The 59,869-nt window shown below is 40.6% G+C and overlaps 1 protein-coding gene across 1 annotated transcript; it reads left to right on the top strand.

The window, feature by feature from the left end:
* Positions 1-13,820: 13,820 nt before the first annotated feature.
* On the top strand, positions 13,821-54,438 carry plekhf2 (pleckstrin homology and FYVE domain containing 2). Its single transcript, XM_085803427.1, has 3 exons — positions 13,821-13,950; positions 38,088-38,146; positions 53,461-54,438. The coding sequence occupies exon 3, from the start codon at positions 53,472-53,474 to the stop codon at positions 54,228-54,230; it is 759 nt and encodes a 252-aa protein (XP_085659553.1). The 5' UTR covers positions 13,821-13,950; positions 38,088-38,146; positions 53,461-53,471; the 3' UTR covers positions 54,231-54,438.
* The last annotated feature ends 5,431 nt before the right edge of the window (positions 54,439-59,869 follow it).

The following is a 59,869-nucleotide window of genomic DNA, read 5'->3' as shown; positions in this document are numbered from 1 at the left end:
CCCTAGTGGCCATTAGACAGAACACAAATTTAACACGTTGACGTTTAAGCTTCATTGTCGACAATATTTTAAAATAAAGTCTTTGGTCTAAACATGAAACAACCTCATGAACATCTAGACTCAGACCTGTCACCATGACGACGACAATGACGTTTCCCTGAACCTTACAGATGAAGTCGAGCTGCAGATGTTGTCAAAGGTGTGAGATGTAGAAACTGAAGTTCAGGGTGTGTTGGGGTTTATTTTTTCCCTGCAGAACTGTCCACAGACGTTGCACCGAGTGTGGCGGGTGGAGCTGTTGGTGTTTTCCATCCAGCAGCCGACACCTTGGTTTACCCTTTTGGAGGGTCAGGAGGAGCTGCTGCTGATCTCAGCCGACACAGAGGACGAGGGCGGATCAGCTGTCAGTCACCGGGCTGACACACAGGAGTCAAGAGAGTCGACTGTCACCACGGCGTGGGAGGTGGAGCAGGGCGACACCGAGGGCGACGCCTCACCAGCTGAGTCTGGATTATGATGTAGAATTTAAACAGAAACTTTCCACGATCCCAAAAGTTACCAGCGGATTAAAGGGATAGTCCACCCAAAATTGAAATTTCACTCATTATCTACTCCTCCTCATGTGGACTAAGGGCTGGGAGAAGTTTCAGAGTCCTCCGTGGCTTCTCTGAGTTACAGGGGGTCTCGGCGTAGCAGTGCATGTCCATTATAACGGTAACAAAAAGACACACCAAAAAACATCCAAATACCTCCATGCTGCTCGTATGTAATGTCTGTCTTGTATTGAAGCCCCAAAATGCGAAATTGTCCCGAAAAAAATTAAATAAGTCTATATTTCTAGCTCTGTCCTCTTCCCAGTTCGTCCAAATTTGACGAACAAACGCTACACGCTACAAAACAAGCTTGAAATATAGACTCATTAAATTTTTTTTTGAACAATTTCGCATTTCGGGGCTTCAATACAAGACGGACATTACATACGAGCAGCATGGAGGTATTTGGATGTTTTTTGGTGTGTCTTTTTGTTACGAAGACAGTTGGTATCCATTTGCAACCGTTATATGGACATGCACTGCTACGCCGAGACCCCCTGTAACTCAGAGAAGCCACGGAGGACTCTGAAACTTCTCCCAGCCCTTAGTCCACATGAGGGGGAGTAGATAATGAGTGAAATTTCAATTTTGGGTGAACTATCCCTTTAAGAGTCTCCGATATCTGTATTTATATTAAAAGAGGGTAAATTTAAAAGATTAAAACCACCAATCTGCAAGAGACAAACTCTAAAAACATGTGTTCACTTTGTATGGTTGTTGGACAGATGTGGCTGACAAATGTTGTTTTGTATCTTATCAAACTCCACTGTTCAGTTTGTTATGGAGTCTGTGTTCTTCAAACCTGGCAAAGTGGGACCGTGTAGAGAACAAAAAGTACACATCACATTTTCATATTTGTTCTTGCAAATTTTTAAGTTTTTCACTCCTTTTTTCACTTTTTATGAGTTTTCTTTTTAGATTTTGTGACTCTAATCTTGCTGTATATTTTTTTTAAATCATTTTATGTTATTTCCTATGTCATGCCATACTGCCCATATTATGTTATGTTATGATACGTATGTTATGTTAATGTATGCTATGCTGTGTCATGTTATGTTTAAGTTTTTTTAGTGTTTAGAGTTTTTCCTCATTGGATTTTGTAAATTAAAACTGTTTTTTTATTTTATGCTATCCTATACTGTGCTATTTTTTTTTCATCATCTTATGTTATTCCATATGTTATGTCATGTCATAGGCCTACTGTGGTCTATGCTATGCTATGCCATGCTATCTTATGTTAAGGTATGTTATGTTATATTATGCTATTCCCTGCTATGCTATGCTGTGCTGTGCTGTGCTGTATGCTATGCTATGCCATGCCATATTAACGTATGCTATGCTATGTAAGGGATAATGTAGAGTTCGGAGGTTGTAATAGAGAAATAAATAAATGAAACTTTTATCAATTTATAAATTGCATCGTGGTAGCGGGAACTGAGGCACTCAGAGTAGGAAGGTGATTTTAAAAAGCCTTTATTGCAGCATGGCCAAACAAATTAAAACCAAGCCAACGCATTGCGGCCACAGGCCTTCATCAGGGCTGGTATTATAAATTGCATATAGCGAATCTGCAAGTCCGGTCACTTCTCCGCTGTTTTGCTAACCCTCCACCCGGTCGTGTGCATTTGTTTTCAACAAAGCCTTTGATAATCAATCAGTGGATCGATGGATTAACATAGACATGTTACGATGTGTGTATCTGTGTAGTCTTATCTGTCATAATCAAGAGATCACGGGTTACATGGCATGTTTGTGTCACGGACTCGCGGTGCCACAGAGACGAGAGCTGTGACACCAGGTCTGAGGCTCTGATCGCAGGTTTGGTTTCCAGCCACGATGTGGAGGGAGCCTCCACTCTCCCTGTAACAAGCTACAAGTCATTTATCGAACACCACAATTAGTCCGAAGCTGTTTAATGACGGTCAAAATGAAACATAAGGTAAATGCATAGTGCAGAGTTTCTCTTTTCTGTGCTCCTCTGATCAGAGTGCAGCATTCAACAGAGCCGTGTAATGAGTCATGTTATGTTACATTATGCTTATGCTATGTTAATGTAGCCTATATGTCATGCTATGTTATTCTGAATTATTTCTCGCCTGTTTCTCCATCAGTGTTTACAGGAGCAGTTGCAGAGAGCTTTGACACAGTGTTCACTTATAGTTATTATTTGAATGGCTCTTCATGTTTTGTTGTGTTATTACGTGAACTGCTCCTTTACAGTAATGGAGGCTCGGTCTGAGTGTGTTTGTGTGTGTCTATAGGGAGCTATAGGATCCAAGCTCGTTTAAATTCATCAGCACATCATGTACGGACATGTCGTTCTGACGGAGCGAGCGCACTCTGCAACTCAACTCAACCGTCAGTGAAGTAAACGGACGAGGCGGCGGCACGTGGCCTTCAGCCTGTCAGTCACACACGGCTCTGAGTGACAGCCGCACTGCATCATGGGTAAATGCAGAGACTGAGTCAGCTGTGATCAGACCTGACGACTGATGGCAGAGATACAAAGTGGAGCAGAGAGGAAGACAGGCAACATGGAGGCAGAGGAGGCGGGGCCAGACTGAAGCGTCCAATCAGGAGCTGTGCAGGTATGTAATTAATTTAAAGAGCTTTTATTTTGAAGGGTTGATCCATGAAAAGGTTAAAAAAAAAGTGTAGTTTTCCATCTCCTCTCTCTCTCTCAGCTTCTCTCTGGAGCTCTAGTAACAACAGGTCAGTGTCAGCCAATCAGAAGAGAGAAGGAGCTCTGAGCCTCTCTTCTGATTGGCTGACTGTTTTCTAAAATGATCCAAAAAAAATAAAAAATAGAGCAGGTTTCAGAATAAAACACTCAGAAAACCAAATCCTGCAAAGTTGTTGGATTGTGTTGTCCAGGTGGTGGGGGGGCGGGGCTTAGTTGTGACATCACAAAGTGACAGGAAGTCCTGACGGCTGGTTTTAAGGCTCAGTTTCTGAATACAGGCTGTGTGCATTTCTCTGTGGACTGAGGCTTTGATACTTTCACAGTATTAATATAGAACTTGGAGCTGCTTTATAATCACACTACACATGGACATCTACCTTTATACTGTATGGAGCTTTAATACAAACATCTACCTTTATACTGTATGGAGCTTTAATACAAACATCTACCTTTATACTGTATGGAGCTTTAATACAAACATCTACCTTTATACTGTATGGAGCTTTAACACAAACATCTACCTTTATACTGTATGGAGCTTTAACACAAACATCTACCTTTATACTGTATGGAGCTTTAATAAAACGTCTAATTTTATTTTGAAGGAGCTTTAACACAAACATCTACCTTTATTTATCCTGTATGGAGCTTTAATACAAATGTCTAACTTTATTTACCCCGTATTGAGCTTTAAACGACAGGTAATGAGTCGGATCATCAGCTGTGATCAACCCTGTGATGATTTTCTCCTCTGAACTTCAGGATCATCAATCAATCAGTGGTCGGAGTCGAGGAACGAGCCTCTCGTTCTCTTCCTGTTCAGCTACACGGCCTCATTTGCATTTAGATGACATGATATTCATATGAGGTTTGAACAGTTAGGAGCCGGCGTCACTCACACAGCTGCTGATGGACATGTTGGCTGCTGCTGCTGCTGGGTATTGAACCTGTGACATGTCCATTACAGGAGGACAGCCTCTCCAGATCACCGGACCGTCCAGTTCCCAGTAATTACACCTGATGAGCTTGTCATCACCAAACAACAGCAGCAGCAGCAGGTGGAGTCGAGTCGTGGTGGTAAAAATGGGCTCCTTCCTCCTCCTTTTATTGTGAAAAACTAAATTACAGAGAAGATGTTTTGTGATTTTATTTCACCGCATCAAAACCTGACAACCAGGGACAGAAGGAACCAGAGGAGAACAGCTGTGAGTGAGTGGATGTGTAATTACAAAGCATTTCATAATATAAGAGTCACAGTGGCTTTTATTGACAATTACATCAAGTTTATTAAGTTCTCTATTAGGGACGGGGAGGGGCGAAGGGGAGAAGTTTTGGTGCCGCTCTTTTATTCATGGTTGTTGTGAGTGAGTGAGCCACAAATCTACACACACATGAATGGTGTCAGGATGCTTCACTGTTGCCATGACAACAGGACTGATAGTAGCATGTAGCGCTCACATTTTCCTCCCTGGGTGGCCCAAACAATGGGATCAATGGGAATGATCAATGGATGGATTTACTTTAGGAGATGATCCTGGTACTTGCTGGACTTTGTTCTTCACAACATCTGAACCTCTCTCCTTAAAGGGGATATGTTAAGGCTCTTTAAAGTGATACGCCAACATTTTTTTTAACGTGTCTTGCCTCACTCCTGAGTCCATGACCAGCAGATAGACACCATCCTTTCCACTGTGCGTGCAGTTACAAGGGAGATAGAGCCGTATCACCCGTAGCTAATTAGCTTAGCTCAAACACTGGAAGTGTATGGGTAGTGTTAGCCTGCCTCCTACCCGAGCCGAAATCAGCAGTCAGAAGCTGATTTCATTTTAGCTCTAAACTCTGTAAATATATAACTTTATCGACATTTCAAACATTTTTAGGCAAGAAAGTAGCTGTTTAGATCAGCAGTGTGTCGTTAATTTGTCTAAATACCAGCTGTTTACTATTTTGTTCAGACGAATTCCGCGCTACTCAAGCTAGCCGTTGTGACCAACGCACTTCCGGTTCTTTCACAAAATAAAACACCATACAGAAAACCATGACGATAGAATTTGTGCTTTTACTTTGAAATAGGAAGCTAACCTACCCTCGATGTAGCTAGCTTGAACCAAAATAAACCGTCTTTGCTTGAACCCTCCGTTTTGACCGATCTCGTCCCGTTAGCGGCATTTGACCGCTCAAGATGCCTTACCGGAGAGTTTTGTCAGCTCTGAGACGAAGATCGGCCCGCCGGTTTCCGTTTAGAGTTGCTGAAGAGTTTCTCTGATGACTTTAGGTGGAGGCAAGCTAACACTACCCATACACTTCCAGTGTTTGAGCTAAGCTAATTACGGCGGTACGGCTCTATCTCCCTTGTTACTGCACGCACAGTCGAAAGGATGGTGTCTATCTGCTGGTCATGGACTCGGGAGTGAGGCAAGACACGAAAAAAAAATGTTGGCGTACCCCTTTAACATATAGTTGTGTGTTTGTCTTGTCTTTTGACCCCCAAAATGTGAGAATTGCCAAAAGAAATCAGTAATTTCCAGGCCCCTGAGGTTGAAATCCATGTGGTTTTACCAGCTGTTCCCTGAGTTGTCTGACAATGATGTCATTAGTTTACGAATTTGCATAACCCCACCCCTACCTGGGACCAGTAGAAGGGGACGGGGCAAGCAGTGGCTCATTTGCATTTAAAGGGACAGGCACTGAAACCAGCCGTTCTGAACAGGGAGGATGAAAAGAGCTGTGATGTTTGATCCTTGGGGGATTTTGACCAAAGCATGTGACAGACATGTCTATTTTAATTTGTGGAAAGGGGCAGAATATTATTATTATTATTATAATATGTCGGTGCAAGCTATTTTTAGAACGGCGGAGCAGAGCCACAAGCTGCACGCTATGAGATAATAACACAACATTATCAGACAGAGTTGTTTTAGAGGGAAATACAGAGACTGCTTGATGAAAAACTGTCCCTGAAGGCAACGCGCATCAGCGGTTTTGCATGAATTTCCCTCTAAAACAACTCTGTGTGGTAACGTTGTGTTATTATCTCATAGCGTGGTGAATGTGCAGGTCACAACTTGTCCACCAGAGCGTTGTGGAGTTGTTGGATTGTGTATTTGATGTGTTTGATGAGGGAAACCAAGAAATCCCATTAGCCTCCATAGCGTAGCTCTGAGCAGCTCACGGCTCTGCTCCGCCGTTCTAAAAATAGCTTGCACCGACAATTAAAGGTAACGAACCAACTGCTATGACTATAGGGATTATGGCAATGGGCCAATTTGCCAAAATGTTGAACTGTCCCTTTCAGTTCATTTTCATGGCAAAGGGCAACAATTGACCCTTCGTGTAAGCCCCGCCCCCTTGGTTACTGTTGCTACGGCGGGCAAGCTTTCACTCCCAGCCATGCTCCTGGCAGTATTTGGTATTGATTTCAAAGGAAATTTCAGCAAATGTCTGGATAAACTGTTCTGAGATAATAGAGAGAAGAAGTCACAAAGATCATTCAGAGTTTTCAGTGACGTGACTCGCGCAGGAGGATAAAACATCTGTTCAACGACACGACTGGACAATGTACAGAGCAGCAGTAAGGGCTGGTCATTTTACCGTCTATCAACCCACGAAGACTTAGGTCATCTCACTGGTCATGAAACGTTGTCAAACTGCAAGTTTTGGGGCGATTGTGAACCACATGTAGCTTTCGCTGCTGTTTTTTTTTCTCCCACCGCTGTATCAGTCAGTGAAAGCAGTCCCTGCCTGGAGGATCCCTCGCCTGACAGCCCAGGTAAAAGCCCTAAAAGTCCAGCTGTCATTTCGGAGGTGAACATATGGTTATCCCCATATTTACACTTGCTCAAGTCGAAAAAAAAAGTCCGCTCGTATCTGAACATCTCTATATTGCTGCTGCCACCGCCGTAGTAGCAGCAGCAACAACAACATCCTTCTCTACAAACAAATGTTTTTCGTTTTTAGTCTCAAAATGTGTCCACAAAAGCAAACGTAATGACTCACTGCGGAAAGCTTGCCAGGCCTAGTTACGGTTGCTAACGTAGGATTGGACAATAGCCGTTGGTGGGAGGAGTTGGCGAAGGGTCAATTCATCTGATCTTCATAACTCTCTGGAGTAAATGCAAACTGCAAACTGCCATCATAAAAACTGAGGCAGCAGACTTTGTGAAAATTAATATTTGTGTCCTTCTCCAGATGTTTGGTCACAGTCGTTCATCTAAAAACAAAACAGACCAAACTTGTCACACGTTTATTTCACGGGGGAAAAAAGGCAGAAAAAGAACAAAAAGTGAGCATGTATTTAATTGTATTATGATCCTGAACTCTGAGTTCATTCATTTATTTCATGCACCTGTCTCTGCAACAATAATAATAATCATAATGATAATAATTGGGATTATGCAACATCATCTGTTTCTCCCCATGTGAGCGAATTGTGTTTTTTTTAAATTATTTTTAGTCTTTTTTATTGTGATAGAAACGAGCTCTGGGTTCATTTGATTTTCAAATTGCTGTGTAGGTGTTTTGTCTTGTCAGTTTTATAATTGTTTGTAATTGTCAATTATACTTAACGATTAGTATTATGGTTTTTTCTTATGCTGTGTGTGTGTGTGTGTGTGTGAATGCATCATGACTGAGTCCAACATGAACTTCCATCGAGTTTATTTCTGCTTCAGATTCTGATTTTGAATCTGAACGATAATGATAACAACAGCATCGAACACGTGACACGTTCAGGGACCTTCGGAAACCTCAGCGCTGTCACAGTCCACAGGTTATTTAGACATAAACCTCTGGAGGAAAGTGGGGCTTTTACTCTTTAACCCAGGGTGACATCATGTTTGGATGTATCTAAACTGCAGATGTGAGATCTGAGGAAGACGTTGAGACGTTTAGAGCCGCGATGTCGACGGTGGCGGACGACGTTTAAAAAGAAAAAGAAAGAAAACGAGTGAGTGAAGTGAAAAGGCAGAAGTGAGAATGAAAGAATTGAAGCGTGAAATCAAAGACGGATCCGAGAGTGAAAACGTTTGATTGTGTAACAACACAATCTCTGCAGGAGGTTTTTACTCTGTTTTTTTTTTTTTTTGTTATATCCGGTCGTCAGTCGTCCATCCCATCCTCAGGAACCTGAGCTCTTAAGGTCAAAGGTCAAAGGTCAGAGGGGCGGCACAACACAAAACTTTCTCTTTTCACATTCATTTTGTTGTTTGATTTCCTGGTTTTACCTTCACAGTTTGATTTAATCATCTTTTGGTTTGGTTTAAGTTTCATATTTTCTTATTAAAGGTCCAGTGTGTAGGCTAATATGTGTCAAGGTTTATTGGCAAAATCTGAATCTACTACCAATGAATATATTTGTATAACTGTATAATCACTATATAATAAAATGGGTTTGGTTTTCGTAGCCTAATAATTATTCTTTTATATCTACATATATCAAGGGTCTTGCTAGATTTTCTGTATATTGGCATTTTGTCACATTGAATCTGAAGTCTTTTCAGATTATTTTAATGACCACACAGCCGGCTGGTGGAATTAGTTTTCACCACATTCAGCAGCTAGTGCTAATGGTAGCGTCACTTTCTCCTTTTCTACGGAGGCCGACGTGAGGACAGGAATTGAATGTGTAAAGGTCAAACTCTGCAGGTGAAGTTTATTATGTGTTTTCACTGGAAAATCTTGAAAAACTTTTCTTTTTTTTAATATGTCATGTCAATTTTAGATTGTTGATTGCTAAAGAAGCAGCTACTGTTAATTATTATGTTTTTACGCATTTTAATGTTGACATAAACCTTCACTTTGACTTAAAGATAAGCTGATTATCTAATAACTATGTTTATATATATTTATATATTTTTTATTTAGATGGAACTCTCTTACAAAACAATTACCTCTGACTCTGATTGAGATTAGACTTTAGTTGGTCAAAGATAAAGGTCAAAGGTCACTGTTACCTCATAAAACATGTTTACTTTTTGGGCCATAGCTCACAAACGTGACACAATTCAACTCCAATGTGTATAAGGATGAAATTAAATGATTAAGAGATTTTTTATATCCCAAAAAGGTTAAAGGTCGAATTCACTGTCACATCATAACATTCTGTATAAATACCCCACCTCAGACTGAGACAAATATATCTACTTTTGTTTAATTTACACATTAAATAAACTGTTATATACATAATATCACATGATATCTATTGACTGAACTCTCACCTGTGTAAAAAAAAAAAAGGTAAAAGAAGGTGAACGGCCGCTGTGACTAAAAACAGCTCTGTGTTACATCACTGTAGTTTTATTCTTAGAGAGACCGTGTTGCCGTAACAACCGCTGTGGTTTAATCTGGTGCAGCTTTAAGTTCTCTGATGATCCAGGTCAGTCAGTCGGGTCCGAACCCGCAGCCAGGAAGTGTTGAGTTTCCTGATCCTCTTAAAGTTTCCTCTCAGGTCGCCGGCGTCACCTGGGCCAGGTGAAGTCTGTCTGTCTGTCTGTCTGTCTCACTCTGACTCAGCTTTCACTTTGAGTTTCTTTAAAAATTCACATTATTATTCAAAACAGTGGATATTTCCATGACTTTGAATGTGTCCTGGGGGAATCTTTAAAATAACATACAGTGATATTAAGTCATAAAACTGCACTAAAGGAGAAGAAATGTTGTTTATTGTTGCTTTAAACTTGACTTGAACTCACAATTTCATGATTTATTTTCAAAATGTAAGTTAAATATTTCCCAGATGAAGCATTTCAGTGTATTCTATCTTTTTATTATGTTTTTATTGTGTTTATACAGCACTTTGGAAGCCTTTGTGTTTATTTGTGCTTTATGAATAAAATGGATTTGATTGGATAATAAAAGTTCATCATTGAGGCTGTTGGACAAAGGTGAAGTAGATTTATTTGTTTATGACACTATCATATGACAGTCATTCAGTGTGTGTGTGTGTAAAAAAACAAAAAGAAAAGAAAAAGAAAGTATAAAAACAAGTAATATACTTCTTATATAAACTTTATTGATCCCAACGGGGGGAAATGACATCATGTTCCAGTTGCTCCAGGAAATGAAGACGAGATAAAGAGAGAAATGAAGAAAAAATAAAGTTAAACATAAACAAATCTGTTGCCTGCACGGTTCAGTTCACTGACCCAGAGTCAGATCTCCTCCTGGCACCGCTCGCGCTGCCTTCACTGCCCGTGGGAATATTCTGCTGCTGGGGGGGCGAAACCTGTTAAAACTTGTGTGTGAAGGTGTGTGTGTGTAGATGTGTGTGTGCACGTCATCAAAGATGTGAGTAATAAACTCACCACGGTGAAAAAACAAACACACAGAGGATTTCTGCCCGGACACGTCGTTGTTGTTTCACGAGGCGAGTTTAGTCATTTTCTAAAGAACATTATATTTAAAAAGTGAAGCTGAAAGTAAGTAACCCCCTCCTTATATCTGAATAGGAGTAATTATACAGCTATGATTTAATGGATTTAATGGGAAGAAAACACAGAATGCAATGAGGATATAAAAAAAATCTGCACAGATTTAACTATGACCATAAATCAGTCAGCATCAAGTTAGAAAATGAACACAAGCAAAACAAGAAACAGCATAAAGTGAGATTAGAAAGTCAAAATGAACACTTATTATCTAATAATTATCAAAATATCATTCAGTGTCATCAGGTTTGATCGGATTATTCAGAATTCATAGTTAATGTAAAAGACTGTGAGTCAGGTTCGACCTCTTTACTGTTTTATCTAATAATTTTGACTCAAATATCCATCAACTATTATAATCCTGGCTCAGGTTCAGTAGATATGATGAGACAGAGTGATTTAAATTATCTGTTAGGACAGATTTTGTATCTCTCATAAACACAAAAGGTGGGGGAAAAAAGTGTAAAACGCACAGATTTCTGTATAAAGTTTTAAAAGTAAAAGCACTTATTTGGCCTTAAACTGCTCCTTGTGACTGTTACTGTAATAAATCACATTATTAATGTACAGTCATCAAGGCTTCAGCAGCTTTTTTTTCGACTGGTCCAGATGTTTGGACTCAGCCCAAGGATCCAAACATAAATCTGAGAGGCTGTGATGTGATTAATGGGCCGAGGAAGAAGAAAAATAGTTTCCTGTTTTTGGACTTTAGTGAAATATTGTGAGTTTATTTTTTATTTTTTCCAACTTATTTAAATGAGACAAAGTCAGAAGTTTAGAAGGGAAGTTGCTCTGCTGCAGAACAATGATGAGACACCTGAACTACACACACACACTGCTGGGTCGGCTTCATCATCATGAGCTGCAAAAACTCACAACAATTTAGCGTGTGTTTGCTTCAGCTGCAGTGATTTGAGTTGACCCCTCAGGGCCACCGTACTTCTTCTGATTAAGATTTTCACATGCTCATGAGTAAAGCAGCAGTTCAAGTGTTTTCTCAGGGTTCAGAGCTGTTTGCAGTTCCCTTCTACACTTCTGGCATTATTTTATTTTCCCTGTTGCATCAATCACATCACAGTCTCTCAGATTTATGTATTGATCCTCAGCCCAACAGCAGCTGGACGATGATGAAGACGACGACTGCAGTGACATTCTGCTGACGCACAGATGACTTTATTGATAATGTGAATTATTCTTTCAGTCACAAGAGCCAGTTTTGAGCCAAACAGATGCTTTTACTTGAAATAGTTTTAGAAAATGTAGCCAGTAATAGTGATAATAATGTCTTTGCAGGTGTTTTCTTGTTGCTTGCACTCTTCTACGCTGTGGTGTGTGAGGGACTTCTCTTATCATTTTATATTAAGATAAGATAAGATAAGATAAGATAAGATAATCCTCCTTTATTCGTCCCACAGTGGTGAAAGCTACAGCAAAGGTTATATAGCACAGATAATAAATAACAAATGGCAATCTATCTATCTATCTATCTATCTATCTATCTATCTATCTATCTATCTATCTATCTATCTATCTATCTATCTATCTATCTATCTAAATACTGCTTTCAAATGAAGCAGTATTTGTAGTAGAGCATGATTAATGAATAATAATAATAAGAAAGAAATCCAATCCAATCATGTTTTGTTCTGAGAACAACTCTTGTTGTGGATATATTATATTATATTATATTATATTATATTATATTATATTATATTATATTATATTATATTATATTATATTATATTACATTATATTATATTATATTATATTATATTATATTATTCTCGCCCGAAGTCAGCTGAGATAGGCTCCAGCTCCACCCGTGACCCTAGTGCAGGATAAGCGGTATAGAAAATGAATGAATGAGTGAATGAATGAATGAATGAATGAATGAATGAATATTATATTATATTATATTATATTATATTATATTATATTATATGTGCGCTACTGGATACTTCAATTTACTTTGGGATCAATAAAGTAGTTACATGTTTTTAGTTTTGGTGTGTTGGACTCTCAGGGCCACCGTAGACAAAGTGAGTAAAAGCGTAGTGGTCTAAAAATATAAATGGATATGTGTGCTAAAAACACAGAAACCACACACACACAACAACAACAACAGCAACTATTACAGTAAAAGCAAACTTTATTGTGTTCAAAACGTACATACATTCTCAAACAGGAAAACTGTTGCATTCTTTTTTTTTCCCCAAAGACATTAGGCGACTTTTCTTACAATAAAAATAGAAAATTAAATCTACAAGGCTTGGTACTGAATAAGTAAAAAGCTATTTTAAATGTGTGAAAAAATAAAAAAATAAAAGATATAACACAAGTTGAAGGCATTGTACTTATTGGGACTCTTCACAAATAAACAAATTACATCGTATTGCAATTTCTATCATACCATTATTTTTTTCATTTCCATCTGCCAGTAAATTTAAGGAACTAAAATATTTGTTTAGTTCATTTTTAAAGGGACAACGAGGAGTTTTGGAAAAGCGAAGTGTTTTCTCACTACATTTATGAGCCTCCGCACCGTAAGATTATCTGACCGGCGCAAGACAGACTCATGTTTTCATTCATCAAGAATTAAAGTCAGAGGTTGGAAGACGATCACATACCGTCGTAGTTCCCACCATAAACGGCGATTCGGCGGCGTTATTCTCATGACTCGCCACGAAACCGAAAGTAAAGAAACGCTGGTCGGCTCGCCCAGCATTTCCACCACCACTAATAATAACAAAATAACCATAGAGACAAAACCATAGATTTATCGAAAATGGGCCCATTGACAAGTGTGGGTAACGTAGATTCATCCACATTAATATGAGACTTTTTTTATAACTAAATAGAAACTCCTCGTTGTCCCTTTAAAACAGATTATTGACGGGGATTTACTTTTCCATTTACAACAGTGTATATGGTATTTGCCCAAAAGTAATACTATATTTAACACATTTAGTAGTTGCTTGTCGTTGAGCAATGAGCATATCTATGGTCGTTGAGCTGTGTGTGTGTTACCGTGAGTCTCTAGTTTCCCGACCGTGCGGGCGGGTCCGTGAACGCAGCGCGGCGCTCCGCTGCCATGTTGTTGTTTTATTTAGTTTCCAGCTGCTGAGACCGAAGAGTCCGAGTCGGTCTGTCGGTGTCTGCGGACACACCGTCTCTCTCTCACTCTCTTCCTCTCCCTCTCTCTGTGGATTTACTACCAGACTCTACAACTTTTCGCCAAAGTTTCCCTCGGGTACGTGTTATACTTTTTCTCCCACCTCTCATTTAAAACTTGTCCCTCCCTCCTCTCCTCTCTCCCTCTCTCTCCGTGTTACTTTTTCCCATTCATGCTAACAGGACGCTAACTTAGCTTAACTTCACTTTAAACCCGCTTTTCCTCTCTTTTTTACTTTCATTCAGTTATAAACTATGATATAACACGGACGAGTGTTTGTAGTCGAGTTAAGTTAGCTTCGGTTTAAAGTGTGTTAAACTGTGTGTGTGTATGGGAGCTAACTCCAGAGCTACTATGCTAAGCTAACGCTGCTAACTGACTGAGACTTTTCAGCCAAAACTTTAAAAAATAACAAACTAACAGTAAGTGAACTAGTGTGCAGGCTTTCAGTCGTGTTACTGGTGATAACTGTGAACATAAATAGGAGAAGTACAGTCACGTGCCTCGCTTGTGGTTCAGTGTCAAACCTGTAGCAATGAAGTCATTATTATGGTTTATTGATTATACTTTTTATGTGTGATGGTGACAGATCAGCACTAGATACAAGAGTGTTTATTCATAAATGCCAGCACAAGAGATATATAACTTAGTATAACAATAGAAAGACAAGTAAAGAGCAACAATAATATAATAATAGTAAGACAGTAAGACTAAAAGCTAAACACAGATGGAGGTAGCCTAACAGTTGTAAATGGTATGAGAGTGTATTGTATGAGCAATATGCATGTAGTAACAATAAACAGGTGGAAACATAAGGCATATAACTGTTTATTTATTACACATATGGGAAATTTGGTTGTTACAGCAGCTTTTGTAGCATATAAGGTAAAAAAAAAGTAGAAAAATATGCAAAAATATAAAAAACAATCAAACAAAAAGAGCACATTTGTTGGTATACACGCCTCTTTTTTTCTTAGTATGATGTATGATTAGTCATGAGGACTTTTCCACATATAGAGTCAGCTTGGCTTAAGCTCGCATGAGCTCCACCCACCTGTAACTCACCGGACAGGTAGCCCATAATAATCACAGTGAGAGCCTCCTGGCTGTGTTGCAACACACAAGTGAAATGTGTGAAACTTTTTTTTTTCCGCCGCAGAAAAGAGGAAGAGGTTTCAGCCTTCAGCCTTGCTCCTGTCTTTGCGTGAGTCGAGTCTGAAGGTGGGATTTCACGGCTCTTAAATCCTCGTTTTGTTTTGTTTTGTTGCTGTTGCACTTGACTCGGACAACGGTGGTGGTGCGTTCAAGGCCCAAGGGAAGGGGGTCGTTCACATGTTGTTGTGTCTTTCCCCCACTGGTGGGATTAATCCTGTTATCCATTTACATCCAACAACAACATGCTGCTTAGGTTGAGGAATTTTAAACCCTTAGTTAGCACCCTGTAGAGATCTGTTTAGAAACAGCCGGACGAAGCCTCCCGGGCTTTATTACAACACACATAGTCAGTTTTACATCTGTTATGACAGCAAATGTTGATTATTTTTTATTGTTGATTAGTCAAATGACTTTTATCTGTCAATAGATGGTTTTGAAAGTCTGGAAAAGGACAGACAATTGTGGTAAATGACAGTTTTCAGGAGTTTAAGTTCACATTTTTGGATTTGTTTCGCCCAGATATACTACATTTACAGCTACAGTGATTTTCATTATCAATTTATATCATGAATATAATAAAAAGTCAGAAAAACAAGTGAGGTACTCCTTATAAAACAGTTAAAAAGCCTTTATAGTAATAGCATAGTCTTGTAAGACCATAAAAACCAACAATTTACGCCAGCCAGTGAATGCATCTCCTGTTTATTTTCTTGATTCATAGCTTAAAATGTAAAATTAAAGATACTTGTCATAAGTCCACAAAGTATAAACCAACATTTTTTAACAATGTCTTGTTCCACCATAACTCAAAATCTCTCAAATATTCAATTTATAACAATATTAAGCACAAAAAACAAAGAAGTCCAAATATTTGAGCGGCTGAAAGCAGCAAATTTACTCAGTTATCATGATATTTGCAGATCGTTTTTCATTCAATCAGTTGACTGATCTTTGCTGCTCTACTTTCTGCCAACAATTACGTCCATTGCTTACAAAACTGGTGGTTTTACCCACTGATAGAACTGGTGATTAGGCTGCAAGTAATGTCTATTTACAGACTAATTATTGGACAGTGATTTTCTCAAGTAATTGCTTGATTGATTTGTTAGTCAGTGTTGAAAAGTGTCGTAATATTTCATTCAACCAGCAGCTGTGAAACCTTCAAAGCTCACATTTTTAGTTATCATTAATCCATTTTTCAAAATAAGAGACTAATTTTCTGGCAATGAGCTCCATTACTTAATCAATTGGTGGTCACCATCAATCACACAATGGTAGAATTAATCCTGGATTAATTCAGTTTATATGTAAAATAATTATGCGACAATGAGTATTTCCTGATTGTATTAGTTTAATATTGTTATAAATTGAACATTAATGGATTTTAAACTGTTATTTGGAGGAAATTGTCAATTTAAAGACGTTGACTCACATATTAAGACATATAAATCATAAAAATAATAGTATGTTGCAGCTGTAGTTATAGACGACAGGACAGATAAACTTGAACACTGTGTTTTTCTTATCTTTTCTTTTTAAATTCTTGTAATAAATGGAAGTAGAAAAAACCAAATGCGTCCCTCGGCCTGTGGTGAAGCGAAAGTGTGAAACGCCGGAAGAGTTGTAAGATTTTACGAGCTGGAACTTGACCTTTGTTTTCTACGTTTTTATGGAGCCTGCAGATAAATGAGCAGAAACGAGCAGCCGAGGGCAAACGTCTGAACCAAACCGACCAGTTACAGCAGAAAAAGAACATAATACTACTACTATTACTACAGTGGAAACACGGTTCAAACGGCAGATTGTATTTGTCATTGATTCCTCCACAGGAAGATAAACAGCAGAGGAAGTGGTTGAGATAAGATCTGCTCTGTATCGAGTTATTAGTGTGTTGAAGTGTCGAGGCTCGTTAATGAGATCACTTTCACCATGACAGGTTTTTTTTGTAGCGATAAAAGTGTAATGACAGATTTTCTTACACTGGTTGTGTTGATATTTCATATGTTTTATTTTTTTCTGTAGCTGCTGCTGGCATCAAATCTGTGAACTTTATGGTAATGAGACTGGATTGCCATCTGACTTTATACGGCTGAATATAAAACCTGGATGTTTTTACAACCTTCAGCTGCAGTTTCAATCAGTTTGAACGGTTGTTAGTGAATATTGAGTGAATATTGACTGTGTTTAATTGATTCAGACGTGTTCTTGATTGATTGGTTGATCCACAACTGGAGACATATGTACAATTAATCAGAGCTGCAACAATTAATCGATTAGTCGCACAATAATCGATTATTAAACGAAACGTCAACTATTTTGATAATCGAATAATCGGTTTGGGTAGTTTTTTTTAAGAAAAAAAGGTCCAAATTCTCTGATCTCAGCTTCTTAAATGTGAATATTTATCGTTTCTTTGTTCCTTCACGACAATAAAATGAATATCTCTTTGGTTTGTGGACAATACAAGACATTTGAGGACGTCATTGTGTGGTTTGGGAAACACTGATTGGCATTTTTCAAAAAAATTTTTTACCATTTCATTGACCAAACAACAAATCGATTAATCGTTTAAATAATCAACAGATTAATCGATAATGAAAATAATCGTTAGTTGCAGCCCTACAATTGATCACATAATCGATAAAGCTTTTGTTTTGAGAATCAGTTTATCATATTTGTTAGAAATATCCAATATATGGTCTCTCTTAATATCTTTGTCCTTCTAAAATATTTACTGCTTTGCACCAAACACCAAAACCAATTCCACGTGCATGTGGAAATCTACTCTGTTGAGATAATTTACTGCTTTTCAGAGGAATATTTGGACATTTAACTCATAAAAAAATGTGTTTTGTCTGTCTGCAACAATTGGTAGCGGTTTTCTTAAGGCTGTGGAACGATACTGAGCCAAGTGTGATGATGACAGCACGTCGACTCTCGACCTGAAGCTGCAGCCTGAAACTGGGAGAAGTGTCGGGTCGGTGCAGTGTCATGTGCAGAGCAGCAGCTGGTCTTTTTTTTTGGTGTAGTTTCACACTGTAGTTCCTCAGGAGGACTGACAGCAGGCGGCTGGGTGGCGGTGGTATCATCGTCTTAGTCAGATGTAAATGAAGAAGTAACAGGAAACCTCCGGGTAGTGACTCCTCAGAGGAGAAACTGTCACTTTCTGTTGCCAGTGTGACTGGTCGTACCAGAAACCACACCACCACACGCCTGCAGGCCGGCGGTCATTTATCAGCCACTCATGGTCATTGATAAGACGCTCACTGTCACTAATCAGAGGGTCATTGTCACAAACGGCCGGTCACTGTCATAGTTTAGGCGGTCATTGTGATGTTCATTGTCATTAATCTGTCGGTTGTTGTCATTATTCAGCCAGTCATGTCTATAAACAGCCGGTCACTGTCATAAATCAGCTTGTCATTGTCATTAATTAGCCGTTCATTGTCATTAATCTGTTGGTTATTGTCATTAATGAGCTGGTCATAGTCATAATTATCACGGTTATTGTGATAAATCAGATGTTCATTGCCATTAATTAGCCGATAATTGTCATTAATCTGTCGGTTATTGTCATCGATCAGCTGTTCATTGTCGTTAATCTGTCGGTCACAATTTAGACGGTTATTGTGATAAATCGGATGTTCATTGCCATTAATTAGCCGATAGTTGTCATTAATTAGCCGTTCATTATCATAGATCTGTTGGCTATTGTCACTAATCAACTGTTCATTGTCATTAATCAGCTGGTTGTTGCCATAAACAGCTGGTCACTGTCATAATTTAGACGGTCATTGTGATAAATCAGATGTTCATTGCCATTAATTAGCTGATAGTTGTCATTAATTAACCGTTCATTGTCATAAATTAGCCAGTCATGTCTATAAACAGCCGGTCACTGTTGTAAATCAGCTTGTCATTGTCATTATTCAGCTGTTCATTGTCATTAATCTGTCAGTTATTGTCATTAATCAGCTGGTCACTGTCATAATTTAGACGGTTATTGTGATCAATCGGTTGTTCATTGCCATTAATTAGCTGATAATTGTCATTAATTAGCCGTTCATTATCATTAATCTGTTGGTTATTGTCATTAATCAGCCGTTCATTGTCATAAATTAGCTTTTCATTGTCATCAATCTGTCGGTTATTGTCATTAATTAGCTGATAATTGTCATTAATTGTCATGAATTAGCCAGTCATGTCTATAAACAGCCGGTCACTGTTGTAAATCAGCTTGTCATTTCCATTAATAAACCGGTTATTGTCATTAATTACCTTTTCATTGTCGTTAAGCTGTCAGTTATTGTCATCAAACAGCTGTTCATTGTCATAAACAGCTGGTCACTGTCATAATTTAGCTGGTCATTGTGGTGAATCAGCCGTTCATTTTCATTAATCAGATGACTATTGTCATTAATTGGCTGTTAATTGTCATTAATCAGCCGGTCACTGTCATAAATCAGCTGGTTGTTGTCATTAATTATCTTTTCATTGCCATTAATCGACTATTAATTGTTATTAATCTGCTTGTCATTGTCATTAATCTGCATCGTCAGCCGTTGTGTCGGGTCAGAGTTTCCTGCTGCAGCTCAGAGTCTCTGTGGTAAAACTAGTTCTGCCAGAGGCGACGAGGGCGAGGCCACGGTGAAGTAACTGAAACTATCACCTGTAATACTCCCAACTCCTCCTCCTCCTCCTCCTCCTCCTCCTCCTCCTCCTTCTCCTTCTCCTCCTCGTTCTGTAAGCACAGGATGTCTGCTGTGGCTTCCTGTCTAATCCAGCATCCAGCCCATAATCTAATCCGGCGAGTGTCTGTTGTATAAATGGCTGCAGATTACGAGCATGAGAAGAGCAGGTTGTTTCCTCGCAGGTAAACAAGCGGATTACAGAGGGGAGCGCTGCATTCGATGCACCGGGGCCGGAGGACTGCCGTTGTTAGGGGTGAAGCAGCTTAACGACGGGGTGGAGGATGCACACACACGGGGCTGCAGCTCATCATTAAAGTTCAGCATCGATTCATATGTCAACAGTTTTCTACAGCTGATAGATTCATTTATCGTCCAAACACCTAAAATATTTAACATGAGACGACGTAAAGCTGCAAATTCCTACATTTCAGAACTATGGTACCTTCAAATATTTGGTGTTTTTGCTTTAAAAATGATGATTTTTGTTATTAAAATAGTTGTAATTTAGTTTTTCTGTCGACTGATCAATCATTGCATTGCTCTTTTGCATATTTTCTACGTTTTATGGCACCAAACTAATGTTTATTTTTCATTATTAGCTGATGTGGCCATCATTTCATGTCTAAAAGAAGTCAAATAATTGTATTTTTCTTGTCTATAAACAACAAAATGTTCAGTTTACTACTGAAACTGCAAAAATGAAGCTGCAATAAGTTAATATTTGGTATTTTTGCATAAGAAAATCAATTATAAAATTGATTAGGAAGTTAAAAACTGTTCCCCCAGTAGTCAGTAGTTCTTGCCTAATTAATGCAGTTCCTCTACACTCCTTTGTTTTGTTTTGTTTTAAAGTTAAAGATCATAGAAATTAAAAGCAGTGACCAAGTTGAAAGTGCCCAGGAAGTAAAGTTGGGTTGAAACAGGTAACACAGCAGATGTAAGGAAACAGATGAAAATGAATTTCAGTGTTAGGCAGCAGGAAACCACAGCAGCCGTGCAGCTCAACTTAACTCCGCCCCATTTTCCTTCACCACACTCTGATAACAGGACTGATCGTCGTTCAGAAACAAACATCATCTGGTTTTAGTTCTTCTCTATCGACATCTGCTGCCTACATTACCCACAACCCCCTCTGCTCGGTGGCGCTGCCAGAGCTTCTTCTACTGAGCTGGAAACAGACCAGTTGTGTCTAAACCAGCTGCGTTGATTGAAGTCAGTAATGTTGGAGATGGAGCTAATTATTAAAGGGATGGTTCAACATTTTGGCAAATTGGCCCATTGCCATAATCCCTATAGTCATAGCAGTAGGTTTGTTACCTTTAATTGTCGGTCCAAGCTACTTTTAGAACGGCGGAGCAGAGCCGCAAGATGCTCAGAGCTACGCTACGGAGGCTCATTATGGGATTTCTTGGTTTCCCTCATCAAACTCATCAAATACACAATCCAACAACTCCACAACGCTCTGGTGGACAAGTTGTGAGCTGCACATTCACCACGCTATGAGATAATAACACAACGTTACCACACAGAGTTGTTTTAGAGGGAAATTCATGCAAAACCGCTGATGCACGTTGCCTTCAGGGACAGTTTTTCATCAAGCAGTCTCTGTATTTCCCTCTAAAACAACTCTGTGTGGTAACGTTGTGTTATTATCTCATAGCGTGGTGAATGTGCAGGTCACAACTTGTCCACCAGAGCGTTGTGGAGTTGTTGGATTGTGTATTTGATGAGTTTGACTTCTTGAAGTTTTATATTGAGTTGGTAAAACTAAAGTGTGTTGCAAATGTTACATAACAGATTTGGTTGGAATGCCCTTTGGTGGACGCAGGACGTAATAATAAGCTACTATAGTTATACATAATGAGCTAAAAAAAACAACAAAACATTAAAAATGTGAATATATTTAGAATATTTAACATAAGAAGCGTTAGAAATTGTAATCTGCTTTGGGGGGTTAGATTGACAGCCCTTGTTTTCTGTCTCCTAGCTGCAGGAAACCTTCAGTCCACATCATGTTAACACACCTGTGTTTAGGGTTTGGTTGCATTTTTATCAAATCTATATGAACTCTGGAAAATTCCACATCATTAATTGAGTCTCGTTAAGATACATTTTCAGCATTTGCAGCGAACTGGAGAGATCCAGTTCAGTTTTTAGTGACAGTTTCTAGATGTAATGAAGCCTAATTATTATTAACGTTGGCAACCTGTAGCTCCGTCCTGACGATCGATAGATGTGAATAATGGATTGATATTGGTTGTTGTGAGTGACAGTGAGGCAGCAGATGGACTAGCTGAATTATTTGAGGACCTGTTGGAGCTCCAGATCCAAAACTCAGAGTTTAACGAGCTTCACATGTCGATCTGATGAGTGAAGAGTTGGAGAAATAACGATTAACTGATGTGTGAGAGCGACTTCGGTCAATCCACGGAGAGACACGGGACGGGTTCGTTAGCGATGGAGCTTAACAAATCATCCAACATGCGTGATGCGTCCACGCTGCTGTGTTTTCATTTTAAAACTCTTTACTGTTTTATTATTTTGAAAACTCCAGTGGTGTGTTGTCGTCTGTAAATGACTCATGGTGGCTCTCGATTGGCTCATCGGCCTCGACTATACCAGTGATGAAAACAAAGCGATGATAAATTCAAAGTGTTTCTTCAGTTCTGTATTTTAACTCTGCAGCTCTTTGTTTTTTTGGGTCCATGCCTATGTTCCCACAGTTCTAAGATTTTTCTCAAAATTAGGCCCTATGCTCCCACTGGACTCTCTCTACCTATCTGGACTGTATCTATCTGGCCTGTCTAGCCTCTACCGGGTCTTTTTACTAAACTTAACCAACTCTTTTCTTCATTGCCTAAACCCAACCAATGGTGGGACCAAAGGGCTGTGGGAACATAGGGCCTAATTTTCAGTGACAACAAAAGTTACAAATGTGGGAACATAGGGCTGTGGGAACATGGGAATGACCCCGTTTTTTTCTCCTTTACGGGATTTACAAGCAACTAATTAATTACAGACAGGTAGTCTACTTCCTGTTTACACTGGCTTGGCGTAGCTTGGGGGTCTCAGGTGTGTTACGCTTCTTTGGAGACAACTAACTCCTACTTGGAAAAGTGCATTTAAACGCCACCTAATGTCGGAGCTCCCACTCGGGGAAACTCAGAGATGAAAATTTCCCCTGACTTCTTTGGGAATCAGTTGTCTGACCTGTACAGAACCACATCGTTGATGATAAAACGTCGATTAAAATGCGTTTTTATTGCTAAAATAAGTTAAAACTTTATACGATATACAATCATGATTTTGAAATGCTTCTTTTTTTTATTGTTTTGTGCCCTTTGCCATGTTTATAATGTCTTTTCCTGAAGCACTTTGTTTGTCCCGGTCAGCCATGTTTTTTTTTGTTATTCCGACCTGGTGCGTCTGGAATATTTTGAAGACGGAAATCAGACGGAAGTTCAGAGTTCCGAGTTGTCTCGAACGCAACATCGACAATCGTCTCTGATTCGGAGCTAAAACTCTCGTCTGCAGATTATGCAGATAATTTTTTTGGTATAAAATGAATTTGCAGCAGTGTGCAGAAAGTCATCAGTTATCATCATTTTGATTATTTATTAAATAAAGAAAGAAAAAAGTTGCTTTGAGGAATCGTTTCTTTTTTAGATCAGAAAAATCCTGACTCGGGGATTGCCCTAGTTTTGTCCAATCAGGAAGTGGAACTAACTTACCGCCGGTTTGTGTAGGGGAAAAAAAGCTCATCAGAGTTTCTAGTGACTCTGCAGTTTGATGCCTGCGAGTAGTATTCTGAGTACAGACATGAAGTAAAGTAAAGTGTTGGATGGTGATGGTGATGACCCTCGTGACTGATAGGCCGGTAGATAACGAGCGTACGCCCTTATAAGGACGACAGCGGCGGCGTGGGCAGGAGGATCCACTTTCAGCATCGACAGACACTTCTCATTTTCATCTGTGGCCACGGTCGCTCGTTCACCATCGCTGGTGCTTATTTAAACGCATCTCTTTTTTTAAAGAAAGTCACAGTTTCACTCTCTGTTTCTCATCACGGCCGAGCGCTTGACACTTCTGCCTCCTCTCTGCCGCTGCTGCTTTCACATCACCATCCATCTGTAGAGCACAGCACACGTCCATCACTGTCTGTCTATCAGATATCAGCCCAGTTTCTATTTGTTTTTTATCTTAAATGTATAGATTTTCAATTTAGAAACGCAGAAAGCTGGAGTGATTGATTGATTATCCTATCGTGGATTCATTTCATTGATATTTTGAGCTCTATTTGTTCTGATAATTTCCTAATTGAGGATCAGTTTGTTGTTGTGTTCAATGACAAAGTTTCCCCTTGTCTGTCCAGATTAGATCCATCCAGAGGCGTTCGTCATCATCACAGTCTACTGAGTCTCATTTATTGACCTGATTAGATAAATCCCCTCTTGAAGCTATTTCATCAAAGCTTATCAAGCAGCCTCCTCCTTTTTTATTTTTTTCCCACTCCTCTTCAGGCTTGTTACCCAATTTTAAACATGCAATCTGCAGCGTGAGATAAATATCTATGTCGTATCTCTCACTAATGAAAACAAATGTAAATGCTTCACGTCGTATCGGCGTTGCAAATTTATCTTCGAGTTCCTGCAACAATCATTTGTGAAATGTGAAATGCTGCAACCGTTTGCAAACACAACTTGCATCACTTTTTAAACCCGTGGGGCGAATGTTATTTCCCACAGTGAGTCATGAATAATAAAAAGACCAGATTTCTTCAACTTAAAAAGCCCCCCCCCAAAAAAAAGAATACAGATGTGCAGCAGTGAAGGTTGGGCTGTCTGTAATCTCAGGGTTTTATGTGTATCAGTGGCCTTCCAGGTGTAGCCTGATCTGCTGATGGATTTTTGCATTTTATTTCTAGGTTTTTCTGGGGCTTTTTTTGCACCTGATGGCCTTGTAATGTTTCATTCTGCAAATCATTATACAAATGCACATGGAAAAGAAGTTGGATGGTATTTATATCGGTGTTAGACATTGGTTGGATACTCTCAGGTCCAGTTCAATGCTGTGGTATGAGGTGAGGTTGTAGGTGACAGAGGAGCAGCAGGTTGCAGCGTGGTCAGGGGAATATTAAATATATGCAAATATGGAGCTGGCAGCGGATTTGACACTCGCCCCCTTTTCCTCTTGTATGTATGAATATGAGAGCGAGGGCTTGTTTGTTTGTATGTGTGTCGACTCTATGATGGACTATGAGAGCTGTACAGGGGAACAACACCACCCAGGGATCAGCTGCAGCCCCCACCTCCGTGACCGTGCATGGATAAGTAGGTAATGCATACATGCATGGATGGATGGATGGATGGATACATGGATGGATCTAAGAACAGAGCAGCAACCAAGACGTGACCAGCATAAACAAGCAGCTAAAAAACGGCCGCTATGCAAAAGCGCTCACTCACAGGTCATTAAAGTTGAAATACTTAACTTTATCCACATTTATAATGTCTAAAAATGAACAGATCTGTGTTATATATTCTTTTTAAATGCATCTTTACATCATCCATAACCTATAAAGTGCATTTAAACAGGCCCAAGAAGACTATAGGATGTTAATACAGCATTCGTTAATTTAAGTATGATTGGTTTGACCACACAAACATAAGAAAGAGTAGTTGACTAATTTAATAGTAAGTTAATGTCATTTAATTAACCATAATTTGTCCTTGCAAACTATTTCATTAGAAAGCAGTGACATCGAGTGAAATATGTGACAAACAAAACGTGAATAAAATCATTATTAAAACGTTGTTTCAGTCCAGTTACATCAGTTTTCTTTGGGTAATCCCGTGCTCTTTCATGATGTCGTCAAAATACTACGTCTTTTGCTATTGTTTTGATCAAAAGACCAAATAACAGACTGACTGTTTATAGACTTTATTTGTAGTTTTATCACGTCAACATGTTTATTTGCTGCAGGTTTGAATATCAGTGATCAATATCGTTTATCTTCAGTTTCATATTGAAGCTTTAATGTGGTTTTGTTTGTTTTTCTAACCATCTGGCAATTATTTTTCACCATGAATTGATTGAGTGGTTATGCCAATCAGATTTGAGATAATAACAATAATAGGTCCAGTACAGAGTAATTTTCCTGGAAAAACTGGAATCAGGGTTTGAAAAAAAAAACAACTATATTTACTTTCCAAATTGGATGGTGCTAAATGAGCTGTTTAACGACCCCTCCAGGCTGTTCTTCCTCAAGAGGAGCACTTGTTATATTTGAATAGAAAAGTAATTACTCTTGCAGTTGTTGTTAACACAGAGCGAGTTAATTAGCATTCATGGTTGCAGCCTCTTCAACACTGGATATGCATCCTTGAGGTGTCCGCGTGAAGAATCGACCCAACACAAATTTGAAAATATTTGTTTTTTATTATTTGTTCACCGTTTTAGAATCGCAGGAATGGAAAATAGAAAAACCAGAGCCAAAAAAAAAAAGAGAGATGGGTCACAGCTCTGGTGCTGTTTGCAGTGGAAAGGGCTCAAAGGTTGAACTGCTGCTGCTGCACAATGAGGGAAACAGATGGAGGCCCGTTCAGGGAACATTCCTCAGAAACACCATCCTGTCAGTGTCGTTTGAACGCAGCACGGAGACACTTCACATTAATGTGTGCGTGAGTGTGTGTGTGTGTGTTTGAAACCACACACCAGGAAATCTCTGCAGTCGGAAAAGGTTATAGTCTCATAATTTCCTGCTCACTGACACATTTATCAGCCAATTAGCCTACTTTGGTGTGAAAGTGAAAGTCTTGGTTTTATGTGGATGGATTTTTTTTTTACTCTCAGCTTTTGAACTTTGAAAAGGAGATGGTGGACTGCAGCCATGCAACGAAGCTCTGACAGGATTTGGTCTTTCATATTGTCGAGCTGAGCTTTCCCCTTCAAATCTTCACGATGGAATTGCAAGTAAGGGCTGGTGTTAGGCCCTGTCTCATTCTAACCACGAACGCTCGATTTTGGGCCTTGGGACTCGGTTTTGCGTGTTCTCGTGTAAGGGTAGGGTGTCCCAATTCTCTCAAGAGCAAGGGGAAGTGCTTTGCAACCCTTGAAAAAAACAATCCTTAAAACAGAGGGAGGCCAGGTGCAGACGAGATGAAAAGCAGCCAAGGTGTCTTCTGTTTTCTGCATTTCTTCTTTCTTGTTCATTCATCAAATGGCAAGATCATCAAAGCCCGCGCTGCAGGAAACACAACCGCTGGAGCCAGCAGTTTCAAACCTGAATGTAAAGCTGCGTCGTAGCTACGCGTAACATAGGTGCCCCATTTTGTAGGGTAAGATCTCTACTTCTAACACTTCGCACTTCATCTTCAAGGGGTATCTCCCTTTGGAGGACACTCGAAACCAAGTGCTAGTGTTAAGGGACTGGGCCTTAGCCTTAGCTTCTGTAGCTTTGCCGGAGTGGCTATCTATTCGCTAGCTGTGGTTTTGCTCATTATGAGGTCCTGGTGTTTGCCAAGTTTTACAACAAAGTCTTACAAGAAATATTTGTTTGTTGGGATTACTTGGGTAGGTCAGGAGTGCCAACATGACACCAGAAGCCACCAGTTCTTGAACTTTGAAATCCCCCGAGAGCCTGTCGTTCATGTGACGGTCAAAGCTCAGGCTAAACTTCTGGGTTTAACATAAAAGCTGAAACATGCAGTCAAAACCCAGCAACAATTCAGATGATTGATCATAATGAGTCGTAATTTGAAGGCCAAGCTGGTCCCAGCTTCTCAGTAATGAAGATGCTGACCTGGGTATCCAAGTGTTAGATAAACAAAACAGGCTGTAAATGTCACTACCTTCTGTTTTCCAAACAGTTAATCAATTAATCAAGCAAACAACGGGCAGATTTATCATCAGTGGAAATAACACACTGCATCTTAAGGTCGTTTATCAGATGAAATAATTCTGTTTTGTGTCTTTTAAAGGTCAATTTGTTCATGAGGTCTGAAGAATGTTGGAGGTGATGTAGTGTCAGTCACATTTCCCTCATTCCTCTGTGGTGAAGTGGTCAGTGGTCAGTGTTTAACGGTAATACTTCCTGCTCTCTATGCAAATAAACAAGTTTGTTTTGTTGTTTAATAGCCAATTAGAATACAGAGAGAGTGGGAGGCATGGGGTGAATTATTGTGAGTTAGTGCACAACTCTGACGGAGAAATAAACTTTCATCCATTTGATTATGTCAAATTTTCAGATTGTATGATGAATGATGAATGAATCTATGGCAGAACATTCATAGTGGGCGGTCTTTCAGAGGACGTCACTAGGGTTGGCGGTCCTTTAGATGATGTCAGCGGAGTGGGCGGTCCCTAAGACGATGTCAGAGTGGGCAGTCCTTTTAGAGGACGTCAGTAGAGTGGGCGGTCCGTCAAAGGACGTCAGTAGAGTGGGCGGTCCGTCAGTAGAGTGGGTGTTCCTCCAGAAAAGTGGGCGGTCCTTCAAAGGATGTCTGTAAAGTGGGCAGTCCTTTAGAGGATGTCAGTAGAGTGGGCAGTCCTTTAGAAGACACTTGTATAGTGGGTGGTCCTTTATAGGACACTTGTACAGTGGGCAGTTCTTTAGAGGATATCAGTAGAGTGATCGGTCCTTCAAAGGATGTCTGTAAAGTGGGCGGTCCTTCAGAGGATGTCGGTAAAGTGGGCAGTCCTTCAAAGGATGTCTGTAAAGTGGGCAGTCCTTCAAAGGATGTCTGTAAAGTGGGCGGTCCTTCAAAGGATGTCTGTAAAGTGGGCGGTCCTTCAGAGGATGTCTGTAAAGTGGGCAGTCCTCTAGAGGATGTCAGTAGAGTGGGCGGTCCTTCATAGGATGTCTGTAAAGTGGGCAGTCCTTCAAAGGATGTCTGTAAAGTGGGCGGTCCTTCAAAGGATGTCTGTAAAGTGGGCGGTCCTTCAAAGGATGTCTGTAAAGTGGGCGGTCCTTCAAGGGATGTCTGTAAAGTGGGCGGTCCTTCAAAGGATGTCTGTAGAGTGGGCAGTCCCTCAGAGGATGTCAGTAGAGTGGACAGTCCTTTTGAGAATGCTTAGAAAAGTGTGTGGTACTTCAGAGGATGTCTGTAGAGTGAGCGGCCATTTAGAGGAAGTCAACGGAGTGGACGGTTCTTCAGAGGACATCAGTAGAGTGGACAGTCCTTTTGAGAATGCTTAGAAGAGTGGGCAGTGCTTTTGAGGACATCTTTAAGAGTGGACGGTCCTTTAGAACAATGGCTCTCAAACTTTTTTACATCAAGGACCCCTAAACGACACAAATTAGACCACAGACCCCTCATTGGACAACATTTTGAAACAAACACCAGAAATATTTGTTCAGAGACTGAATACTGTTACTCTTTTTAGTCGGTGTACGTTCAAATTACTCCCAATGGCATGAATTCTTGGAAAAACGTTTAAAAAAAAAAGTAATATTCCTGGGGGAAAAAATGTGGTAAAATTTTGAGAGAAAGTTGGGGACCCCCAGGGACCTTTGAGCGGGTTCAAGGGAGTCCCCAACTTTGAGAACCACTGCTTTAGAAGATGTCAGTAGAGTGGGCGGTCCTTTAGACGACATCAGTAATGTGGGTGGTCCTTCAGTGTGGAAATGTGTTCCTAACCATCAGATGTCAGATGTGTCCACCGCTCCTGAGCTGATGTGAGCACCTGAGACAGATGTTAACACCAGGTGTGAACAGGTTGTCTCTGAGCTGCTGTCTGTCTGTCTGTCAGTCTGTCTGAACCTTCAGCCGCTGTGTGTCCTCCTGCAGTCTGAGCTGTCTCCACTGTATTTACCGATGTGTGTCTTTAATCAACAGTTTGTGAGAAGGTTGACTTCTCGTCAGACTTCACTCTGCATGTAGGTCAGGTTTGTTGTTGATGTGTATTGATGCATCTCCTCTGGGTTTTTCTATCAGTTCATCTCTCTCTTAACGCTGCCAGTCAGCAGTCAGCAGCGTGGTGTTTGATCTGTCTGCTCATGTCTGTCCTGTGAGCAGGAAGCGCCGGATGAAACTTGCAAGTTGCCGTGTGTTTACACAGAGATGTTGATAGCATGAGACGACGTGCTGTGTCAGCAAGCGACTGATAGATTTCTGCCTTTCTCCTCTTTTTTCCTCTGCTTGTTTGAACGCGTCCTGGATTAATCAGTTTGCTCGATGTCCCGGCTCCTGCACTTCATCTGTTTGAGCCTGTATGGCTGACTGATTAAACCTGCCCGGCTGCTGTCGATCTGAATGAACTCCAGCACAAGCCAAACTAAATCCTGCAGCTACCTCTTATCATACAAACTCCCTCAATATCTCTCAAGACCGAAGTTATTATAAAGTGTCCAAGAGCGTTCAGCTGCACAGTCTCACTGTTGGTCTTTATTACCTGTCTTCAGGTGAGGGATGTGTTTGTGTGATTTATTAAAATCAGATCCTGTGGCTCGTAACCTTCACACTTCACCTCCGTTTGATTGTTTTTAGATGGTGAAAGTCGCCTGAGGAGGTTATGAACACTTTTCATCATCCTCTGATGACGGTGAGATGATGTTAGTCTGCGTAACACTTTGGAAACGAACAAAGGCATTGAATGCCTCGTGTATTTGCCCTGAACAGAAAACCTGTTGTGTAACGATTAAGAGACAAGAGAATAAAAGAGAATGTGATGTGAAAGAAATGATTAGTTGATGTTATGGTAATAAGCAGTAGTCTCTGGTTTTGGCTGCTTTTTCTCTGTTTTAAATCAATCTCAATTAAATAACTTTGTACAGAACATTCAGAGATGTCAGAAAAGTTAATGATTGAAAGAAAAAATCATGAGCTGTTGCTGTGTATTTTATTATACTGGAGTGTTTTGTAGAGCTCAACCAGTGGAGTGAAAAATACAGATAATCATGGGCCGGTTCGATTAATCCCTATTAAATCGTAATCAGATTAATTAGTTAGGACGATGTTAAAAACGTATCATCATAAAAACGATTTTTCACTTTAACTAGGATAATTCAAGTCCATTGTGTGGAATTGGTACGGCTTCGATGCTTCGGATGAAGAGAAAAACACTCCCCGTTGTAAAGTCTGTCTGAAGTCCGTGGCAGTTAAAGATCACAGCACGGCAAACTTATTTCAACTCCTCCAAAAAAATCGCAAATCAGGTTTTGAGAGAAGAAAATCAGGATTTTATTTTTGGGCAAAATCGAATAGACCTAGATAATCAAATAATCTAGATAATCAGCCTTTGAATCTGGTTTCAATTACTTGTGACAAATCTGTATTGGAGGTTCAACATTTTACTGTTTAACAATGAATAACTTTGATTAAATTTTGTATCTTTATGGTGAGCCGAAGGCAAATTTCCACCATGGTGGATAATAAAGATTTATTGTATTGTATTATTGATAATGTCCTCAGTGCAGCTCTGCAGTAAACTCTGAATAAACATAATGCAAGCCAGTAGAGACAGGTAACAATCCTCTAATGATACATTCCTACAGTACAAACCTATAGAAATGAGATAAAACCACAAACTGGATGAACACAACACCCAGTATTTCTCTCCAGTGGATCCACCAATGACAGGACACCATTTCTACATGAAACCACCTGCAGAGTTTGCAGCATCATCCGCTGACACTGACACTGAGATGACGGAGAGAGACTCAGAAATCAGAAAATGAAATTGTTTTGTTAGTGTCTTAGCATTGTTGTTCATCGGGTGTATGTCTTTGCGGTTGCCCTGAGCTGCTTTATTTGTAAATGAAAACATCAACATGAGCGAGTGACTAGATATGGGAGAAGTCTCTGTGGCTCAGCGCTGACGTCAGACCAGCAACAACTTTTCCTCTGGAAGTTTCCTCGTGTCTCCTGGAAGTGGAGTTTCTGCCGACGTCAGCGTGCGACCTTAAAAGGGGAAGGCGGTTAATCACTGCGCCGGTCAGCACTTAAAGACAGCTGAGGTCAGGAGGCAGCGGCCGCTGGAAGAGTCTGTTTAGGTCAGCTGCTGAAGACGAGGCCTTAAGAGCTTTGTGTGGTCGTATAATTAATGACTGTCCTTCTGTGCCACTGTTTGTATGTGATCTTTCTTGAGCAAGTGTTTGTTTTAGGCGCTTTTCTGCCTCTTAATCGGACCATTAAGGTATTGTAGCTGAGGTGGTAATTATTCCCCGTCTTACAGTCTAAACAGCTGCACAGGCGGTGCATTAGAGAAGAGGAAAAGCAAAGCCAGTGTTTTTGTGCCTGAGAGGAGCTCAACTGTCACTTCTCATGAGGTTTGGTCTGTTATTACTCTGATTACAACCCTGGACCTGCCCCCACATCACTGTGGCTTCTAATCTGCTCCTACCCCCTCACTGTTTATGTCACCAGAGGCTGCTTTGTTATGAGCTGAGAAAAAATGTTTTTCTCTGTTTCAGACAGGTCTGCAAAGGTCTGTAGCGTTTTCTAAGGGTTTGTAAAGGTCTCTAAATGTTTGTAACGGGTCTCTAGAGGTTTGTAAAGGTCTGTACAGGTTTGTAAATGGTTTCAGAGGTTTGCAAAGGTCTCTAAAGGTTTGTAAAGGTCTGTAACGGTTTCTAGAGGTTTGTAAAGGTCTTTAAAGGTTTGTAAATGGTTCTAGAGGTTTGTAAAGGTCTGTGAAGGTTTGTAACGGTTTCTAAAGGTTTGTAAAGGTTTGTAAAGGTCTGTAACGGTTTCTAGAGGTTTGTAAAGGTCTGTAACGGTTTGTAAAGGTCTGTAGAGGTTTGTAAAGGTCTCTAAAGGTTTGAAAAGGTCTTAAAAAGTTTGTAAAAGGTTCTAGAGGTCTGTAAAGGTCTGTGAAGGTTTGTAACGGTTTCTGAAAGTTTGTAAAGTTGCTAAAGGTTTGTTAAGGTTTGTAAAGGTCTCCAAAGGTGTTTTAAGGTTCTAAAGGTCTCTTGAGGTTTTGTTAGGGTGTGTAAAGGTCTCTAAAGTTTTCTAAAGGTAGGTCTGTGTAGGTTTGTAAAGGTCCCTAATGGTTTCAAAGGGTTTCTAAAGGTCTGTATGGTTTGCAACGGTTTCTAACGGTCTGTAGAGGTCTCTTAAGGTTTCTAAAGGTCGATGAGGGGTTTTGTCAGTTGTTGTGTTTGTGGGGAAAACCCTCCGTCATTCTCAGTCCTGAGTCCGGAAACATCCTTTAGTTATCAGATAGGACATGAACTGTCCCTGTGGCTGCTGGGAAGCCGCTTTCTAACATCAGATTCTCAGCAGGAAAGGAAGGAAATAACATCATAATTATACGTCTCCTCTTTTAGCAGGGAGGTCCTGGTGGAGGAACTGTTGGCCTAGATTAAAAAGTGAAAGTCAAAACAGCAACGACAACTGGTAGTTTCCTCTGAAGGACGTCACCGGCTCTGGTGGAGCTGAAGTCAGCCGGTGTGACTCAGTGATTAATATGCTAATTCTTTTTTATATATAGAACGTCAGGACGTGAAAATTGTCTGTTATTTTAAGCGTTGAACTTTCATCCCACAGCCCAAACTAGTTCACTTTAATGCTATATATTATATAAACGTATTGATTAATCCTAACAGCTCAAACTGCAGAGGTGACCTACTTAAAAAAGTCAAAAGAAACATCCAAATCAAGTTCTCCTGCAGCTTAAAAACCCTCCTACGCCCATCAAATCCATCTTCTTTTTTTAGCATAATTCAATACTCAGAGTATTACCAAACTAATCAATTTAAATGATGTAATCTTAATGATAAACAGTACCAATGATCGTTAAACAAAGATGCAGATTTGTTGCAACAACAACAACATTAGGGGAATAGATAAATAAGAAATAAAAGATATAGATACAGTCCCATTGATTTCTTGAGATATCAAACTTTACTTTCAGTTGGCAACTATCTTGTTATTAGGGACGCACCGATCCGATATCAAGATCGGATATTATTCCAGATATTGACTAAATGGCTAGATCGGGTGTTGGCTAATGGGACTGATCCATGACAACAAACACAGAGCAACAATGTTTTACAAAGTTAGGACAATAATGTTAAAGTCAAGCCCTGATGCCTTCACTGTTTTCCACATGGCAAGGTGTACAGTTTAGGTTGAATTCAGCAGTGGTATTGGGTTGGTTAGAGCACTGGAAAAGAGAGTAACGACAGCATTGGTCCAATGGAAGCGCCTCCTGGTGGAGGAATATGGGTTTTGCTAAAGCGCCCAAGAACTGACATCTCTGCATTGTTGGTGAACGAGCAAGTGTGGTATTTTCAATAATTTAAGGACATTTATAGATCACCCACGTTAATAGCATCATTGAGGACCCTTTACAGATAAATATTAACACATAGGCGAGTAAAAAAAATAAATAATAATAAGTTGTCTACATTAATGTTTCAATCTACATTTTGTAATGAACAAATTCTAAGTATAATTTGATATGACCAAGACACCTAAAAACAAAAACACGGCCGTTTTCATCAATTTATAAGCAAGTGGGCAACACACATACATTGGAGTGAATGAGTTTTCTGGGCACTTTTGCAATACCCATATCCTGCCACTCGGGGCACAAAACCCTTAAACCCTTACCACGGGAGTCAATGGTGGTGTCGTTACTCTCTTTTCCAGTGCTCTAGGGTTGGTATTGGCCAATACTCTAAGCCCAACTATCAGCTTTTGGACAGATGGGATCGGTGCATCCCTAACTTGTTATAACAGGAGCGTGTTCTCATTGACAGACATCATAACCAGGTTGGTTTTATCCAGTTGGGAGAAAGGTTTGGAAACTGGATTAACCTCACGTATCCAGGTAGTTGAGGTGCAGGTAAAAACACGCCGAGGGTTTAACACAGACGGTACCAGTCCTGTCCTGTCACCTTCTGCATGTTGAACCGACATGTACGTTTAATTAAAAGGATTTCCCCATCCTCTTTGGGAAACAAAGAGTTAGTTTGCCTGCAGCCAGACGGAGGTGAATGAAGAGTTCAGACTGGACAAATGAAATGACAGGAGCTGTTGTTGTGTTAACTTAGTGACCAAAGTGCAACCAACCACCAGGCTGCATGTTAATGATAAAAAATTGTGTTGCTCTTGTGTTGCATGAATGTAGGCTAATATTTGTTGGTTGGTAATCCTGATTGTTTTCTTCTTTATTTTTGTTTTTTGGTAAGTATACATTTTCTCATACAAGTTGAGCAGAAGCTTTTATTTTCAGACTTTTTTATTTGTGTGAGTGTTAAAGCACCATAATGTTTGTTTTGATAACCAGCTCACAAAATTCGTTTTTTTTTTTTAGTTTTTTTTTTTTTTTTAAACGAGCAGGAACGTTCAGCTCAGTTTTCACGCCATCGTCTCTCACACCAGATTAACCTCCAATCCCTTTATCTGTGTTCATACTCTGCAGTGCCACTGTGTAATCCCGTGTGTGTGTGTGTGTGTGTCTGTGTGTGTGTGTGTGTGTAGACTGACGGGATGTTGTTGACACGTTGTGGTGAGGTGGCATGTTGAGGTCAGTCGTGAGCTGATAGGAAGGAGGCTTCATCTCTGCTTTACTTCAGTCTCAGCTGTGGTAAAGTCATTAAACACTCAGCCAGGTGGCATGAAGAAAGTTAATCCCCCTCGCCGTGAATTATTCTCCTTTTTTATACTGCTTTCACACCAAAGAAGGAACTCTGGGAAAACTTGTTTTTAACCACACGAACAGCAGGACGAAGTCGACCCGTCCATCTGCGGTCCAGACTGTGAAGAATGAGACTCAAGATTCATATTTAGTGTGACTGCTGAAGCAGTCACACTATTGTTCTTCTGTTTGGCCATTTTCTTCCGCCTTTTTACGGTCTTCTTCTAGTCCTTCATACTTTGTGCTATTTCAACAATTCATATATCAAAACGTGCAGCTTTTTTTGAACTTTATCGGCATTACTTTTCTCTTTTTAACTATTTATACTTTTTCAAATATTTAACTTTTTCACAAAAAATCTCACATTCATCAAAGTCTCAACCTCTCTTCTTCACAACTCCACTGTAGTGTAGTGGGTAGGGTAACTGCTTGCCAACCCTAAGGTCACTGGTTCGAATCCAAGGGAAGAACTCTTGTTATGTTATGTTGAATTCTGCTCTCCTCCCCCGCCTTCAATTGGTTACAGGTGTTTGTTATCTCCTTGATTACTCATACCAGTTTGCAGCACATCATCACATTACAATGAATGACAACAGTTTTGAAAGCAGTGTGCTCTCTGTAGCCGAGTGGCAGAGTAAAGGTTTAGTGATCATATGGTCATGGGTTCGATTCCTGCCTCAGTCTTTTCACTTCATTGCTTGACTTTTGATTCCAATTATTCAGCTGTCATTGGACAGTCTTTGATTCCTCATAGTATAAAGCTCATTGTAACTCAGGTTCTCTGTGGCCATATGGTTAGTGCTCAGCCTGAAATTCACAGACATTTTCATTCTAAGTCATTCAAGCTTGACTCTCAAGCTTTCTTGATGTTGACAGTGTGCAGATCATTAACAGACAACAGTCTCTGCAACTGTGTGTGCACTGTGGCCTAGAGGCAGAGTGGAAGTCTAATGACCATGAGGATGTGGGTTCGATTCTGACCTTGGTCAAACATTTGTATGGTGATCACTGCTTGCACTATTTGCTAATTCTGCAACAGCGTTCAGTTGCTGTCAGCAGTCACACCATTTCCATTCTTGGAAATGCTTTTTCTAGTTTCTTTTCTTTTTCTGTGTTTTATTTGAAGTTTTGATCCATGAGAAAATCTAAAAACCATCGCAACTTCTCTCCGGAGCTCTAGTAACAACAGGTCGGTTTCAGCCAATCAGAAAAGAGGAGGGCCTCTTTTCTGATTGGCTGCCTGACTGTTTTATAAAGTGGTCCAATAAAAACAGAGCAGATTTCCGAACAAAACACTCAGAGAAACCAAATCCTGCAAAGTTGTTGGATGGAGGGACCAGGTGGTGAGGGGGCGGGGCTTAGTTGTGACATCACAAAGTGACAGGAAGTCCTGACGGCTGGTTTTAAGGCTCAGTTTCTGAATACAGGCTGTGTGCATTTCTCTGTGGACTGAGGCTTTGATACTTTCACAGTATTAATATAGAACCTAGAGCTGCTTTATAATCACACTACACATGGACATCTACCTTTATACTGTATGGAGCTTTAATACAAACATCTACCTTTATACTGTATGGAGCTTTAACACAAACATCTACCTTTATACTGTATGGAGCTTTAACACAAACATCTACCTTTATACTAGGGCTGGGACGATATGCTTTTCTGCCGATTCAATTCTTCTACGATTTTTTGGATGGCGATTCGATTTAAATTGCGATTCTACGATATTGCCGATTCTCTCGATTTTTAGTCTTTAGCATTTTTAACATTTATCTGCACACAAATACTGTAGGAGCCTATAAATTAACATACTCCATTATAAACTGAACTTAAACCCTTTTCAAAACCTGTACTCTCTTTATGTAAAAAAGGTTAACAAATGCACATTGCACAATATTTAAAAAAAATAATTTTGGGGGGGAAAATCAATTTAAAAATCGTCAAAAAAGATATCGCGATATTTATGTGAATCGATTTTTTCTCCCACCCCTACTTTATACTGTATGGAGCTTTAATACAAACATCTACCTTTATACTGTATGGAGCTTTAACACAAACATCTACCTTTATACTGTATGGAGCTTTTTATTTTGAAGGAGCTTTAACACAAACATCTAGCTGGTTTTGGTTCTGGTGTCACCAGGTCGTCTCAGGTCGACTGCATGTTTAATTTTGGTCTAATTACCCTCGGCTCTGACTGTGCTCCATCTCCTCTGTCTCTCTCTCTGTCTCTCGTCTGTTCTTGTGAAGTCATTCATGCGGATCAGGTTCTGCTCGGTCTGAACTGGATCCGCGGTGTCGACCTCGCTTTTCAACTTAACCTCTTTCTTTATAAAGTTAGTTTGTTTTTTCTACGTGGTGCCACTTATTTACCTTGTAAAACCAGAGCAGCAGCAGCTTTAGAAACCGACACTGACACTGACACGGCCTCATCCTCGACAGCATCTGCCCTCACGTTACCCCCCTCGGGGTAAATGGGCGTCCTTGTGTCAGTGGTTTGCTGTTTACTGCCCACAGAAACTCTCTGTCTCTCTTCACTCCCCGTCTTTGTCATCGTCGCTCTCTCTCTCCCTTAAGCTGAGATGACTCATCCTTCCCTCTTTCTCTCCCTCTCTCCCTCCTTTCCTCTCTCCCAGGCCTCCCAGTGTGGCCACGCTGGAGGTTTTATTACTGTCGCTCATGTTGAAGATATGAAAATACCCCAGTGTCTCCTTTTTGTTCACAGTTCTCTCACAATGTTTTATAAAACGAAACATTTTTTTTCTTTTCTTTTCTTTTCAGGTCGCTGATTTTACATGGAAGCCTGTTTCCACCAGTGAAGGAGAATAGATAATCTCAAGGTAAGTCAGGGTGTTATGTTATGTGATATAAAAAAAAAGTCATAATTATGAGATCAAGTGTGAACCTATTAGGGGGAAAAAAGTGACACTATGGCATAAAAAGTCATTAATGAGATAAAAATAAGTCATAAATGGACACAAGATTCAAAATTGTGAGATACAAAATTGAAATGATGAAATAAGAAGTCATATTTATGAGATAAAAGGTCAAAATTAGGACATAAAAATCATAATAATGAGATACAGGGTTGAAATAATGAAATAAATGTAAAAATTATGAGATAAAAAAAAGTCATTAATAGACACAAAATTCATAATTCTGAGAAAAAAATGTAAATTTATGAAATAAAAAGTCATAATTGTGAGATTAAAGGTTGGAATTATGAGATAAAAGGTCAACGTTGTGACATTAATAGTCATAATTTATGAGATCATTATGAGAAAATCATATTTGGATACAAAATACTTAAAATTGAGAAAATTGGGACAAAAAGTCACAATTATGAGATTAATATTTTATGATTCACCTAGAGGATATTTATTTTTCTTTTATTGGCAGTAACAGGCTTCCATAGTTTTAACTGTTACTACTATTACACTGAATTGAGTTGAAATAGAGTTGAAACGTACGTTATATATGATACATACGTTATTAATGCCGTGAGCCGTGTCCTTTCCAAGATTCGTCTAAAACAACATTTTTGTTTCAAGACTTTTTTCATAAGAAATTCATAATGTGAGGAGTTTGTTGCTCTCTTGACTCTTAATGTTAAATTTAACAGGTTCCAGAGTCGAGCTGGGTCGGTACCGGCTGGTTCACCTGCTGCAGGTCGACTTTGGTTTTATGTTTCAGTGTTGAAATGTTGATTCATTGTACATGATGAGACTCAGAGGGCGTTTCAGCTCGAGCAGACCCCACGTGGATTGTTTCACTGATTGTTTCTGGCTGTTGGGGAATAAAACAGCAACACAAGAACTTTGGTACGATGTAATATGACCAATTAAAAGAGATAGAAACAATTCAAAGGAGGCATCATAGGAGGAAAGGAGTGTCTTAGTTTGAAAATAGTACATTTTTAAAACTAATTAGAGAAGATGACAAAGCAAAAATTGTTGGTTAGGATATAAAAGCAGCAACAAATAGATAAAGAGTTGATGTGAATTGATCAGTATATAAGACATGATTTGTTGCAGGGCCTAGATCAGCTGCTGAAATCCAACACTGAGCGATAAATCAAACCCCCACAGCTCAGGTTGGGTTATTATTAACCCCTGATGTTGACTATAAACTCAGCTTGTTGCTCAACACTTCATGCACCATAAATCCCCACATTTCCTGGCCTGGTCCGATCCGCTCTCCATTGAGAAATATTTACTTCCTGGTAAGTGAATAGTTTAAAACGATTGGCTCTGCCTTTATAAACCCAGTCGATAACGTTTGGTCGTCACGTACAGTATGTCATGCACCGGAATGAGCCGGACATGCAACAAAGCTGCTGCAGGCTGTGAACAACAATGACCATCCCATCATTGCAATCAGCAGAGCAAAGTGAATGTGTGCAAGACGTCCGTCAACAACAGCTGCAGGTTTTTGGTTTGACAAATTTAAGTTGCGGAACAAACGTAACAAACGGCTTCGCAAACATCGTCTCCACTGCCATCACTGAACTACAACTTCAAACTTGGCGCATAAGTAGATACTCCCTAAAAACTCGGGGTTTACTCGCTGCTGATTGGGTAAACTAGTGGTGCAACGTTTCATTGATGATCCCTGATCCATTCAGATTGCTTTCCACGGATCGGGATGCAAGTGGTCTCCGGATCGGTTGATGGAAAAAGAAAAAGGTGGGCGTGTTAGTATGGAAACACTTAGGTGCACTGGCTGAACCGAATAAACGGACAATTAAAGGAACTCAACTTGTATCGGTCCCTAACCTTCCCCAATTCAAAAATGATCCAATCCGTGACCCAAAAACCGTGATCTATTCCGATCCGTGAGGTTGTCGATCCAAGAGATGCCAAGAGAAAGCCCCGAAATAAGCATCAATTTTAACCCTCTGGTATACACAGAGGGAAATTTTCACTCATTTTTTGGGCCAGAACTTTCACTGTACGACCTCAAACAGCATGATTTTTGGTCAAGAAGCTCAATTTTATGTACATTTTCAAAATTGATGCTTGTACAATTGAAAAACTGAAACTACAAAATAACTAATAATGCATCAAAATCAGTTTTGTTACTAATCTTTGACATATGCAAGGGTCTGATACCACGTAAAAAATCTCCTGGCTCCGATAATCAAAATTTCAGCACACGCTTTAATAAATTGCCAATGAAAATATTAAAAACCAAAGAGTAGTTTTCATAAGAATTGAGGTTGATTGAAAGATCTGTGCAAAAAAACATGAAAAATAAATATTGATCTGATATATTTTTAGAGCAGTTGTTTATAGAGGACATTTATGGCCCAAACTTTTTTGGAAGGGCACCAGAGGGTTAAAATCCCAGTGATATTAGAAGGTTTCTACACTTTCTGAAAAAGAGAAACTGCCGCACAATGATTGCACGATGATCAACACTTCTTTTTTTTTAAATTCAAAAACAAACAACACTACATTAAGTTCGATGATCGAAACTGTTGCACATTACATCTACTACAACTATTCCCGCTGTTCACTGATTGGCCGGTAGATTCTATGTAGGTGGGTGGAGCCAGGTTAGAGATTTCCTAGAATCCACAGAGAAACATTTTGTCCCAGGAATCTTTTTGTTTTGGTTTTACCTGCACAAAACGTTTCACCTGAAGTAATGAGAGTCACAGAGGTGTTTCTCCTCCTGACTCTGTCTGTGACTTTCTCTTTCTTCTTTCACCACCTTTGTTGTGGAGGATTCCCTCGCTTCTCTTTTTGTTGGCTGCAGCTTTAATCTGGTTTCTGTCCTGGCACCGAACCGAACGCCTGCAAGCTGAGAGAGAAGAGAGAGAAGAGAGAGAGGAGAGAGGAGAGAGGAGAGAGGAGGGCATCGCTGCTGATGAATTAATCATCGGGTTTATCCAAAACCTCTGTCTGTAACCCAAGGTGTCTGGACCAGAGCTGTTCTACCTGCAGCCGTTCATTTCCTCCCCTGCAGCAGCTGCTTATCATCGCTACATGATGATGGAGTCCGATCAGTGTGTCGGTACCACTTAGAGCTGGATTAAAGGGGATAGTTCACCCAAAATTGAAATTTCTCTGAGTTACAGGGGGTCTCGGCGTAGCAGTGCATGTCCATATAACGGTTGCAAATGGATACCAACTGTCTTCGTAACAAAAAGACACACCAAAAAACATCCAAATACCTCCAAAAGTGCTCGTATGTAATGTCCGTCTTGTATTGAAGCCTCAAAATGCGAAATTGTCCCGAAAAAAATGAAATAAGTCTATATTTCAAGCTTGTTTTGTGGCGGAAGCTTCTTGAAGCTCCTCTTCCCGGTTTCTCAAATTTGGACGAACTGGGAAGAGGAGCTTCCGCTACAAAACAAGCTTGAAATATAGACTTATTTAATTTTTTTGGGACAATTTTGGGGCTTCAATACAAGACGGACATTACATTCGAGCAGCATGGAGGTATTTGGATGTTTTTTGGTGTGTCTTTTTGTTACGAAGACAGTTGGTATCCATTTGCAACCGTTATATGGACATGCACTGCTACGCCGAGACCCCCTGTAACTCAGAGAAGCCACAGAGGAAATTTAAATTTTGGGTGAACTATCCCTTTAAAGCAGCTGGAGTAAAAAGAAGAAAGGGGATGGAGGATAAAAATGCAAATCCGTGTTGTTTTGTTGCAGCAGCTCCTACAGTCTAATCCTCACATTACCAGAGAGTAAAGAACAACACGAGGCAGCTCATTCATGTTAATATTAATTAAAGGGATACGGCGTAGTATTAAGATCTGACTCATAAATATTCAAAAATCAAATTAAAGTGAGATGAACAGACGGAGAACTTGATCTTATTATGTCGAACAGATGTTGTAAAATGTTACTGCAATTATCACTTGTTTGCAAAATGTTAAATATCAAACCGTTGGGGGCCTCAGGTGATTTTAGTTAATTGATATATATTAATCAATTCAAAATGCCTCTTTAAATGTTTCATATCACTGAGCATTGAATAGTTTTATTATTTAAAACTGTAAATTTAACAAAATAAGTTGATTTTTGTGCAATTTTCTGCCTTTAAAGACTAAACATGAGTCAATGATTCACCAAAACAATGTAATATAATAACCACCGACATAATGTGGCAGAACACCAAAGTTATATAGATCCAGTTGTTTAATTGGTGTTTTAATATCTCTCTAATCTGCTCTGCGATGCCTTCAGTGCCTTCAGTAAAACAGAGAACTCGTCTTTAGAGACTCCAGTTTAAATAAAAGTAAAAAATAAAATGAAACGCTGCAGCAGGTCGGCTGAACTTGTGACAATGTGCAGCTCGTTTAGAGGCGAGCAACAATTAAACTTTATGAGGTGTTAAAGGTTTTAAATAATAAACAAACCCATGAATAAATAATTTTTAATGAGGAGAGAGTTTCAGGGAGACTCCAGGAAATCAGCAATTATTTTTTGAAGTCAACAAAATTCAAATTAAAGCCTGAGAGCTTCTCTCTCTCTGATCGCATGGTTTACATTTCCAGGAAACTTTAAAAACACTTCATCTCATCTGGAGTTCAAGTGTGTGAAATGATTCTTTTACCTGAACCTGACACATCTGGGACGTAGCGAATAAAAGACAAGAAATATGTCGCATCAAACTGTTCAAACCAGCAGCGATGCAAATATGCAACAGACCTGTTAAACCTGTATAACACACGACTACTCAGTGATTTGATCCCAGTAAAATCCCAGTAAAATTTGCAACTTTGGCAAACAGCTGAATGTTTTGCACGACATATCATCATCACAATATTGAACGCACATCGGACATGTAGCTGATATCGTGCAGGAATAGTTGTAACGTTCCTGCTTTCCATGCAACAACATAATTGGTTGGTTGATGCGTTTAGTTGCTGGGCAAAAGCTCAGAAAAATCAACCTCAATTCAAAAAAAAAAAAAGCATTATGTTGCATTTTCACTGCATAACATTTGCGGTTTGTGTGAAATGACTCATGATAAAAACCAGAGTTTGAAAATAAATATTGACGCGCAACATTACCAGCATGAAAAAGATGTGCACGGTGTGTAAAAAGGGCCTTAATAAGTCTGAAATTAGACTGAGAATGTGGTCTAGTGTGTGCAAGTCTCTATGCAGGAAAACTCTGTGATATCTAATAGGATAAACCCCACATTCTCACTGATCACAACTCCACTCGGCTCAGGACCGAACCCCGAACATAAATGAACTTGCAGCCAAGAAAAGATGCCATATATCTGGTATGGTGCAAAATGGTACAGGACAGAAAACCAGGCTAAATGTGTGTGTTGTGTCTTGTTTGTTATTTTTTTTACACTCTCTTCTGACATCACAGTTCAGTTTTCTTGTCTGGCCCGCAGCGCGACATACTTCATGTTTTAAATTTTGGCCCCTTGCCTGATTGAGTTTGACACCCTTCGTCTTGTGTTAGTTTTCTGCCACCATCTCTGTTGTTCGGGTCGGTTTTGACCCGAGTCTTAAATCAGCTGTAAAACACACTAAAACAAGTATTTATCATCCTATTAGTTTCTCATCTCTTGGTTACGTTGTTAGGCTTCCTTATCCATGAAAAGGTTGGTTTCAAGTTCAAAGTTCAAGTTCAAATTCAAAGTCATTCATTGTCATTCCACTTCATGTTAGACATGACAGAACGAAATTGTACTCAGGTCCCAGATAAAAAGTAAACAAATATAAAAGCTAAGAACACGCACAACAGGCACAATCTAAAAACAGACGTTTCTATGGACAGACACTTCATACATTCACAAAAATGGCAAAAGGTCGGTGCAAGAGAGGCAGCAGATAGCAGCAGAGCAATTAAGTGCATGCAGGTGTGTTCGCTTTCATGATTTCAGTTTAAACTCTAATTATTGATTTTATCGTTATAACGGGTCATAACTGACTCTAACAACACAAATGTCATCATTTTAAACCAGAGAATTTAAGAATTTTGTGAAAAAAAGTGTTTATTTTATTTGTTTTTAGAGTTTCCTGACAAAGTCAAAAAGCCTTGATGCAATAGACACATGTATGTGGTACTTTTATGCATTAAAGCAGAAGTAAGCGATCCGGTCGTTTTGGCTAATGCTGCGTTCGAGGTAGGCTTTTGAAACCGTAAATTACAGCTTCAAGTCACGACTTACGACTTTGTAGCGTTTCAGGCAACCCACTTGTGTTTCTCCGACCTGTTTTACCTGTGAAAGTCACTATAACGGCCACTCCTAACTTCCGACCCGTGAACTCGTACCAGATCGAACTGGTACGACTTCACAGGCCGGAAAAACACGAGTTACGAGTTGCCTTGAACGCACCATAACAGTCATCGTCCCTACGTCGCCACATTCAGGCGCATCCCTTGGCTGCACACACAGCCCTGCATGCCGTTCTCTCTCCTCATTGGATAAAACTTGTAGGATACGATAAAAGTTTTCTCTTCGGCTCAGAGCAGAGCAGAGTGACTGACAGACCCGTGTTTCGGTCCAAACACTCTATGTAAGTGATTGCTGTCGGAAGATAGAACTATTTAAGACTTATATTAACACAAAAATATCGTATATATTCTGCTTTAAAAACGTAAAAACCAACCCTAACACAAGAGGAATGCTTTACTGATGGTATTTGACCTGTTGTGTTGTTGGACGATCCAACAGGACGACAGCAGCTGATTCAGTAGTGACACAGTAAACAGAGCTCATGTCGTCGTCGTAGCTTCAGAGCCTCCAGTCTGCAATAATGTCCCTCGCCCTCTCTCTCTCTCTCTGGTGGTCCAGCTCCCTCTCTAACAGGCTGTCATGTCCCCCCCCCCTCCCTCCTCCCCCCTCGGCGCCTCCTCCCTCTGGGTCATTAATGTGCAGATCACTGGGGAGTTTGGCCCGAGCTGCCTGAGCATCCTGGGTAATTAGCATCAGTTTCAGCTCACTGGCTTTTTCTTTAATAAAGGGAGGAAGAGGAGGAGGAAGAGGGGGGAGGAAGAGGGGAGGGGGGGTCATCTTCATCATCATCATCATCATCATCACACCTCTGCTTTGTTTTCCCTCTGTTCCACTTAGTTTGGTTCTTGATTGTGTTTTGGAGCCGTCGTCCACCCACAAACTAACTAACAACCAAACAAACCAGTTGCTCCTGTTTGTTAAAACCGGCCACAACTTCTTCTGAGACGACACGTTCACAGTGCAACATCTGGGGAGCCAGGCTGCTGCTGTTTACAGGTGTTTACAGATGTTTACAGATGTTTTCTCTGAGAACAGACAGGAGGAGGTTGTAGTGTCAGGCAGAAAGAAAAACAAACAAACAGACAAACAAACTAGACAATGAGCTGAAAGTAAAGTCACAGTCAAGCCGACGGCTCATCAGTTTTACACATCCTCACTTCACACATGGTTATAAATATACACACTAACTACACACTGACTACACACTATACACACTATACACACACTCTACACACTCTACACACTACACACTACACAGGCTGGTGTAAAGTGATTGAAACCAACACTGGACTCTACTGACGGATCTAATGTGATTCTCTGTGTGATTTAAAAAAAACACTGTAGATATCAGGTGGTTACTAAGAGTTTACAGAGATTAGAGTTTAAAGGGATAGTTCAACATTTTGGCAAATTGGGCCCATTGCCATAATCCCCTGCCTATATCGAGGTAAATGCAGAGACTGCTTGATGGAAAAACTGTCCCTGAAGGCAACGTGCATCAGCTGGTTTTGCATGTATTTCCCTCTAAAACAACTCTGTCTGGTAACGTTGTGTTATTATCTCATAGCGTGGTGAATGTGCAGCTCACAACTTGTCCACCAGAGCGTTTTGTTGTGGAGTTGTTGGATTGTGTATTTGACGAGTTTGATGAGAGAAACCATTAGAAATCCCATAATGAGCCTCCGTAGCGTAGCTCTGAGCAGCTCGCGGCTCTGCTCCGCCGTTCTAAAAACAGCTTGCACCGACAATTAAAGGTAACGAACCTACTGCTGTGACTATAGGGATTATGGCAATGGGCCAATTTGACAAAAATGTTGAACTATCCCTTTAAAAACACATCTCTCAAGTGAGTTAAAGTTGAAGCTGTGAGGTCATCACTCTGCTCCGGGGAGGAGGAGGAGAAGAGGAGCTGCTCTCCTCTTCTCCTCTAGATCTCTCGCTCCTCCGTCACCTCACTTCTTCCTCTTCTCTCTCCTCTCCTCTTTCTTCTTTCTCTTTACTCCTCTTCTCTTTATCTCTCTCTCCATTCCACTCTTTCTCTTCTTTTTCTCTCTCTTCCCCCCAAGCCTCTGCTTCCTCTCTTCTTTCTCATGTTTCTGCCCCTCACTCTTTCACCTCACCCCCCCCCCTTTTTCTTTTCTTCTCTCCCCTCCTTTTCTCTTCTCTTTTCTTCTCTACTCTTCTCTCCTCTCCTTTCACTTCTTCCTCTTCTCTCTCCTCTCCTCTTTCTTCTTTCTCTTTCCTCCTCTTCTCTCTTCTTTTATCTCTCTTGTCTCCCTCTTCTGTTCTCTTCTCTTTATCTCTCTCTCCATTCCCCTCTTTCTCTTCTTTTTCTCTCTCTTCCCCCAAGCCTCTGCTTTCTCTCTTCTTTCATGTTTCTGCCCCTCTCTTCTCTATATCTCTAGCTCCCTATCTCTCTCTTTCACCTCACCCCCCCTCTTTTCTTTTTTTTCTCTTCTTCTCTTCCCTCCTTTTCTCTTCTCTTCTCTTCTCTTTTCTTTTCTTCTCTTCTCTTCTCTTCTCTCCTCTCACTTCTTCCTCTGCTCGTGTCTTTTATCTCTCTAATCCCCTTTTATCACTCTTCTCTTCTCTTTATCTCTCTCTCCATTCCCCTCTTTCTCTTCTTTTTCTCTCTCTTCCCCCCAAGCCTCTACTCCCTCTCTTCTCTCTCATGTTTCTGCCCCTCTCTTCCTCTATCTTTCTTTTCTCCCTATCACTCTCTCTTCTCTATATCTCCTCTTCTCCCCCCTTTTCTTCTCTTCTCTTCTCTTCTCTCCTCTCACTTCTTCCTCTGCTCGTGTCTTTTATCTCTCTAATCCCCTTTTATCTCTCTTCTCTTTATCTCTCTCTCCATTCCACTCTTTCTCTTCTTTTTCTCTCTCTTCCCCCAAAGCCTCTGCTTCCTCTCTTCCTCTATCTTTCTTTTATCCCTATCACCCTCTCTTCTCTATATCTCCTCTTCTCCCCCCTTTTCTTTTCTTCTTCTTTTCTCTTCTCTTTTCTTTTCTTTTCTTCTCTTCTCTTCTCTTCTCTTCTCTTCTCTTCTCTTCTCTCATCCCTTTTTCTCCCTCTTCTCTTCTCTTCTCTTTATCTCTCTCTCCATTTTCCTCTTTCTCTTCTTTTTCTCTCTCTTCCCCCCAAGCTCCTTCTCCCTCTCTTCCTCTATCTTTCTTTTCTCCATATCACTCTCTCTTCTCTATATCTCTAGCTCCCTATCTCTCTTTCACCTCACTTCTTTCTCTTCTCTTCTCTTCTCTTTTCTTCTCTTCTCTCCCCTTTTCTTCTCTTCCTATCTCTCTTCTCAATCATCTCTCCCCCCACCCCTCCCTCCCTTCCTATCTTCTCTCTCACTTTTCTGCTCCTCCCTTCCTCCCTCTTTCTTTTCTCCTAATCACTCTCTCTCTCCTCTTAAATCTCTCCCCTCTCTCTTCTCTCCCTCCTCCTCCCTTTCTCTACCTCCTTCTCTCCTCCTCCTCTTCCTCTCTGTCTCTGTGTTCAATCACACTGTGATCGTGGCGTTAGTTTTTTTTTTCTCCTTCACATCTGTTTTTACATCTGTCGTTCAGGTCGAGTCAGACACGCTGGTAGAAAACATCACCGTATTAGTCTCTGTTATTTTCATATTAACGTTATCAACTAATAAACTAATTATTCCTCCATTAATGTGTGAAAATATTGTTTAAAATGATGAGAAACTCCACAAATATGTTTATTTATATTATATATTATGTATTAAACAATGAAGTTAATTAAAAGACCAAGAAAATAACGACTGATACAAACAACAGTGAAACACTAATACATCTAAAACCATCTGATACAGTGACTGAATTAGCTCCGATACAGACCATAATAGAGTCAGATAGAAGGTTTCCTGTTTGTCGACTAATGCTAGATATGGTTTTTGCTCTTCTATATGTCCTCTCCTCTGTGTATAACAGGAAGTGAAGTCTTGTTGTGTCTGGGTGAGAGTCTAAAAACAGACAGGAACCCATCAACCACAACAATAAACCGAGAGGAGGAAGATGATGACGATGATGAGCGAGGCCAAAGAAAATGTGTTTTTAGATTTAGATTTAAAAACCGAGACGGAGCGAGAACATCCAATATCTGAACGTTAAGTGGTAAAAAAAAAAGAAAAAAAAGAAACCTCCGTCGCCTTTTAGTCGGCCAGAGTCGTGACCCTGAGACGGACGAGAGGACACGAGGACACGAGGTCTGTGATGGACCGTGAAAGTAATCAGAGAGAAACACGGGGAGGGAAAAGTGGTTGGAGAGAGAGAAAGAGACAGAGAGAGAGCATCTTATTTTGAAAAGACTCCATCAAATGCAGTGTAAACAAACGACACAAACAGGGACAAAACATTCATTAATTCATTCATAGTTTTAGTTTTAGTTCGTATTAGGGCTATCAATCTTACCCCCAAATCAGATTCCAATTCTAATGCTTCTTATGTTAAAGGGATAGTTAAAAAACATTTTGGCAAATTGTCCCATTGCCATAATCCCTATAGTCATAGCAGTAGGTTCGTTACCTTTAATTGTCGGTGCAAGCTATTTTTAGAACGGCGGAGCAGAGCCGTGAGCTGCTCAGAGCTACGCTACGGAGGCTCGTGGGATTTTTTACCAGGTTTCCCTCATCAAACTCATCAAATTCACAATCCAACAACTCCACAACGCTCTGGTGGACAAGTTGTGAGCTGCACATTCACCACGCTATGAGATAATAACACAACGTTACCACACAGAGTTGTTTTAGAGGGAAATTCATGCAAAACAGCTGATGCGTGTTGCCTTCAGGGACAGTTTTTCATCAAGCAGTCTCTGCATTTCCCTCTAAAACAACTCTGTGTGGTAACGTTGTGTTATTATCTCATAGCGTGGTGAATGTGCAGGTCACAACTTGTCCACCAGAGCGTTGTGGAGTTGTTGGATTGTGTATTTGATGAGTTTGATGAGAGAAACCATTAGAAATCCCATGAGCCTCCGTAGCGTAGCTCTGAGCAGCTCACGGCTCTGCTCCGCCGTTCTAAAAACAGCTTGCACCGACAATTAAAGGTAACGAACCTACTGCTGTGACTATAGGGATTATGGCAATGGGCCAATTTGCCAAAATGTTGAACTATCCCTTTAAAGCAGATTTTCTCCCTCGCTTGGTGCAAACAGATTTTATCTGCAAGGTCTTTCTGCAACTGCAAACGTCATGTAAATCATTAGTAGCAGTGGCACACAGATTATGAAATGATTGCATTTTTATGGTCAAAACAGTGAATGCATGATATATATAGTCAAGCTACTCCTCTGCAAAGGTTACCATGTCAATACATAATGTGAACCTAGTATATAGGAAGAAGAAAATGGACATTCACGGTGGAATCTGATTGGATAACTTTAGTGCCGGTGTCAGAGTGTGAGAGAGAGAGAGAAGAGCCACCGTTTAAATCCTGATTCCTGGTGTGACAACTGGTTTGGACCAAAGATAATTTATCTATTCATCCCGAGGTGGAGATCTGAATCAATATATATAAACTATGGAAATGGATTTTACCTCTATCGAGTTTCTCCTCGTTCCTCAGTGACCAGAGGAATCACATGTTCAGATTTGTTCTGTAAAATCACATCATGCTGCGTTCAGGAGATGCATCATGGGAAAAAAAAAAGATGAATAACCCGTTCATAAGTGAGGTTTTTCTTCAGTAGAAGAACAAATGAAGACGTTGTTGGAATAAAAAGCCGAAGGAGCAGCATCATTGATCTCAGCTGCAGGTGGAAAATTAAACTTTTAGAAGCAGCCAATGGGAACATGATTCATTTAAAGTTTCAAAATAAAAGCAGAAGGTGCTGTGTTGTTATGTAAAGGTGTAATTAGGTCGTTTCTATAACCTGGTTAATTATCAGCGGCCGTGTGGATGATTCATGGAGCTCCATTATAAAATCACCGCTCCTTCTCTCTCTCTCTCTCTCTCTCCTCCTGTGGATTTACAGCTGAATTAAGAAAACATGAAATGAATTAATTAGTTTAACAGCGACTCAGGCTGGACAGAGTTTAAGCTGCTGGATGTTTTTTTTCATGGACAAATGAGTCACTAATGAGTTGAGAAAGTAATCTGCACATTAGAAATATGAACATGAGTCATTATAATAATAATATTATTATTATTATTAATCATTAAAATAGAGAAAACTGCAGTGGTTTTGATGATGTTGATTAGAGACATTTAGACCGGAGAGAAGGAGATAGACGGATAAGAAAAGAAAGAAAAGAGGTTTTTCATGATGGAGAAACATCCACTTCCTCTCTAAGTGTCTTTAACCCCCGAGGGTCCATGATCACACCGACTCCACTCAAGTTCTCCAGTTATTCCTGCCAGCTTTATATCTTTGGGGGCGAGCTTCTCAAGGGGCCTCAAAATTAAATGCCGACCCTAAAATGCCAAATGCGGCCCGACTAAATACGTAGGATTAATTCTTGGCCCAACACTTGGCCTGATGCATCAGAGCCAATTCAGTGCATGTCACAATAAACAAGACACAGTACAGAAGATGTTTTGTATTTATACAAAAAAAAAGGAAGCCCGAGGCCCGAGCCAGCACATCCGGTCGAGTTGGTCCGGCCGGTCCAGTAATTCCTCTTCACACAGTGTGGAATTTCTGTTCTTGGCTCTTTTCCGCTCTTGGGCCATCATGGATTTGGTTTGAATGAATATTTATAAAGGGCGTTCCCCTGACCTTTTATAGGTGCCATATCGGCGGGGCAAAGCGCTGCCTCACGTGCGCTAATTTAAAGGGATAGAGTTCAACATTTTGGCAAATTGGCCCATTGCCATAATCCCTATAGTTTTAGGAGTAGGTTTGTTACCTTTAATTGTCAGTGCAAGCTGTTTTTAGAGCTACAAAGTTTGTTTTCGAGACTGCTTGATGAAAAACTGCCCCCAATGGAAACGTGCATCACGGGTTTGCATGAATTTACCACTAAAACAACTCTGTCTGGTAACGTCCTGTTATTATCTCATAGTTGCCAAAATGTTGAACTATCCCTTTAAGAGTTTGACTGTGATTTATAAATACAGGGCTCCATATTGCCCCTAAATGGAGGTGTTTTGCCCCTAAAATTTGAGACAGTGCAAGTACATTTTTCATCTGCTTGCGCATGTGCAGCCAGTAAATTAGCTGTTTTTTTCTTTTTTAAAGGAGACACATTATGCTCCTTTTCCACAAATTAAAATAGTTCCCAGGTGTCTTAAAGACATGTCTGTGACATGCTTTGTTCAAAATCCCCCAAGGATCAAACATCACAGCTCTTTTCATCCTCTCTAAACAGCTCTGTTCAGACCGGCTGGTTTCAGTGCCTGTCCCTTTAAATGCAAATGAACCAAAGAATCTGGTATCTGTCATTACAGGTGAAAAGTAAATGTGAATATTTGCTTTGCAAGTCAATTTATGTTGGGCACCCGTACATTTTCTGATTTCGCTCCAAAAGTTTTAAGTTAGGGGGCTACTGTGGTCTTATTTTGTTTCTAAAAAGATAAACAAAAGTTCACATGACATTAAAAAAAAAAAGAAAAACAAAAGTTCACATGACATTTTCAAAGCACCATAATAAAAAAAACCAAACAATGGTCACCAGGAGCTCTGCTGTCAACTTCACTGGAAAGTGCAGATGTGAAACTCTCTCTCAGTTTTTGTTTGACTTTGACAATGTAGAATAGAGAAATGATGAGTTTTAATTTGATAGTACAGAAATATTTTGGGATGGGCAGATGTTGCATTTCTTTCCATATATTTGTCATTTTACAAAACAAGAAAAAAGTGGTGGAATCAGCAGATAAGTGTGTATTTTTGGGCCCAAAATGTTAATAAAGTTGGTTAAAGCAGAAGTAAGCGATCCGGTGGTTTTGGCTAACTTCCTGTCAGCCGATGGAGTTAGCAGTCCCCGCCCTCGTCCCTACGTCACCACATTCACGCGCATCCCTTGGCTGCACACACAGAGAGGACCGCCCCTTTATGCCGTTCTCTCTCCTCATTGGATAAAACTTGTAGGATACAAGGAAAGTTTTCTCCTCGGCTCAGAGCAGAGCAGAGTGACTGACAGACCCGTGTTTCGGACCAAACACTCTATGTAAGTGATTGCTGTCGGAAGATAGAACTATTTAAGACTTATCATAAAGGCCCCATGGCATGAAAAATGTGATTTAGGTTATTTTTTGGTGCTTGGGGAGGTCTCTGGGCCACGTATATATACTGCCCCATGCATCAAACTGGTCATAAACAGAGAAACACACACCGCCCATTTGTAGGAACTGTCTCTTTAAGACGAGCAGATGGCACTTCCTCCTTTCTGTGATGTCACACACAAGGTAACTCCGCCCACCGTGACCAGTTGTTTTGTTTTTTTCAATTTTTATGAATGCAGCTTAGGTTTCAGTTACTTGCCTGTGATTGGCCTGACCACATGCCACTCAAAAACAGTCAGCCAATCAGAGGAGAGGTTCTCATTCTCTCTTCTGATTGGCCAAATGACCCGTGCCTGCTGGAGCTCCAGAAAGAGGCAACAGAAAGGGGCAGTAGAAACGATATTAAGCAGATCACAGGTACTCAAAACCAATGATACATCTTGTTAGGGATATCAGCAGGTAAATAAACCCAGAGAAAAGTGCACAGCATGGGGCCTTTAACACAAATATTCTGCTTACTTCTGCTTTAAAGTGAAAAAATAATAGTAAAATCTTTCGGATGAAGTTGTGCTGAACAGAAAGATACCAAACATGGGTATGGTAAACTGTTTTTAATGTGGTGTATAAAGGGGAAAATAAAAAAAAAAAGGCTCAGACGTCTAAGGGTTAAAAAAGGGGGCGGGGCTTCAGAGTCTGAGAGCCAATGATTGAAGAGCTTCAGACTGAACCTCTGTCTCTCCGTGTGTTTTCCTGCAGGCGAGGTGAAGATGGTGGACCGGCTAGCGAACAGCGAGGCCAACTCGAAGCGCATCGCGGTGGTGGAGAGCTGCTTCGGCGCGGCGGGGCAGCCGCTCGCCATCCCGGGCCGCGTGCTGATCGGCGAGGGCGTCCTCACCAAGCTGTGCCGCAAGAAGCCGAAGGCGCGGCAGTTCTTCCTGTTCAACGACATCCTGGTCTACGGCAACATCGTCATCCAGAAGAAAAAGTACAACAAGCAGCACATCATCCCCCTGGAGAGCGTCACCATCGACACGGTGCCGGACGAGGGCGACCTGCGCAACGGCTGGCTCATCAAGACGCCCACCAAGTCCTTCGCCGTGTACGCCGCCACCGCCACCGAGAAGTCCGAGTGGATGAACCACATAGGGAAGTGCGTGGGCGACCTGCTGCAGAAGAGCGGCAAGGCCCCGACGGGCGAGCACGCGGCCGTGTGGGTGCCCGACTCGGAGGCGGCGGTGTGCATGCGCTGCCAGAAGGTGAAGTTCACGCCCGTCAGCCGGCGCCACCACTGCAGGAAGTGCGGCTACGTGGTGTGCGGGCCGTGCTCGGAGAAGAAGTTCCTGCTGCCCAGCCAGTCGTCCAAGCCCGTGCGCGTGTGCGAGTTCTGCTTCGTGCAGCTGACGGCGACGACGACGACGACGACGACCGGCGGCCTCGCGCCGCGCTCGGACAGCATCAGCAGCCGGCCGGGCGCCAAGTTCAACAACCTGTCGGACGACGACGACGAAGACGACAGCAGCGACTGAGCTGAGGAGGAATCGAGCCGGCGATCCATCCAGTTCTTCCTCTTCCTCTTCTTCCTTCGTCCTCAAACCAAATAATGAAAACGTGGCGGTGACTAACGAGCGGCGGCGGCGGCGGCAGCAGGCTCCGCCCCCTTCCTCTGGACTTTAATTAGGCAGCAATTAGTCACTACAGAACACAATGGTGCTAATGAGAAGCCCCTCCCCCCTCCTCCTCCTCTTAAAGGGATAGTTCATAGTTCATTTTGGCAAATTGGCCCATTGCCATAATCCCTATAGTCATAGCAGTAGGTTCGTTACCTTTAATTGTCGGTGCAAGCTATTTTTAGAACGGCGGAGCAGAGCCGTGAGCTGCTCAGAGCTACGCTACGGAGGCTCATTATGGGATTTCTTGGTTTCAAACTCATCAAATACACAATCCAACAACTCCACAACGCTCTGGTGGACAAGTTGTGACCTGCACATTCACCACGCTATGAGATAATAACACAACGTTACCACACAGAGTTGTTTTAGAGGGAAATGCGAGACTGCTTGATGAAAAACTGTCCCTGAAGGCAACGCGCATCAGCGGTTTTGCATGAATTTCCCTCTAAAACAACTCTGTGTGGTAACGTTGTGTTATTATCTCATAGCGTGGTGAATGTGCAGCTCACAACTTGTCCACCAGAGCGTTGTGGAGTTGTTGGATTGTGTATTTGATGAGGGAAACCAACAGCTCACGGCTCTGCTCCGCCGTTCTAAAAATAGCTTGCACCGACAATTAAAGGTAACAAACCTACTGCTATGACTATGGACTAAGGGATTATGGCCAAAATTTGCCAAAATGTTGAACTATCCCTTTAACTAATGATTTTTTTTTTCTTTTTTTGGTTTGTTTCTTCGTTTTTATTAATCCTGTCCATGAACGCCTCACAGCGACCGACGGCTTCTGATCTCTGCAGGGAAACAAATGTCCGAATGTTTGTTTTGTTTTGTTCTGTTCGTTTGTTGCTCCTTCTCTCGTCCTTCAGGGGTTTTTCTACCAAACCAGGATTTATTTTTTGGTTTTATTTTGTTTTTTTATTTGTTTTTTTGTTGGTTTTTTTCTAACACAACGTCGATATTTTTCTGCTCGAAAATGTCAAAAGCTCAAGCACAAAAAAAAACAACAGAAAATCCCTTTTTATAAATGAGAAAAATGTAGATTTTTACGCTTTTTTCTAGTCGATGTAGTGTCGTTTGCTTCTGACAAATCAGCTACACACACACACACACACACAGACACACACACACACTGCACTAACTCTACCTTCTGCCTCTATGGTCACGTCGTGCCTTATTGAAAAGTGTTGAGGTCAAAGGAGGAGGTTGTTTTTGTTAATGAATCCAGGCTGCAGCTTCATGATAGGTCGACTCTGAGGCGCATTAATGTGTGTGTTTTAGTGTGTGTGTGTGTGTGTGTGTGTGTGTGTGTGTGTGTGTGTGTGTCTGATTGTGTGTGTGTGTGTGTGTTTTAGAAGAAGAGCAGGGACAGGAAGAGGTCAAAGTTCATAGTTCTCCTACCAGAAACTACAGGAACCAGAAGCGACACTTGGACCATCGCTGCTGCTGCTGCTGATGCTGGTTCTCACAGGTTTTCTTTATTTTTCCCGATCGATCGAGCTGCTAAAAGGAGTTTGATTTATTATTATTATTCATTTTATTTTTGTTATTTTTGTTATTTTTTTCTAACGACAGGAACTTAACGACCTGTAGTCTGGAGCCGACACAACGTTAACATGAGCTTCTGTTTCCACTGGGGGAAAAATCAAAGCACAGTTTTCACGCAGTGTTTTTTTTTTTAGTCGCTGTGGCTCAGAAAATCAAAGAAGAAAGAAACTACGGTGGCCCTGAGCGCTCAGTGTCAATTTGACAACATTTTAGCAACAAAAAAAAGCTGTTTGTTTGGTTTATTATGACGTTAATATCACATGATTCTCATATTGTTGCAAATATATGAATCGCACTAAGACTGTGACGCGTTGTGCTAATGCTAAGCTAACAGACCATGTGGTCAATAACATGTGAATCATGTGATGTTGACGTTGTAATAAACCAAACAAACCCCACTAACAGGAAGCTGTCTGCACAACTTCTAAAGTCAAGAAGAAGAACAACTAAAGGCCCCAGATTGGTCCCACACTTAAAGGGACAGTTCAACATTTTTGTCAGATTCTCACCATAATCGCTATATAGTCATATAGTAGTAGATTCATTACCTTTAATTATTGGTGCATGTTGTTTTGAGATCGGCGGGACAGAGACGTGAGCTGCTCAGCTAATGCAATAGAGGCACACAACTCCACAACGCTCTGGTGGACAAGTTGTGACCTGCACATTCACCACGCACATTCACCACGCTATGAGATAATAAACACAACGTTACGACACATGAAGCAAATACTCTGAACTACTTTCTCTTTTAAAATTCCTCCGCCCATGGCAGCCGTTTCTGGAATGTAGTTCCGGCTGCATTTACCTCTATAACAACTCTGGTAACGCTCTGCGTTACCAGACAGAGTGAATGTGCAGGTGCAGCGTGGTGAATGTGCAGGTCACAACTTGTCCACCAGAGCGTTGTGGAGTTGTTGGATTGTGTATTTGATGAGTTTTGATGAGGGAAACCAAGAAATGAACGAACCTACTGCTAAAACTATAGGTATAAATGTTGAACAATCCCTTTAATCGTGTCCCCAGAAACAAAACACTTCCAGTGGATTTGTTTTTCCTGACTTTGTCGCACTTTTGTGTTTTATTTGCTCGTGTTTTGAGCCCTCAGAGCCACCGTAGGAGACGTCAACGTAGACACAAGCAGCAGAAACACCAACACTACAACAACACCACTAGGAGGAAGTCAGTTTGACGTTCAGTTGAGACTCAGAAACCAGTGGAGACAGAACCAGAACCAGAACCAGAACCTAAATCTAAATCTAGATCTATAAATAACGTAGAGGCGACTTGAAGTGAGTGGATGAGTGGATGAGGTGTGGTGAAGTGATGAGTCATGTGATGAGAAGCTGCAGTGGGTTTTTTTTTTATTTTTATTTTTTTTTACTGGAACCAACCAGGAAGTGAGAGGAGCGTCAATGTCTTCCTGTCACTGACTCCGCCCCCCTATGTGCTGCTGCTGCTGCGAAACAAACGCTACTCCTCCTCCATGTGACCTCACTGACCCTTCCTTCCTTCCTTCCTTCCTTCCTTCCTTCCTTCCTTGTGTCCTCTCCTTCTCCTCCTACTATAACTTTCCTCCACTCATTACTGATTACTCATGTGTGTGTGTGTGTGAGTGTGAACTAGTCATGTGATTGGCCGCTGAACCAGGAAGTGAGAGCGGCCGCTACCTGCAGATGTTCGGTCGGTGTCGTCGGGTTCACTTCAGTTTCTCTTCCAGCAGAGTTCGCTTCCCTTTTTTCTTTTTTACTTTTAATGTTAAAAAGAACCAGAGGCACAAGTGACTCATCACACACACACACACACATACACACACGCCCATGCACACACATGCACACCCCTCCAAAATAAAATACCACCACCACCAGCACCTCCTGACCTACATTAGTGGAGTCTCAGTCTGGGAAGTCGGTGCAGCACAAACACTTTAAATAGAAATTAAATACAAAAAAAAAGTTAGATTTTCGTTTTTTTGAGCTGCAACTGAACTGAACTGAGACCGGGACCAGAATCTGGACCGGGACTCGGACTGTGGATTTGATGTATTGCAGTGGAAGCAGAGGGCATTACGGTGGCTGAGTGGTTCCAGCTCTAAAGGGAAACACACCTGGACTCAGAGAAAACAGCAGAAGCAGCAGCGGTTGGATCAACACATCTGGAAAACATCTGTGATCACATGACACCGGGGGGACGACATCATCGATGATGAACTGAAGCTTTTTTTAAACCACTTCCTGTTCGCATAGTTTCCCCCCTTTGGGTTTTTTTTTAACAATGCCAGCGTCTGGAGGAACCTGAACCTGAACCTGAAGCACATCTGGACTGGCACATTATGTAATAACACCACAATGTTGTAATAATGTAATACATTTTCACCTCCTGATGTAAAAATTTGCCGCATTTTGTGATAAAATTCGTAAAATATGTCATAAACTTTGCTGCATTTTGTAATAATTTGTTACATAATGCACCAAATTATTACATTTTCTCTCTAAAAAAAAAGGGCAACACTCGCATTTTGTAATAACTAATGCATTATGTAACAATTTATTGCAAAATGCAGCAAAGTTTATGACATATTTTAAGAATTTCATCACAAAATGCGGCAGATTTTATCACAAAATGCAGCGTTATTACATCATGAGGTGAAAATGTATTACATCATTACGTAATGCACCTTTAATTATAATGTGTCGCTACGGGATCGATCTCACCTGTTGGACCTGTGATGACGTCAGGTGTTTTGTCTTTTTGTTTTGTTTTTTGTTTTATTTCAAGGGGAGAAACTCTTCAGAATAAAGTTGTAGTGGAAACAGGAAGTTAAAGAGACTTTCAAAATAAAACGGTTTCGGGGGCATTTCCACTGCACACAGTCGGTAATTAGCTAATAATTATTATTATTGTTTAATTATTATTTTTATGTGTTTGTAACGAGGCGGTAGAGATGATTGACGCCTCGGGAGCAGAAAGGGATCTCACTTTTATTTTATTTTATTTTATTTTGTCTTTTTCCTTTAGTTTCTGTCGCTGCAGTTTAAAAAAAAACAACAAATTAATCAATCAAGGAGTGATTTTTGGATAAATTAATGAATTAACAGTAATTAATCACTAACGCTGTCCTTTATACCCGCCGGGGCCCCGCGCCGTACGGCCGGCCGCAGGTTCGATTGCCGTGGATTGTTGCACTTAACAGAGTCTGACAGGGACCTGGTGACTTCTTCACTTCAGTGTATGTTGTTGTTGTCGTCGTCGTCTCCATGGCGACGGTGGCGGACTTCTTTTTTTTTTTCTAAATGAATCTTTAATCTTGTTGATTTTGTTTTGTTTTGTACATTTGTACAGGTTTAGTCTCTGGGTTGATTTGATTTGATGAGTTTTTCTTGATTTGTAAAGTTTGATCAGTTCTACAATGACGCTGCACAAGCTCCTCCTCTTCCTCTTTTCTCCTCCTCCTCCTCCTCCTCTTTTCTCTTTTCCTCCTCTTCTTCCTCTTCTTCTTCCTCCTCTTCTTTTCTCTTCTTCCTCTTCTTCCTCCTCTTTTCTCTTCTTCTTCCTCCTTCCCGTCTTCTCCCTCCTCTTCCTCCTCCTCTTTTCTCTTCTTTCTCCTCTTCCTCCTCTTTTTTCTTCTTTCTCCTCATCTTTCTCCTCCTCTTCTTCCTCCTCTTTTCTCTTCTTCCTCTTTCTCTTCTTTTTCCTCATCTTCCTCCTCCTCTTCCCCCTCTTCTTCCTCTTCCTCCTTCCCCTCTTCTTCCTTATCTCTTTTTTCTCCTCCTTCTCTTCCTCCTCTTTTTCCTCCTCTTCCTTCTCCTCTTTCTCTTCTTCCTTTCTCTTTCCCTCCTCCCCCTCTTCTTCCTCCTCTCTCCTCATTTTTCTATTCCTCCTTAATCTTCCTCCTCTTTTTCCTCCTCTTCGTTCTCCTACTTCACCTCCTCTTCTTTTCTCTTCTTCCT

This window comes from Trachurus japonicus, chromosome 16, assembly GCF_045865225.1.
Source record: "Trachurus japonicus isolate A0001 chromosome 16, Traja_1.0".
Classification (NCBI taxonomy): domain Eukaryota; kingdom Metazoa; phylum Chordata; class Actinopteri; order Carangiformes; family Carangidae; genus Trachurus; species Trachurus japonicus.
Note: the sequence above shows the minus strand (reverse complement) of the source record. Positions and strands in the feature narration are given on the sequence as shown.

Coding starts and splice junctions, on each gene's coding strand:
- plekhf2 (XM_085803427.1), top strand. CDS start 53,472: ATGGTGGACCGGCTAGCGAACAGCGAGGCCAACTCGAAGCGCATCGCG.